The 72,089-nt window shown below is 39.5% G+C and overlaps 1 protein-coding gene across 1 annotated transcript; it reads right to left on the reverse strand.

The window, feature by feature from the left end:
- Nucleotides 1-9,066: 9,066 nt before the first annotated feature.
- LOC127644704 (xenotropic and polytropic retrovirus receptor 1 homolog) lies at nucleotides 9,067-42,782 on the reverse strand. The gene is made up of 15 exons (XM_052128028.1): nucleotides 42,438-42,782; nucleotides 37,300-37,351; nucleotides 24,388-24,489; nucleotides 23,856-24,076; nucleotides 23,461-23,610; nucleotides 22,826-22,909; nucleotides 22,638-22,719; nucleotides 21,952-22,148; nucleotides 20,118-20,297; nucleotides 19,785-19,953; nucleotides 19,454-19,648; nucleotides 18,885-19,045; nucleotides 18,592-18,731; nucleotides 11,747-11,968; nucleotides 9,067-11,348 (listed from the first exon to the last, which is right to left on the reverse strand). Exons 1-15 carry the CDS (start codon nucleotides 42,504-42,506, stop codon nucleotides 11,294-11,296), a joined length of 2,079 nt encoding a protein of 692 aa, XP_051983988.1. The 5' UTR covers nucleotides 42,507-42,782; the 3' UTR covers nucleotides 9,067-11,293.
- Nucleotides 42,783-72,089: the final 29,307 nt, after the last annotated feature.

A 72,089-nucleotide genomic window follows, 5' to 3' on the forward strand; every position in this document is an offset into this window, starting at 1 on the left:
CTGAATCTCCATGATTCACAAGTCTTCACTTCGTCTTGAGGCTTATGTCCTCACAGTGAGGACATTCTGTCTCTATGAGAGCTGACTCTGCTTGGGCGCGGCACAGACAGTCAATGCAGCTCTCGCGCTGGTACATTTACTCACCCACACAAGGAACAAGGAACATTTAAGGAATGACATCTATCACACAATATTTAATACACAAAATACAATTGCTTTGTAAGTATATACAAACCCTGACGAAGCGCCGTGGGGAATCAGGATGCTGAGGCCCATTCACCAGCGAAGTGTCAAGCGGCAAGGCAGAGTGTTGTTCACAATAGCACTGCAGGGGAGCGGAATGTCTTCCAGTAAATATTCTGCCTGCTGACTTATGTGACTCGACGGCGAAGGTAGAGGGCTTCTAGACAAGCGTTGATCGCTGTCTTGAAGAAATTCTGAGGAAATGTGTTTGTCCACCTGTTTTTATAGCAGGCAGTTTTGCAGCAAACACAATAGCCAATATTAGAATAGGTTCAATATTGAGAGGTTTAAACTAGGTCATGTAAGAATGCACTCCCCATATGCGTTAATAAACACAATGTCAAGTGTACTGAGTCATAAGAGAACAGTGTATTTTTGCCATGATGACGTCAAGGAAAGCTTTTCAACATAAGTTATTTAGTATAATCAGATATGAAATATAAGTGAAGCATATAGTTACTTTAGTATAAATGAATATATTCAACATTATGTAATGTGTTTGGGATTACTTAGCAGCAGCATCATAATTACAAAATATAATTTGTGTGTATATTTATATACCTCTTTGTTATCCTTCCCACCCAGTAATCACCTTATTTTGTTTGTTCTTGCCTAATACTGCTGGTGATTTAGGTAATTTATCATCTTTATGTTCTTTCTCATCTTTATGTACATAAAATATATGCTGTAATGGTTTATATTTGTTGTATGAAACCACACACTGATAAATTGTGCAAAGTAGTCTTTTCTTTTCTTATATAAATGACAAGCCAAAGCATATAAATTTACATAATAAAGTTTATATTTATTTTTTAATTACGTTTTATGCAGTGTATTTAGAAACAAAGTAGAAAGAAACTGCTTATATTTCATATTTTACAGCAATTATGGACAGCACAATTTTACAGTTATACAGTTTTTAATGTGCAAAGTATAGAAAAGTCATCCACTTGCACACTAGTGACTAAACACTGGAAATACATAAGACAAGTGGGAAGTAGGCAAGACCAAAACCGCAAGTGGGGGAATTGGGACAGGGCCAAAATTATTTTTTGTGCTAATCAACATTATGCTACAAATGCCATCAATTAAGCGTAACTTGTATTGAACCCAAAATATTCCTTTAAATTCATTTATATCTCATTACTATTCATTAAATTAAAAAGTAATATGCCACAGATATGAAAGCATTCTATTCCATGCATGCTTATTGTTTTTAAGACAAACAATCTTGCTTTTTACCATTACCAACTTCTGCAGACATTGAAATTTGGTGACAGTAGTTCATGCGTTTCAGGGTTCAGTATGTACTGTATCGCTTGTAATTAATGGGGTTTGCTAAGGCAAGCATCACAAATGTTCAGACTTATGGATTTGAAAAAAAAAAACTCAAAGTGATAGTTCACCAATGCCATCCTAGATATGCTTGACTTTCTTTCTTCAGCAGAATAACAACAAAGATTTTTAGAAGATTAACTCAGCTCAGGAGGTCCATACAATGCAAGTGAAGCTCCAAAAAGCACATAAGAAACTTAGAATGAATCCATAAAACTCCAGTGGTATAATCCATGTCTTCAGAAACAATATGATAGGTGTGGGTGAGAAATAGATCAATATTTAAGTCCCATTTTCAATTTTACATTCTTTCAAATTGTAAAAAATTACAAATATTGACCTGTTTCTCACCCACACCTATCATATCGCTTCAGATACATATTGATTAAACCATTGGAGTCGTTTGGATTACTTTTATGCTGCTATTATGTGCTTTTTGTAGCTTCAAAGTTCTGGTCACCATTCACTTGCATTGTATGGACCTCCAGAGCTGAAATATTCCTCTAAAAATCCTTATTTTTGTTTTGCTGAAGAAATAAAGTCATACACATCTGGGATGCCATGGACACTTCTCAGGGACCCCTGGTGCCAAACGTAAAGAGCGTTCAAAGCCTCAGTGTGTTTGACATCGCTCTGGAGCTCAACCGCCTGCAGGCTCTGGTTTGATGAGGCATCATCCTCCTTCTGAGGGACAAACCTGCTGAGGTCAACTACTTAGAACAGTATACCAAAGGTGCTGTGTGTAATTCCCACGCTAATGAATTCCGAAGAGAATTACTGTTTTCACATACGTTTCCCAAAAACTCTTCTATCTACCTTCTGTTTGGTACTTGTAATTGTGTAGAACTGACCAAAATATCACCCCATGTTGGGCCTCCACTGCTGCCTGCCCCTGAATGTTGGACCTCATGGCCATTTACCTGTCCTGTTTGGAGTAAGAGGCTGAAAAGTCAAAGCACCTTTTAATAGACTACGTGCACAAACAAAAGCAGGCTTTCAATGAGCTTCTATCTGCCATCTATGATGACCTGATCTCATCATAAAATAATAAGCCTAGTAAATGACGGTGGTGTTTTGTATACTTAGATTGGAGGGACGCATGCAAAGCCAGTGATTCTGTCCCTGGAGGAGGCCATCAGAGCTTTGGGAAAGATCCAAGTAAGCTGCTCGTTTTCTTCACCCTTTAATAAGAAATCCAATAGCACATCCAAAGAGATCCTATGCCATCAGCTGATCTACGGCAAATGATTTGTGTTATGAAATATCATTTGCATGTCAAATGTATAGCTTGAATGTGCAGCAAGTCATTTTGGATAAGAGCATAAATGTGTCATTGTAAAATGTCTAAATCAGTCAGTGTGCAAATATACTACAAAATTCCTGCATTTCAGTGACTTTTTAAAAACAGCTTATATTCTCTGCCACAGGTGCTGCCCAGGTTTAACTCCCGTGTCGATGTGGTCAAGGCGTAAGTAATGAACATCAGCTGGTCCGCTGATCATTGCGTCATAGACGGCGCCACGTGTGCCGCTTCTTCAACCTGAGGCACTCTTACATGGAGAACCCAGCTGCCATGGTCCTGGACCTCAAATGAACACTGCTCTTGAAATCACATCCCTGTGATGTCTCTTTTTCGACACATTTTACACATTGCTGCAAATCAATGGCTTGTGCCTATCGTGTGAAACTCAAGTTTCTGCTTTCACATTCTTTTCTCGTTTCCTTATTAGACTGTAACTGTAATTTAGAATCGCAAAACAATAGACTTGTGTTAAATGGACTTGAATGAGCCTACTCTTTTTGCACATGTCAGTATTCTGAAACGACCTGTAGTTTTTGTACTGGAAAGGACACGTGTGTGTGTGTGTGTGTGTGTGTGTGTGTGTGTGTGTGTGTGTGTGTGTGTGTGTGTGTGTGTGATGGAGGCTGACACTGACTTCCTCTTCGTTGGGAAAGGACAAGTATACGGACTGTAACTGAGACCTCATTCACACAATAAGCCTCTGTAGAGGTCACAGACAGCCACTTTATTAAAAACCACTCGAAGCCTCCGTGGACATTGTTCAGTTAAGTGAAGCACCACCACCTAAATGTTGTATTGTTACTGAATTATTATAGAAATAAAGATTTCAATGCAAGCCATGTTGTTTTTATTAATTTCATTAGTTAATACAATTTCCCTAGTTAAAGAGTTAAAATGTCTAGTTGTATTAACAGAATGTGCTGTAGATTGCCTGAGGTAAAATTTCGACTTGGCCTTCAGTTTTTAAAAACAAAACATGCATTGATGTAAATCCACATTCTTTGGTAGTTATGTGACTATATGGGGCATGTTGACCATTTAAATTCCGTTGTAAGCAGCCGACCATTTAAAACATCACAAGATAACATGCCATAGATGCTGTTGACTAAACTGTTTTTAAAACTTTTCAAACGACGGTTTGGCCACATTTACTAATCCTATCATCTGCACTAGAACTGCATTTCCTCCACGGAAAACTGTGTACATAAAGCTTGTCAGCAGATGGAAGCATGAAGTGCTCTAAAATCTCCTGGTAGAGGCTGCATCGACTCTGGACTTGAGAAAACACAGTGGACAAACACATCACTGACTGTGGAAACTTTACACTGACTTGGATTCTGTGCCTCTCCACTTTTCCTCCAGATTCTGGGACCTTGATTTCCAAATTAAATGCAAAATGTACTTTCATCTGAAAAGAGGACTTTGGATCACTGCACAATCATTATTTGCAGTAATTTGTACAAAAGGAGCCCTGACCAAGTATTGAGTGCATAAATTAACATACTTTTCAGAAGGTTGAAATTTCTGTATTATAAATTCTTTATTCTAATATTTTGAGATACTGGACTTTTGATTTCCATTAGCTGTAATCATCAAGATTACAACAAAAAACTTATATATATATAATTTGGTGATGACCTCACAAATTTAAAGGGGTCATGACATGCATTTTAAAATTATTTTAATATATTCTTTGAGGTTCACTTATAACATTTCACATACAACAAGTCTTTTCACACAAAAACACAGTAGTATATTTGTAAAACATGATAATTGTCACCCTCATTCTGACCCTCTGTCAGAAATGCTCTGTTTTGGTGCTGCTCCTCCTTTAAGACTTGACAGTAAACGGCGACTGTTATGATTGGCTCTCTGCTCTTGACTGATGAGGGGCATGTTCAGCCCGGAAAAAACGTAGCAAAAAATATATTTAAATGGAAAAGGTGGTACGTTGAACACCCTGTTGTGTTATTGCAACTATGACAGCTGAGACGGCCATTCTTTGCATTCTTTTCGGACCCTGATGAAATCGGTTTAAATACGTGCTTAAATACTACAAAATATGCTCAATGTTACAGTCACTGCCCTTGCCGTCCAGAATAACAGAGAATATCCCAATCGAGTGAAGGGATATGTGGAAACTGTGGTTCCTAATTATAGTGATCAAACATTTGCCTCACATTTCAGGATAATGCAAACATTTCTTCTTATGTCTTCAAATGTTGCATACACAAAGTGCCACTGCTCTCTCTCCCCTTGCCATCTCACTGCTCACTGCTACTGGGTGGGCTACGTAAGTGATAAGGTAAACTTATCATTGATGTGTTGAGGAGGCGGTCAGATGCAACTGTCTACCACAGTGTGACATCACCAGGCCCGGATTAAGAATTCAGAGGCCCCTGGGCACAATGTCTTGTAGGGCCCCCCACCCCACCCACACAATCAAGCTTTTGAATTTTTGGATACTATTTGCTGGTAACACCTATAGCGAGCAACTAGCTGGCATATGCAAGCACATAGTGCCTCACCTTTACCAATCCAGTTATATGAATCAAATTCTTCCATAATTAACACACAAACACGTACACACACCCATTAATGTAGCTTTCCTGTCTGTCTCTCTCTTCCTCTCCTGTCCTCTACTCCTCGGCTCTACAGGGGCTGCCGCTCTTTGTCTCTCTCCCCTCTCCTCTTCCTGTGATGAAAAGGATGCAAACAGTATAGGTCATCTTAACTCAACTTTTTTACTCTTCTTTATACTCTCTCTTCTTTATACTAAAAAATTCTGCACTTATGTATTTAGCACTTTATTATTCATGGCCCCTAATGGCACTTTGTTTGATGATTGAATGATAGTGAAATGGTAGTAGACACATTACAAGATGCTGTAAGTATTATGGTATAATATTGGTTGCTTACAATACAAATTACAATTGCTGGTGTATGACCTGTCCAACTGTTGACAAATGTACTACATGTAAGTCAGCTTTGGATAAAAGCATCTGCCAAATGCCCTAAATGTAAATGTAAATCAAATGTAAAATAAAGCAGCTTGTTTTTTGTTTTTTTTGATAATACTATATTTCATGTAAGTTGTTCTCTCTCTCTCTCGCTCTCTCTCTCTCTCTCTCTCTCTCTCTCTCTCTCTCTCACACACACACACACACACACACACACACACACACACACACACACACACACACACAATACCTCCTCCTCTCCTCAGGGTCTGTCTGTCTGTCTCATGCTCTCCTCCTCTCCTCAGGGGCTGTCTGTCTATCTGTCTGTCTATCTCCTCCTCTCCTCAGTCTCAGGGTCTGTCTTTCTCCTCCTCTCCTCAGGGGCTGTCTGTCTCATCCTCTCCTCCTCTCCTCAGGGTCTGTCTGTCTCATCCTCTCCTCCTCTCCTTAGGGTCTGTCTGTCTGTCTCATCCTCTCCTCCTCTCCTCAGGGTCTGTCTGTCTGTCTCATGCTCTCCTCCTCTCCTCAGGGGCTGTCTGTCTGTCTGTCTGTCTTTCTCCTCCTCTCCTCAGGGGCTGTCTGTCTCATCCTCTCCTCCTCTCCTCAGGGTCTGTCTGTCTGTCTGTCTTTCTCCTCCTCTCCTCAGGGTCTGTCTGTCTCATCCTCTCCTCCTCTCCTCAGGGTCTGTCTGTCTCATCCTCTCCTCCTCTCCTCAGGGGCTGTCTGTCTCATCCTCTCCTCCTCTCCTCGGGGTCTGTCTGTCTGTCTCATCCTCTCCTCCTCTCCTCAGGGTCTGTCTGTCTGTCTCATGCTCTCCTCCTCTCCTCAGGGGCTGTCTGTCTGTCTGTCTGTCTTTCTCCTCCTCTCCTCAGGGTCTGTCTGTCTGTCTCATCCTCTCCTCCTCTCCTCAGGGTCTGTCTGTCTGTCTCATGCTCTCCTCCTCTCCTCAGGGGCTGTCTGTCTGTCTGTCTGTCTTTCTCCTCCTCTCCTCAGGGGCTGTCTGTCTCATCCTCTCCTCCTCTCCTCAGGGTCTGTCTGTCTGTCTGTCTTTCTCCTCCTCTCCTCAGGGTCTGTCTGTCTCATCCTCTCCTCCTCTCCTCAGGGGCTGTCTGTCTCATCCTCTCCTCCTCTCCTCAGGGTCTGTCTGTCTGTCTCATCCTCTCCTCCTCTCCTCAGGGTCTGTCTGTCTGTCTCATCCTCTCCTCCTCTCCTCAGGGTCTGTCTGTCTGTCTCATCCTCTCCTCCTCTCCTCAGGGTCTGTCTGTCTGTCTCATCCTCTCCTCCTCTCCTCAGGGGCTGTCTGTCTGTCTGTCTTTCTCCTCCTCTCCTCAGGGGCTGTCTGTCTGTCTGTCTTTCTCCTCCTCTCCTCAGGGTCTGTCTGTCTGTCTCATCCTCTCCTCCTCTCCTCAGGGGCTGTCTGTCTCATCCTCTCCTCCTCTCCTCAGGGGCTGTCTGTCTCATCCTCTCCTCCTCTCCTCAGGGGCTGTCTGTCTCATCCTCTCCTCCTCTCCTCAGGGTCTGTCTGTCTGTCTGTCTGTCTTTCTCCTCCTCTCCTCAGAGTCTGTCTGTCTGTCTCATCCTCTCCTCCTCTCCTCAGGGTCTGTCTGTCTGTCTTTCTTTCTCCTCCTCTCCTCAATTTTTTGTCTGTCTGTCTGTCTCTCCTCCTCTCCTCTCTCCGGCTGCCCTTAAAAAGACTTCTTCCTGGCTTTCCTGTTAGCAAACTCAGTTACAATGTCATCAAAATCCAAGTCCATGACCAGCTGAGATTCAATGGCCATCAGTGACAGTCACTGAGGCGCTTTTGTGTTTGTGTTGTTCTAAGTTCATTTTTTAAGGTGAAAAAAAGAGGAAGAAAAATAACTTATCTCGTTATTTCAATATAATAATAAGTCGTTATTTCGACATAATAAGGGGACAATCTAATATGCATAAAGCCACATTTAGCTTTCTTATAATGTTTTATATGGGAGGAAAATACTTAACGTGAAATTAAACGCGTTACGTTCATATTCTGGACTCATCTGATTTTTTGTAGTATACATACTTTATTATGATTTTAGTATCATAATGATTAATAATACTAATTTAATAGATCAGACACACGCACAATTATCCGTGAACTTGATAAATGTTGCAGATATGTTCTTCTAGGATAGTCTGTGCCTACTATCCACAAACAAATTGCTTTCAACTTATGTGTGCAAAATTCAGAATTCAACGAATGTGCAGCAATTTCTACAATTGTATTTTGTATTAGTGATCATAATTTGCGCATGCAACAAAGAGGATGTAGCAGGTGACGCGTGCATTTATTGACGTCTTTTCTGAGTCGATCTCATTTGAGTGCATTCGGCAATGCTTATAATGTGTAATTAAACACGTTGAGTTTATATTCTGGGCTCATCAGATTTTTTTTACATAGTATTATTAGTATGATTTTTACTGTCTGTTAATAACACTGTCCGTCTCTTTATGTTAAGGTTTGTATTAATTTCGATATGCCAGAGGGCAGAATAAGACAGGGAATTAAAGAATGCATTGTAGTTATGTTGACCTACTGTTTTCATAACACTGGATATTCTGCTAATTCATACTTTTCTAAAACGTTGCATAATGGCAATTAACTTATTTAGCAATTACACTAGTGCTAGTTTTGTTGCCAGTGTTGCTCAAATGCACGCGTACGTGTCACCCAGCAGTAGGGCCTAAGTACCTGCATGTGTTGGGAAAAGGGAGAAGAGCGAGTTCGGCAAAAGGCGGATTCGAACTCTGGCCGAACGCGTCAAAAGCTACCATCATGCACCTCACGCCTTACGCTACAGTAGTTATTTTGTGTCGAGCGTCTTTTTGCTAAAAAAGACAGGCACCGGGCCGGCACGTAGTGCAAATATACGCTCCGTTTTCGGAAATGAATTAATAAAATAAAAATAAATAAATCTTCCCCTCGCTTGGGCCCCAAGTGCGCATGGGCCCCTGGGCCCGTGCCCATAATGCCCATTGGGTAATCCGGGCCTGGACATCACAATGTGGAGGAAGTTGAGAACGAGTTGTTTTGGCAGCTTGGTATCATCAAATGCGGTTTTTGAAGTGAGGAAGTTTTGAGTTCTGAAACTTACAATATGTTTTTTATTAGTACTATGACCTCTTGTATGTTAAAAGACCAAAGAAAATGTGATACCTTACGTCATAACCTCTTTAAATGAAAGGGGTTTAGTAATGTGCTGATATACTTTTATTCAGTAATCCTGACTAATTTTCAAATTACAGGACTTCTGTAAGACATTCAATCAACTTTGCATTTGGAAATTTCAGTGAAGAATTTCAATGTCTCTAACGAGGCAATCTGATCTCTTTCAAATGTAAAACAGTTGGAAGGAGTCAAGCATGTCCATTTTCTGATTACAAAATGTCAAACTGTGAAGACCTCTAGATAAGGTTAGAAGTGCCCTGTCTGACAGGACATTAAGCACATGAGATTAAACACAACACACCAGACTTCAGGCAGGGGAGCTGAAATGCCATAGGAGGAGAGATGCACACATCCACAGATAAATCTTTTTATTTTTTGTCCAAGTGTTAAATTCGGATTGTAGTACATGACATGGCATGGCATGTGAGGTGGAGTCGGTGAGTTATATTTTGAGTTGAATCCATGTTTCATGATGACAGTTACACTTGTTAACCACCAGCAGTTAATGAACGTGTGACTTCAGTACCTCCTGTTTTACCTGGATTTTCTGGGTGTGATCATGTAGGGAATGTAATAGTTTGCAGTCATAGTCCATATTCCTCATGACCTAATACACTGTACGTCCGTCAAGTCTTCTTGAATTGTTCACAGACAGCTGTTATAACAGAGGTGCAAATAGACATATTGATTGAGAACTCAATTCTAAACGGCCGTAATCAGCTGTAAATCCAATCCTACGTAAAATTGTCACATTGACTTGAATGACAATATTCATAAAAAGGTTCTACAAACAATTTGCTCATGTTTCATGAATAAGGCCCAGTGATGCGGCCAAGGATTCAAGAGGAAGGAAAATGGAAGGTATTGTTCCTCCCTGAAACCCTCTGGTGGCTTAAATGAAATAGATCAGACCCCGGAAGACACTTGCTAAAAAAACATGAAAAACAGAAAACACTTACATGGAATGCTACTTCAGGAATGTAACAGGTGAATAATATTCACTGTAATGTTAGGTGTGCACTTTAACAAGTATTTAAAATTAAATAAAGGGGGTTTCAGGACTATTATGTTGTAAGTGAGAATTGACAAGACATCCCCCTCTTAAAACCACTACTAGAAAATGTTTATGGAATGTTTCAGACATTTGGCTTGCTCTAACATGAGCCTGACACTTTTAAAGCAAGATCATTTTTCTTTTCCCAAGCCTATAAAGCAGCACTTCTTCAAATTGCATTGACTTCATGCTTTAAAACACAGAAAGGAATTTCTTTTTTAAAACAAACATAGGCATAAATTCCCATTTGGCATTTCAGACATTTAACCAGGTAACTAGGTTGGTGGTTAAATGTTTTTCTTGTTGGTGGTTGATGTTTCACTAAGACCTGCAAAGTATTGAAAGCTGCAATGTGCAAATTCTGTACTACAAAGCAGAAATAGTGACTGTTTCAAACAAGTTTCAAACACATCCCTGCCCAAACCCATACCACTGGTTGAGACAATGTTTCTGAATTCGGCGTTTACACAGATTGCAATTCTGCTTGAGGCTAGCTTCAGTTCTCATGATACACTGCAGCTTTATTAGCATTTTGAAATCTGTTTGTATTCTCCAAAGCCACCTGAGGGTTGTTCAAAAGCATATGAAGGTCATATCTGAACAGGTCAGGAGTCCATGGTAAATCCTTGCCATTGTTAAAAAAAAAAAAATCCTTAAAAGCAATGTTCAAGGCATCTCTTCCTCACATAAATAATGAAATACAAAAAGCAGAAATTGCCATTTTCATTAATGAGGGCAAACAAGTCCAGGTGTCTACTACATGAATGTCACACTACGGTCTTCATACCCTCTTCATAAGTCTTTAAAGACAAATTGTTCAAACCAGTTGAGCACAATTGCTGCAAAGAGTTTTAACGACTGGATCCTCCACAATCAAGGGTATGATTTCAATGGTCGCACTTCAAATCAAGTGGTTTGTGAAGTGGCATTTATATACACTGTCCTTTGATTTCTTTCTTTTTTGTCTTCCACTTATTGGATCTTCAAAAAATGATCAAGGCAGTAACAAAGGAATCAAAAATATTAAAGTAACTAGGTGGCAGCCGCATCCATTGTGAGCTTGTATGGGTGTACGAATCAGTGAAATGTGTGTGGCATAGTCAGGCAGCTTTGTGATGGATTGATTGGATATCTTTTCAAGAGTTTTCAAGACTTGAGATCTATGGTCCGTTAAAAAATACTTTATCAAGCCATTTAGGACGTCGGGGTCAGGTGTCATCATCTGTGTCCTCTATCAGGACCTTGGTGTCCCGGATCTTTGACCTAAGAAAAAGAGCAGATAAGCTTGAGTAGTGAATCATCCCCTGATTCACCAACACATCACCATGAAATTATCTGTATGATGGTGCTAAGAGTTTTACTAGGCACTTTCCACAATTTGGGTACAAATTAGTCTCCCATTTCTTCTCATAGCAAGGCACAAATCGCATGTACAATTTCTAAATTTTTACACAAACTTAGTGTTTACAGCCTTTTTCAGGCTCAATCAAATAGTTTTCAACAATTTATGGGAAATAAGTTTAGCAATAACTACAAACCAAAATTCAGCCCAATTTGGCCTCTTCTGAATGATGCAACCATGTTGCTATTCTGGTATATATATATATATATATATATATATACTGTATATATAATTTCATAAATAAATTTGCTGAGCATACTGGGAGGAGAGTCGTGGTCTTCTCAAGGACACGCTGTAACTCCTCTTCCAGTTCTTCTTTCCAAATCTATTCCTCACTCCATCCTCCTGGTCCATCATCTGCTCCAGCAGAGTTTGGTCGTCTGCGTTCAGAGGCGCTACTGAGATGTCCCGCACCGCTCTGAACTCACCACAGTTATTCAAGTGCTCGTTCTCCAGACGAAAGAAGTTCCAAACAAAGCGTCTGAAAACAGCCCACAAATTATGAGGATGAGTTACTTTGTTGTGTCCTGCAGAAAATCCATATGGCATTACAACAACTCTCTCCTTTATGAACATGACATTCAATGTTCAACACAATGTTCTACTGTGTTGTCACTTGCAAAAATAGCATTAATTTAAACAAACATTTATGAGTTTGGAGACCTAATAGCGTAATGATAAAGCAATACAGAGCGTTAAAGTGCTTTTACCACAGGAAAGGAGCGTTCTTAAACACAATGCAAAGCAGAAAGCCTAAAACACCTTAAAGGGATAGTTCACCCAAAAAAGAAAAATCTCTCATCATTTATTCATACCATCTCATACGTGTATGACTGACGTTCTTCTGCAGAACACAAATTAAGATTTTAAGAAGAATAACTCAGCTCTGTTTGTCTATACAATGCAAGTGAATGGTGACCAGACATTTGTAGCTCCAGAAATGACATAAAAGAAACTATATATAATCTATATGACTCATTCGTTTCCTCCCCATCCCCCTACTGCTGCCTGCGCTGGTCTCTGTTCACATAAAAGTTTTGGTGTCCGAACCGCAGCCCGATTACATCATCAACATGACTACAAGTGGCAACTGTTTACCACTGTATCTAGGTAACAACTCGAGAAGACATCACTGTGTTAAGTGAAGTATTAAAGTTAGTCTCCTTGGGGGAGTCGCGTGGTGCCACGCGAGGGTCAGACGTGTGAACAGCGAGCTCAGAGCACTTTACTAGTTTTTAAAGGGGTCATGACATGGTTTTTTTTATTGTATTATTATGTTCCCTTAGGTGCAATTATAGTATTAATATATTTTTTTTTAAGAAAAACTTTTAAAATCTAGTGATTTATGACCTTTTCCCACCCTGTTTCTCATCCTCTGATTCAAACAGTCTGTTTTGGGGGCGTTTTCCATTTAAGACTTCAGTGTTAACGCCCACTGTTATGATTGGCTAACGTCAGTGCCTATGTATCAATTATTGACGCTCCCAGCCAGAACAATATGCAAGTAAACTAAGTAAAAACACTGTGATTATTCATAATGAATGAAATTGCGCTTTAAAAAGTAGTTTAAAGTTTAAAATAGATTACTTACAGTTTGCGTCGTCGTTGTTCCCAGAATAGTCGGCACGGACTTATCTTTGAGCAACAGTTTTCTGGCAAAGCCAGCATCATATTGAGATTTGTTCTCAAAACAGTCATCCTTAAAATGTACAGAACAAATGCTTAAGTTAACACTGCCGTGACTGGAACGTCCGCAAAAAATAAACTGCATCCATTTTTCCCTGACGTCTGGATCTTTCGGCAGCTTATTCAGAGGTTTTGTTTGACCACAGCCAGGAACAGGCATCGTAATTTTCCTGTGCACAAGTAGTCTCTGTCAGAGCTCGCTGTCCATCGACTGAACACTTGTGAGGCGCACGGCGATACGAAATGAGCGTAGTTGTCTTGCGCTTAAATCGTAGTTATCTTGTGCTGGAGGCGGTCATATGCAAACGCTGTTACGTCACTTCTAACCGACACGTCACTTCTAACCATGAATCCAGAACGAGCTGTATTTTGAGCTTGATTAAATAAATGATTCGTTTAGAATGGGGAGGACGTCTTAAAATATTAAACTTGCAGGACGTTTTAATGATACAAAGACCTCTTATATACCAAAAGATCAAGGCAAATTTGGTTTCTCATGTCATGACCCCTTTAAACCGGTGATATTCGATACATCCTGATCCATAACTGTTCTATGAAGACAATATGTCAAAGATTTCAAAATCCTCGGGCTCTGGAGACATTAAAAGACATTTACGTGCTCAAGCTGATACCCCAGACCAGGGACTCAATTTGGATGGTGCAGAGTTGGTTAAAAGGATGGGGAACGTCGAGAAACGGATTATCTGGAGTCATCGGAGAGGGAATTAGCAAGATAAACTTGCAACATGTTTGGGAAAAAGTGGAAGACCTTGAGAATAGTAATTGGCGAAACAACGTCCGATTTGTTGGAATTCGTGAGAACAAAGAAGGCAGAGATATGGTGAAATTCTTAGACGAGCTCTTTCAGAGTCTGCTTGACATAACAGGCCATAATCTGGGAATCGAGCGAGCTCACAAGGTCCCGGCTCAGAGATCCGCTGAGGGAGACTGGCCCCGATCAATTCTTCTAGCCAAATTTCTGAGATCATCAAATAAAGATCTTGTATTATGCAAGGAGTAAAGGAAGGCTTTCTTGGAAGAACCACAACATTTTCTTGTTCCCAGACTTTGCGAATTTGACGAGAGAAACGTGATCGATTCAAGGAATGCAAGAAACATTTACATCACTGGAAGTTTTCTTTTCCACTGATGTTTCCGGCCAAATTGAGAATAGATACTTAGGATGGCCACAAAACATTTACATGCCCACAACAAGCATTGCCCTTCATAAACTCAATGGAATGAGTAAGTTATTGTGTGATGCTCTTGATACAGCCGAGTGGACCTGACTCACTGAACATTCACTTGACCATCCGAGGAAGCGGAGCACCTTTGTTTCTTTTTGTGTTGGTTCCACTGGAGTTTGTTTTGTGAAGTAACACTCCTTTGGGAAAGTTTGTGAAGGTGTCTGCACACTCTATGTACTTATGCCTCCTATTGGATGGAGTTTGTTTTGAGGAATATTTCTTGCAAATCAGAGTAATCAGGGCATCTGTTCCACTCATGGATGGGCCGGCTCACTGAACATTCATTTGACTAACCAAGGAAACTGAACGGCCCCCTTTCAGTGTTTCCCCGTGTTTATCCCGCCTAATAGCTGGAGTTTGTCTTATAGATTATCTTCAGTTGTGTAATTCTGTTTTACAAATTTTGGTATAGAAACACTGGACTTGAGCAATCCGATGGCAAAGTTGTTGCTGGTGGTCTAGTAGGCGTACTTGAACTATCTGAGTTTAGAGAGATGGACGCCAGTTGCGGCTGTCGTGCGTGGGGTTAATGTGCATTTTTTTTTTGTTCTGGGGAAAGTTGGGGGGTTGGTTGTAGCACTAATGTGGAATGTGGTCTTTATAATTTTATTTTTGACACACAATCTATTTTTCTTATATGTCAAAATGTCAAATGTTAATATAAGTCCATTGTCTCTCTCCACGTGGAATGTGAATGGGTTGGGGCACCCCATAAAAAGCAGGAAGGTTATTTCTTTTCTTAAACGTCAGAAAGATCTTTCCTTGCAGGAAGCTGAAAAATTTGGGAAGATATGGGTTGGATATGTTTTCTTTAGTGCTGGCTCAAGTAAGAGCAGGGGAGTCATTATATTGAAACGTAAACATCTACAATTCAAAGGTCTCAAACAGATTAAAGATAAATTAGGAAGAGTCATTATGGTTTTAGCAGAAATTCAGGGCAAAGGTTGATTTTGGCAAATATTTACACACCTAACGCTGATGATCAGGGCTTTTTTTATAGATCTTAAGGGGATGTTGCAAGCCGCTGGCACCCCTCATGATATAATATTGGGAGGAGACTTTAATTTATTGATGGATTCATTCCTTGATCATAGTGAAGAAAAAGTGTGTAAGCCCCCTTAAGCAACATTGACGCTTCACAGGATGTGCATAAGCTTTTGCTTTACGCAGATGATATTTTTTTATTTGTCTCTGACCAAATTAGATTTATGCCTTGCCTCCATATAATTATTAATAACTTTTCTAAGTTCTTGCCATACAGAGTCAATTGGTCTAAATCTGAAGCTTTGTCTCTGACAGCGTACAGCCCAGTAACAGCTTTCCAGCCAGGTGCCTTCCAGTGGCCCAAACAGGGCATAAATCTTATGGGCATTTTATTCCCATCAAATTTGTGTGATTTAATTAAGAGTTAATTCTGACCCCTTAATAAAAAGGTTTTGAAGTGATGTGGGCAGGTGGGCTTCATTACATTTATCTATGATTGGGATGGTTAATGCTCCTAAAATGAATTGTATTCCAAAAGTCAACAACCTGCTATAATCTCTCCCTGTAGATGTCCACCTCTCTTATTTTAAGCAATTTGATAGCATAGAGAAGCCCTTCATTTGAAATGGTAAGCATCCTAGATTGTACTTCAATAAGTTACATAGGCCGATTGCCAAAGGTGGGCTAGGCCTACCCAAGATTTTGTTTTATTATTATGCATTCGTCTCAGATATTTGGCTCATTGGTCGCTTCCACCTGAAAGAGCCCCTCCCTGGTATTGTATTGAACAGGAAGTTCTTGCCCCTATTTTGCCATTGCAAAGCCTTTCTATTAAAGGGGACATATTATGCAAAATTCACTTTGTACATAAAAGTGAGTAGGCAGTGTGTGTACACAACCACCCTACAATGTTAAAAGTCCACCCACTACTCTTTCTTATATTTCTTTTAATCAAAAGCCATGTGTCAAAATGAATGTTTTTGTTTCTGCTCTAACATGACATCAATTTAGAGCAGACCTCGACCATGACTAGTGACAGACTCCACCCTATTATCATAGATCTTACCCTGAGTGATCTACACACAGTCCACCATTTTTTTCTGCGCTGGAGCAGATACAGTGAGAAGAATAATGTCTAAGCTTTGTAATAGTCATAAGTGTTCTGTTGTTGGCTGTAAAAGTGAACATAAATCATGTACTCCCGGCTTCAGAGCCACTGAAGATGCAGTGGACAAGTTTTGTTTTTGAAGGAAATGTGCCCCAAAACATACACAAATAATTTTACACCGGACTACTTTGTGAATGAGTGTAAAGAAGGATTTTCAAAAAATGTGATTCTCAAGCATGGGTCAGTACCAACTGTAAGTATGATGCAAGTATCACACTTTATATTTTCTGAATGTTTGCAAATCGCCTTTTCGAATGTGCTTGTTATCTGACTCCACGTCTAATGCAGCTTAAGTTACCATTGTCTCTGATTGTATTCATGGAGACCAGAGCTATGGGCAGGGAGCAGCAGCTCATTTGCATTTAAAGAGACACACACAAAAACAGCACGTTTTTGATTCCACCCAAAAAGAGGCATTTAAAACATGGTATAATAAATGATCCGGGGGTATTATGAGCTGAAACTTCACAGACACATTCTGGGGACACCTGAGACTTATATTACATCTTGTAAAAAGGGGCATAATAGGTCTCCTTTAAACTAATCTGAGAAGTTATGATAAACCCCGTTATCTCGCAATTGTCCATGGTGTTTAATTCAGACATTTATTTAAATGTTGTCTCTAGCATATCTCTAGCAAGTCTCCTTTCTGCTGGTCACAGTGGATTGTGAGGGTGGTTACTACACTAAGTGACTTGTATTAGAGTGTAGTGTTGAGATCTTTTGAGAATTTGGTTCAACATTTTGGGAGTCCCAGATCTCAGTTTTATAGGTATTTAAAGAATCTTTAAATTTTAAACCGCCACCTGCTCTGTATTGTTTTTGGGAGTAGCACACACACCCCTAAAGTGGCAGATACTCTGGTAGAGGTGATTACTGATTTTGGAAAAGGTCATGAAGCATCAGTGTATTACTCCCTGCTAATTCAGAGTCTGGGGGATGCAGCTTCAACTTCTCTCAAGAAATTATGGAAAGAAAGATTTTAATTTGGTATTGGAGGAGGGAGTGTGGGCTAGGATTCAAAGAAATGTCAAGTCTGCATCTAGAGATGCAAGGGTTCGCCTTATGCAAGTCAAGATAAGGTGTCTTTTGGGGTGTGTGTGTTAAGATCCAAGAATTTTGGTTGAAGGTTCAGAGTTGTTTGTGTGATGTTTTGGGCACTAAAATTGTATTATGCCCCAGACTCTGTATTTTGGGCAATAGGGCGGTCATACATTTGGGGGATAAACATACAAAATAAATTGGTTCTGACCAGTATCATGATTGGCAGACAAATAATTTTAAGGGGTTGGAAGTCAGTCAGAGCGCCATCATTTCCGGAGTGGTGTGCGGAGATAGGAAGGGTGGCAGCTTTCGAGGAGGTGGCAAGTAGAAGACTGGGGTTTGGGGATTTGTTTGTCAGGAAATGGGCTAATTATTTCATGTTTTTGGGGGACCCTCGGGAAGGGGATGGGAGAGAGAAGTCTAGTTAAATTATGTATGCTTATATATATATATATATATATATATAAAACATTTGTGTGTGTGTATTATTATATGTGACCACAGGGGTGTTCATTGGGGTGTGCACCAAAAGTGCTAGTGTGAAAGCATACATTAGAGTAAAAAATTACTAGTCTTATGGATTACTTCCATGTTTCCTTTATGTGATTTTTGGAGCTAAAAAGTTCTGATCACCATTCAATTGCCTTTATGGACCTACAAAGCTGAGATATTCTTCTACAAATCTTTGTTTGTGTTCTGCAGAAGAAAGAAAGTAATACACACATGGAGTGGCCAGAGGGTGAGTAAATGATGAGACAAAATTACTAGATCTCATTAATTTTCAATGAGCGTTGGCGAATTCCGGCGACATGAGCGACGGCAACCTCTGGCGACTAGATATGGCCATGTCCAGCAAATTTAGAAATTTATTTTTCATTTTATTTCAGCAATGTTTGAACAAAGACAAAGTTTTTGTATGAGAGTGTGCTGATTAGTCAGGAGAATATGTGTGCACATATTTGCTGGTATACTTGCCTGAAGACCTCCAGCGGTGCGAGTACAGTGGCCAATATATCAGAGATGTTTGGATATGCAGTCACAACCCCAAGAGAAAGAGGAATGGTCCAAGCAAAGCGCAAAATGATATCCTCTACTATGGCAGAGTAGTAGTAAGCCTGTTCAAAGACAGTACACAAGCAAATCAACACTACGATCCACAGTTTAATCACCAAGGATGTGATGTTTACTACACAAATAATTAAATATGAAACATAAAAAAAAAAATCAAAAAATTCCTTGACAGTAACCATCTGTGTGTGCTTTCTTACTTTCTGTGGATATACAATCTCCTCTCTGAGGAGGGTGTTTTCCCCTGCGTTACGGTCAAACAGACCCCAGTCCATCTTCAGGTCCCATAATAAGGTGTAGCAAGAGTTAATGATCATACAGGCAATGAGCAGGTAAAAGAAGACTGGTTCTTCCTGAAGATCTAATGATAACAGGGAGGCAATAAAGGTTTGAATCAGACTTAGCTGACATAAAAGAATTCAGGACTGCATATTTAACACACACAGTGTTCCTCAAGGTTCTATGTGTGGTCCACTTTCTTTTCTAAATACTAGATTGTGATTGGTCTTGACTTCTTTGCATATCATTGATAGTCACCTTTACACCGCACAGTGACTCAGTGTTGATTCTGTGTGTGCTACATTGCAACTACTGGTTTTTATTTAGGAAAGACAAATTCAGTATCAAACTAAAGTTTACCCCAAGGCAGTGTATTTTACACTTGTTTTGAGTGGAAACAAAAAACCTCATGTTGGGTAAATAAAGAATTTAGAACATTAGCCAAAACACCTGACGTTCAGGTTAAGAATGTAACACCTCGTTCGCTTACTTTTATGTGTGTTATAGAGTGCAGAAAAGATGACCACGAAAAAAGTAGTAGAGTATTTGCCAGCATTGACTAGGTGAGGGAAGGCACGCTTTGTGTCCCGGTACCGTCTCAAGCACTGCACAAATCGGAACCAGGCAGGCAAGCACTGGATTACAGCTCGTACACCGTATGAATACGTGTGACAAATCCCTCCACCTGATAAGGAAAAGAACAACAAAACACATGCATTTCTGCTTTTAAACCCTCAGTAATATTTTGGGCCGTGGACTTCCTACAACATTCTTTTAATGTGCTTTTGGACACATAAGTGATAGATGACTTTGAGTCTCACCCTCTTTAATCTCTAGCTTCCCATATGACTGTGGCCAGTTCAGCTCCATACTGTAGAAGCAGATCATGTACTCCAGGTCCATCAGAACTACCACTAGAGAGTTGAGCTGGTCAGCCAGCCAGAAATCTGCAAATCCCACTCTGTGAAATGGAGCTGTGACCACTCGAAACTACGAATGAAAAATGGATGATGAAGCAGGGGAAGAGAGGTAATTAACAACTGAATCCACTACTTAACAGACTGCTAATTTGGAAAGTATATGCTTTAAAATCAACGTATGACACAAATGCTGTTTTTCATATTGTTATCAAGAAGGACTCTGCTGGCCCTTACCAGTAATTTGAGGAGCCAGAAGCGAGATTTGTAATAGCAGGTTTTGAAAGGATTGATGAGGAAAAAGAAGAAGAATCCATAGAGCGCTAGAGGGTTTGCTTGTATAGGGATCTTTATGTCCTTAGCGAAGAGGCAAGACAGAATACTGACGCACCAAAGGACTCCAAGAAAACCAGCAATCTGCACAGAGAGAGAAAGAAATACATACAGCATTGTGCAAAAGTCTTAGGCACTCAAGATATTTCAAAAAAGCATTTGTCTTAAGATGGTTATTTATATCTTCAGCCTTAGTGTTAATAGGAAATATAAATGTTAAGACTCCCAAATATTACTTTTGCAAATAGAAAGGATTAGAATAGAAGAACAGGGAGCCCTGCAACAGATGTTATGGCCCCCACAAAGCCCCCCACTGAACATTGTGTCAGTTACATAAAATTAGATTACATAAAGAGACGGAAGCAATTGAGAATTCTCAAAGAAGCTTGGAACATCCTATCTGCCAACAACCAAGAAGAACTGTGTCCAGGTATACCATATGAGAATTGGTGATGTTTTGAAGGCAAAGGTTGTCACACCAAATATATATATTTTTTTATGTTTACTGGACTTTGTATGACATTAAGTGATAAATGAAAACTATTTATGTCAATATTTTTGAAGATATCCTCACTATGCAAAATGTACTGTTCCTAAAACATTTGCATAGTACTGTAAATCTGGGGCCAGATTCACAAAAATGTATTAAGAAGCTTTAAAACAACATTTATTGTTGAATTTTGTGACAACATTTACATGGTTTGAAAGCTGAAAATAACAAAAGTCAAAAACGTGTTTTGGTAAGAAAAAAAATAATCTAAATAAACAGCCTATTGTGTCTTCCAACTCAACATGAGAGAACGCATTACATTTGAAACAACCCAATAAATTTATTAAACATTTGACATTTTGGGATTTAAGACAACTGTGATGATTTGTAAGAATTTTTTTAATTCTGCTTACGTTTTTTTCTTAAGAACAATCTTAAGAAAAAAGATAAACAATTTCTAATGAAGTTTTTAATGGGAATACAACATTTTCGTAACTTATTTCTTAAGTTACAAATTAAAAAAATGGTGGTTAAGAGTTCCTATTTGATAGAGATTTAGCACTGCTAAAGTTGACTTTCTTACAAAAACTACAATTTATGCATTGATACAAGCAGAAAAATGTGCTTTCAAAAAGTGCAACAATGCTTAAAACTGTATTTATCCACCTCTTAAATCTAAACCAACATTTAGGACTGTCATGATTATTAAATGATTGTCTGATTGTGGTTATTTGAGATAATCCCGATTATTGTGCACTTCAGATTCCAATCTCATTTTAAATGGACAAATACAGGAATTTTTGCAAATATATTAATGCCATGAACAGCATTTGTTTGTCATTCAGTCAACCAGAGCAGCTCCAGTCAGAAAGATTGCGTGAAGCACACATAGACCTCAAGGAATATGACAATTTATGTAACAAATAATCGTGAAAGCCCTAAAATGATAATTAATCATCATAATCGCAATTATTTGTTTGACAATTAATCGTCCATCAAATTTCCCAATCATGACAGCCCTACCAACATTATTTAAGTGCAAAATAAATATAAACCTAATCATAATGAGCATAATAAACAAATGAAATATCATAAACTAATTTTATAACATTGTTACCATCATATCTTAATTTAATAAAACAGCTACAACAAACCAGGTGGTTTAAAATGACCTTTTTTTTAGGATTAAAAAGATAAACAAATAATTTACATTATTTTACAGGACTTCAAACACAGCTATCTAGTTACCTCAAAGAGATGTTGGTGAGACAGGTTATTGCGGGGGTTGAGCTCAAATATTAAGACGTGGTTCACACCAGCCTGCCTCCAGCCATACGTGTTGATGCCCAACAAGAAAAGGAACTCTATGAGAAGGAAACCACCCCGATAAATTCTGACCAGGGGCCACACATTCTTCTCTTCTCCCATAATGAGCTTTACCACACCTGCATATAAACAAAAACATCTTGTATTTGTTAAAATGACAAAACTGTTAATCGTTGCGCAAGTTTACAAATTAATTTATATTCTTTTGAATGCCTCTGATACAACTTTCAGGTACTCATAACTTTAGAGATAGTGGAAATGGTAGCCTATGCGATAGTTCAAGCTGAGGATTCGTTGTAAGCATTACATCATCTTTTTATTCAAATCAGGCATCTCATCCAATCACGATCCAGCCTCTGCCTTATAAGCTCAGCAGAGCTGTTCTTCATCGCTATGCTTCGATCTCGAACAGTCAGATCCAACATTCCAGCAGGATCTGAAGGTTCGAGCGAGAATCCCATTGCTGAACCGTAAGACGGGACTTGCACTAAAGGGAACTATTCTTTCACTAAACTCATGTTATTCTTAAAATCTTGAGTCCTCTGAGAGAAATATCAAACCTGGTAAAGTAACTACAAGCATATGCTGAGAGATCAGAGGCTGTTTACCTGTGATGATTACAGTGACTGTTAAAGCAACGAAGACACCACAGTACAGTCCAACTCTGAAAGTGGTCCATGATGGTGCAGGCTAAGACATAGAACAAAGATGGTTGGGATGTTCACGTCATTTTAATGAGGTTTTCTCAGTTTAACAGAAAAATAAAAGTCCTTGCGAAGGCCACATGACGTCCTACCTGTGCTGCACCCAGTGGGGGCACTCGCAGCCTCTTCATGGCCTTCTGTCTGTCTCCCCCTTCCAGCTCTGTGGTAACGAGGGTCTAGGGGTTCGAAAACATGCTGTTAAATTAAGTAAACTAATCATAAAATGAGTCTGATCAGTTGGACACAAATCCGTTTAAAGGAAAGGTGGCGTTAGCATACAGTCGAACGCTAGCCTTTCAAAGTATACTCTATTTGACTGTGCGCGCATATACATGCGGTTGGCATGCTATGACTGCTATGAGATACTGGACTATTTCTCTTTAGGAGTTTAGCCCCATAAAGATGTCTTTATATTACTTCAGACTCTAGATATACAAATGCATTTATCTCCTGACCTCCTTACATAGGCGCACATCCACTGTTGTTGTGTCTATCTTCATCTCCTTATGTTTAGAGGGGATTACATCTTCTAGCATTTCTTCTAAAAGCAAAGACTCAGCTGTGAGTGTTGCCAACTTGTGGACACAGTAATTAGTGAAAATAATTCCAGGTGCATGCATTTAGTGCTCGAGCACTCTTCTGATGATGAAATTTGCATCAAGCGTAGTGTACGTCCGGGTCTCACCAAAGTATACTTAAGCCTTTATGAAAAATGTGTGAATGGTACCTCGGTTTCAGAGATTAGCTGAGTGATTTTTTTACAGGTGTAAAAAGGAGCCACTTCCACATGGGCAACACGCCAGTCTGCCCCTCGCACCGTCTCAAAGATCTTGTCATGTTTCTTTAAAATCTTACGGAAACCTGTGAAGTTTAGATTCTGAAAAATAATACAGAGCTAAGTCAAAGCACAGCTGAAAGACCAATATGAGTTTTTATAAGGTAGTAAAATCTGATTTATAGTAAAAGTTACAACTGATTGAGTGTGTTATCTTATGAGCAAAATATGAAAAATATTAAACCTGGAATTTTCCTTATTTTGTGGAAAAAAACTGGGCTGAAAATGTCTAGAATGTTTGTTCTAACACTTTCATCATCAAACAGTTGAGCACTGTGATTTCAGACCTGGTAGTTCTGCAGCAGGATGAGGCTGAGGTAGAACTCGCTGAAGGCCAGCTGCAGGTCTTTGATATTGCGATGTTTGCAGCGCTCCTGCTGCGACAGGTGGAACACGGTGCGCCGGCGACGCAGGTCCGCGGCTCGACTGCTCTCCCGCTGAGCGTCCAAAGATGACTGCAGCTCATTCTGTAGCGTGGCAAAACGCCGTTGAGCTTCTGCGAGCTTCTCTGTGTTGTGAAATGAGGGAAACATTGTTAATACATAAAGTCAATTGGATGGAAGGATAGACGGACTGATGAAATAAGTGAAACAGAGAAAGCAGGTTGTTATTTATTGGGGTATGATAAAATAATTGCAGTCTTAGTTTAACCCCAGTCTGGTCTTTGGCAGTGTTGCAAAGTGCTCTAATGTCTGTTTTAGTTCAAATAAATCTCCCTGTGATGGTATACTGTATAATAATGACATAAAAAAGGAAACAAAAAGAGAGCAGACAGAAACGGTGAGGTTTACATCAAGTCTAATATTTACACTTGGTTACCTGAATAGAAAGTGTTGATTTTGGCCAGCTCCTTCTCACATGTTTGGAAGAACTTCTCCTCAAACTTGGCATAGTATCTCTTGACAGTGTCTTCATCTGTGACTAAAAACAAGAAGTGTAAAACGTTAGGGGAGAAAAACAAAAATGTGGACAGTGCATGTGAACTTTACATTTTAAAAGTTTGATTTAGGCCAAACTAAAACAATAATTACACACCGTTTTTTGTGAAGTGCGACTAACAGACCTAGATAATGCAATTGCAGCTTGGCTTCGCCCTGCAACTATACACATTTAATTAGACCACAATTGGCCTCAGGATTGTGTGCATGCTCTGAAAGTCAAAAGTGATGCGCTTGTGTATTTAACGAACCAGGTAAACACAACACAAAGGCAAATGCTTTGAGCTTACATTTTGGATGGATGAGGAGACAGAATTCATATTGTTGCAGATGTTGTACAAATCTGTAACATTTTCCATGTTGCATTGATTATATGAGTCTTGATGTTGAGAAGCTAAATAGCAGACTTTTTTCATTTGGTTTTGCACACTAATACGATGCAAAAACTGGAAAACATCTGTCACTTTCTCAGCTGACGTCCTTTCCTCAAATATTCTATTATGCATCATGTCATGTATACTTAGACAGACAGAAAAATAATGTAGCTGAACTACCCAAAAACCTGGTTTAGCATGATTAAAACTGTGCATGTAAACATACTGAGTGATGCTGAGTGAGATGTAGTCCTATCTAGCAAGAGAGAAATGAGGGGAATACCCCATTCTCCCTCACAGCTCCAACACCTGATGTTGTGCATGTATGTGAGGTATGGAGAAAACAAGCAGTGAAGCTCTTTTTGCAGAGCAGTAAATCAGATAAATCAGGCATGTGTTGGATTGTGCTAGTTTAGGGGTCGGGAAACTTTTTTCACAAAGAAGTACATTTTTTTAATTTTTGGTTGATGCATTTTTTTGAAAGAGCCATACCACAAACAAATAATGTACTATTTTCAAAAACAAAAGTTTTTTAATAAAATAAAATGTTTATATTCCCCAAGGATTAATCATAAACAAACAAATATGCAAATAGTAATAGGTAACATGTTGCAATATAGATTTGAATACACGTGTTTGTGACGGTCTCAATAAAATTACTTAAAATGTAACATTCCTTTTGGGCTTGACGGTATGTAAAAAAACATTTTAATGATAATCCCATTTAAAATATCAATATCCGATTATATGGTCAATCCCCAAGGTCGGTAAATATTTTTGCTTTATTGATTTTGCTCTAACAATTTTAGTAATTTACTGAAACACGAAAAACTTAAACAAAAGACATTTCTAAATTCAAATCGCTCTTTACACGAAACTAAAAAGCAATACAAATAACAAAGTAATAAAAAATCCTCTATATCACCACCTCCCAAAATCCAAACATTTACCGTCTCCAACGGCTCCATTTGCCATCACGCAAGTATCAGTATGCAGCACCAGGTGAAAATTACTAGCATACAACTTAAGAACAAAAGACAATTATAAATGTAAAGATAATTATAAAAATCTATTGGATCAAAATTGGATTTAACAACATGGTAAAAGTTAGTAAGCGATTTTATTAGTGGTCGACCGATATGTTATTTTATTACCGATACATAATACAATTAAATACAGTAAATATCATAAACATAGAATTGCAAAATAAATTGTAAAAAATAATCTGAAAAAAAAAAAATAAAATAAAATAATATTGTATTTTAAATGGTAGATAGTTGAAGTCAGAAGTTTACATATACTTAGGTTGAAGTCATTACAACTCGTTTAGGACATCAACTTTGTGCATGACATGAGTAATTTTTCCAGTTTACAGACAGATTGTTTCACTTGTTTTGATTGTTTAATTGACTATATCACAATTCCAGTAGGTCAGAAGTTTAGCTTGGAAAATTATTGAGGACCTCCACAAATCTATTTCATCCTTGGGAGCAATTTCCAAATGCCTGAACGTACCAGGTTAATCTGTACAAACAATAGTACGCAAGTATATACACCATGGGACCATGCAGCCATCACACCGCTCAGGAAGGAGACGCGTTCTGTCTCCTAGAGATGAATGTAGTTTGGTACAAAAAGTGCAAATCAATCCAAGAACAACAGCAAAGGACCTTGTGAAGACGCTGGAGGAAACAGGAAGACAAGAATCTATTTTGTACACAAATATATGCCTATTTATCATTAGACAAGACAGTTAAAGTTACAGGGAACTGTTGAGTAGAGAGAGGTAGAGTGAACCAGACAAGCACTTTAACATTATGAGCTCAAACATGTCTGCATCAGCTCTGATATGCAGACTTTTTAAAGAGACTGTGTTGGACACCAGTCTTCTGTATTGTATTGTAGTAACACGATGGCACGTAACAACAAAACAAACCACAACTGTTTGCGATTTTCAGCACCCTCAAGAAACAAACCGGCCAAACGGGAAATTTATTGGCTGATGCGGTAATTACAAATTTCAGAAAAATGACCAATTTATCGGCCTCTACGATATATCGGTCGACCACTACATTTTATCACTCTAAAATCATCTTAACACGCTTACAGTATTGTTTATGTCTAGTGGCTGTACTTGTAATGAAACTAAGTATTTTAAAGTTTAAGGATTGGCCCTATTTACTTACATTATATGTTCCTCACTGATTTTTGCTCTTTTTTTTTTTTTTTTTTTTTAAAGAAAAGAAGGGACGATTAAATTTTTTTTTTGTGGTAAGCAACATAATGCCACAAATGCTGTCGATTGAGTTTAACCCTCTGGGGTTTGAGGGTGTTTTGGGCCCGGGAGAAGTTTTGACATGCCTTGACATGGCTAAAGTCTGATAACACTGTATTCAGCACAAACTGGGCTATAATAATATATGAGCAACATGTGTGTACATGTTTGTATTTTTGAGAAAATAACATTTATGCATGGTTTTTGAAAAAACAAAATTTTTAAGTCATTATAAGGCCATATAACACATACTAATCATTTGTCCACAAGACTTTTGAGAACTGGATCTTGTAGCCTAGAGTTTTTGCAACAAAATTATTTGAAAACCATCCTGATCACTCATTCATACAAAACAATATAGTAATTAAACTTTTTAAAGACACTTTTAGTGTTAGAAATGTCATATGCGAGCAGGCGTGAACTATCATGAATATTGAGGTAATTCACACCTGAGGAGACAAAAGACCACTCCCCTGGGCCTATCAATGAATGTGACAGAAAGAGAATGAATGTGAGGAGACTTAATGATCAAAATCAAGTTTTAAGTTAAAAGAAATAATCTGACTATACATTTTCTTTACATAAAGACTTTACTTAATTTTATACCTACACTACCGTTTAAAAGTTTTAGAAGAAGTCTCTTCTGCTCACCAAGACTGCATTTATTTGATCCAAAGTACAGAAACAATGTTGATATTCTGAACTCTTTTTACAATTTAAAAGAACAGTTTTCTATTTGAATATAATGTAAAATGCAATTTGTGATCAAAGCTGAATTTTCAGCATCATTACTGCAGTGTCACATGATCCTTCAGAAATCATTATAATATGCTGATTTTCTAATATGGGCATATTTAAAGTGCATTTTACTAATTTAGCCTGAACACATATTTGCAAGCACAAGCTTTGTTAATGATAATGAGGCAGCATAAACACTAGATAAAATATATTCTAAACATTCATATAATTTTATATCATATTACATATCATATTTATTTCATACAGCATACGATTTAAATACCTGCTTTAGCAAAAACAGCATTTAAATGTAACTAAAACTTGCTTATTAGGACATATTTCAAATGTCAATACTCTGAATCCTGGCTGGCAAGTCTGGAAACAATCCCACTAGTAAAATATGTGCATGTTTATATAAAATAGCATGTCAACTAAAGAAAACTAAAATTACTTAATCGTCCAAAATTGTATCCTCGACTGGATCAAGTCTCTCTTCAAAATACAAACGTTCATCAGAGTCCTGCTCTTCTTCTGAGGAAAATGTTACATTCATTTACATTGCAGGAGAATATTTGTTTTAAATTTGAATTGCTTTATTTAAAAGTAGAAATTTTTTGCTTTCTTTAGACATATGTTTCATGTTTGTGTGATAAGTATTCGCAGAGTTTCAGTTAATTTTTGTGACGTGTTTCAGAAATATGCTCGTGAACACGGAGACTGCTGAAAGCTCACCCTTTTTATTTTCTTTATTTTACAAAAGCACAAGGTTTTGTAGTTATTGTGAGTGTACACAAATAAAAGTAGACCCTTTATAGTCTCTAATGAAGTCTTACACTTATCTGTATGCCCCAAAATGACAGAGTATTTTAAGTTGTTTCCGCTGTAATGACAAAAATATCCAGCAGGATGCGCCGGCGCGTCCGTCGAACCCAGAGGGTAAACTTGAACTGAACCAAGAATTTTCCTTGAAATTGAGGTACAACTTAAATGTTTTAATGTTTTAATTGAATCTTTTTCATTTACAGCATAGTTTGCCAGATCTCCAGTTTATAAAATGCTACTCAAGACTAATTAATAAACATTGTCTTAAATCACAACAATCGTAACAGTTCATGGGTCATGACTGACAGCACGTGAAGTGGTTTCTGTTGACTGTAAATACTCTGACACCATAGAGACATATCTGTTTGACATTTCCCAGTGAGGGGACAAAACACAGGGCGTTCTGACAGGGAGTCTGGTTGATAAAATCCAGACAGACAGATGATGAATCATAGTGTGAGGGACTGACCCTGCTCACAAGCTTAAGTGCCTTCATGCACAAAAACCAACTGACAAAGGCTCTCTGACTTGAGGAAATTACTTAACATATAACGTTTACATACAATGCGAAGAAAATTTAGCTTGACCGCTGGATTATAAATTTGTGTTTAAACTCAACGCGAACCCACGAGTATTCCCCCTTCTCTTCCGGAAAAGGACAGGAGGAGGGGCTTCTACGACGCATATTTTCAGAACTTACCAGGTAGTCCAACGTCCTCGCTCACTTCCCTCCAAGCGATGTCTTTTTTCGTCTGATCTCTGTACATGTATGATGTTGTGTCATACAATTCCGGGTGCCCACACACCGCTACAAACATTTTTTAATCAATTTTTCCAGATTTCTTCTGCTACTACGTCAGTACGTCAGTGACATCTGGACAACCTCAATGCTGATAGGCTTTTGCAACAAGGCATCATGCAAATTTCTCGCTCAAGTTGAAAAATGTCAACTCGCGTGAATACGCAAATGAAGAGATTTCGCGTGTTCGAGTCGCGTCATTCGCACCGCCAGGTGCAAATTCGCATCTATTTGCATCTTTGCATGTAATCGCACCGCGTGAAACGCTCGCTTTGCGTTGTATGTGAACGCACCATTAGGACTCATACCTGCATTTCCCCATAAGAAAGTTTGAACTACAAACAAAGTCTACTTTGAATTTGGATTTTCAAACCAGTCAAGTGGAGACCCAGAGTAAAACAGGGAGATAAACTAAGAGTAAGCAGTTACATAAGTAAGCTCACAAAGAGTGCAGCCAAAAGCACTATGATAAGTAAGGAAGGAGTGGGAGATTTACAATTTTAACATTATTATAACTAACAGTTTCTACACATGACAAAGCTAAAATGCAGTTATATAGTAAGTACTGTGGTCTGTAAGTGCTTATAAAACACCTGTCCTGTAGAGAAACAAAAACAACCTCACTCCCAGATGTGACTTCCACCACAGACTGACCAGATTCTTTTACCAGTATCAGATGTGCTAGAAAACAATTTTTTTGCCACTTTCCATGAATAAAGAACATGTTGTTTGAACCTGCCCAGAATCACTGATGTGCAAGTTGGTAATGTAAGCATTTGGTATATAAGATTTATAAAGAACTGCTTCCTTGGTAAAAGTACTAAATCACAGTCACAAACAGATTCAAAATCCCTTTCAGGTCAACAATCTCGCAAAGCAATCTGATGACTTATCAGTTACTATAAAATCTTTAAGTAAACATGTAAGGTAAAGAAAGGAAGAAAAGATTTTGGGTATCCTCCATTTAAAGTGATGATCCCCATGTGAGGTTCAATGTGTTTAAAATTGGGCCACATGGAGGAGGAGGAATTTAGAACTTGTTTATTTTAATACTGAAGGTTTTAGAATCAGAATGAATATATAATTATTATTATTTTTTGTTACCAATCCAGTCTATTCCAGCTTTACCATAGGGGGTCCCTCTTAGTACTGGTTTAGGTAACCCTCCCCTGTGAGACATTCAGCAGGGTCATTGTTGCTGGCCTGCTATGGAAACACACACAGCTCAGTTTCATATCTGCCCGGCAGGGATGAACATACACAGCTCACTAGACGTAGCTGGAGCTCCAGAGAGAGAAAATAATCTACAGATTGGCTCAGCACTTGGGAACTTCAAAGTATCTTCAGCGAATGCTTGAACATATCACAAGAACTTTCAGGAGGTTTTAGATTATTGCTTTTAGCCGATATTAGTCTTAAATCTGTTATTGGTGATTGGCCGATTGTGCTTAGATTAAGGGCCGCTCATTTTCTTAATTGCAGCACATGCAAAATTAGACATACACAGCTACTATAATGAATGAGCACTTGCTAGGCCCTCGAAGCATGACATTGCTGCCACTGTAGGGCTGGCTGGGCGATAAAACGATATCGATATAGATAACAATAAAGAAAATCCACAATAAGCTTTTGAGGAATATTCTATATTTACTGCGTGTCGCTAAAACACAAGCAGTTCGACTTTCTCAGGCTGCGTTTCCACTGGGGCGGACGAAATCCACTCAAAAGGTACTCACAGCACTAGGAGAGAGCTTGCTTCGCACCGCTGCCAATCCTACGACACACCTTGTGCCAGTGGTAATGTAGGGTCAGACTGGTTGAACTTGCTAATGCTATCAGCCTTGATAACAATTAGGTTACGTCGGACACCGGATTGATTCCATCCGCACCGCAAGACTTCATGACCCTCTCATCGTCTCTAGTGAAGAGCACGACAGAACAACAGTGATGTGGACAACAGCTCTGATCTTTCTGTGCTGAAATCTTGAATATTGTTCTCTAGCAACAAAATGCATCATTTCTGCCCTGTCCCGCTCCGCACGCTTTGCCTCTTTGTCCTGCATGTGTGTAGACATGAAGCACCGCATGAGTTAACGTGGTTTCAAAGCACCTTTTACACCATAACGTTTTTCCCTTCTAAATGTATCTTAATTAATCAGCATGTTACGAGCCTTTAATAATAAACAAATCAATTTCTGTTCTAATTTTGTGAAAATTAATTAGATGTCTGGAATGGATAAGGAAAGGCTAAAATTACTAGTTGGTAGACTAGTCTCTCACTTTTAATGAATATATACAAATGTTTTTTACATTAAAAAAAAACCCACATTCAGCATCATTCCACAGTCACAAGGTCTTCTATGCCCCATACTTGGGTATCTGAATCTAAAGAAATATTAAAAATATTTCATTTTAATGTAAAAATATTCCAACAAATACTGGACTGCTGTCACTATGCTTCAGAACAAACAGATGATCTTTTAACATTCAATTTCAATTGATAAATGGTAAAAGACGGTAAAATTGGTAAAAGATCCTGCAGACTCCACTGCTTTGGCCGTCTCTGGACCCTCTGTGCAGTTTTGTAAAGACTATTTTGACTGTTTAAAATTATTTTTTTCTTCTTTTCTACCATCAACTTTGAAATAAAATAAAGAAAGTGCAATGTGTACATGTATATCGTGATAAATATCGACATCAACCAATATGAAAAAGACTATCGTGATAACAATTTTGGCCATATCGCCCAGCCCTAAGCCACTGGAGGGTGAATTATTGGCAATTGCAGATTTACACTTTCAGACATGCAGTAACTCAAACGAATATGCCAGTTTGTTTTAAAAAATATAATATTGGATGTGTATAAATTTGAAGGTGCCCATTTTCCCATTATGACTTGCTGTCAGTTAGAGGACAAAGAAACTGCAAACAGATGTAAGAATGAATTAAAAAACAAAGAAAGATGCAAATACAAATCTTGATGGAAAGTTAATCATGACAGTCAGACAGCAGTTTGAGCAAATATGCATGCTCTCAGTTTCACTCGCTCCAACATGTGTTGCATCCCAGCGATATTTGGTGAGAACCCAAATTTAAATCAGAGCTATATCTGTATGTTTGCGCAATATTACTAATAAACGCAATTACAGTTTAACCTTCAGTAAAGGCACAATGTCTTCACATATTTGCTTAATAATTAGTATTTGCATTATAACAAAATGCCAAAGACTGTAAACAAATCAGAGATACTAATGATTTCTCACTGGAGCCAGTATGTCACACTGATCTTTGATAGTGACAACAGAACTATTTATAACAGTTTACAATTAAATGTTAGCATTTCACAATTAATGTAAATTGAATGTCATTTTTTAAGTGTGGGCTTATAAGTGTAAAAGTAAAAGTAAAAAAAAAAAGTAAAAGTGTGACAACAGGGCACTTTAAAAAATAAATAATGGTGAACAGATCATATCGGCCGATCACGCCGTTAAAATGTCAGTGATTGCATTGGACTCAATTGTCCTGACTAGTGCATCGCTAATTAAACTCTTGATAAACCTGCTTAAATGCACCTAGATATTGGAGCTTTGGAGGCATACCTGTATGCTGAAAAGCTCACATACTGGGATGAAACCTCTCATCTGCATTAAGTCTGGAGTCTGTAGCCCATGATCTCACTGTCAAGGCTGTCATAATCATGCATATAACTTTGCACACAAAACCTCAAAATTAGAGGTTTATGACTTCACACATCAGCCCTTTCTGGCATACGTCATCAAAATAATCAGCATCTTATTAACCAAAACCCTGCTCCTACAATTTCCCCTCCACAATCATAGCTTCATTTAAACAATCCCATTAAGTACACTTGCCACCACCCAGAGAAACCACACACTTTGACAGAAGATTATAGTCATTTCTAGATAATCATAACTACCTTCATCCCACCGCTTAGAAAAAACACAATGCAGTATGTAGGATTAAGGCTCTTGTGAACTTTAGCACTATTGTAGGAAAAATGAGCATCGGGACATGTGCATGTGATTTAGTGCTGTAACCTTTGGATGCAAATCATTGCTTATCTGAGAGCTGGAACAATCTTCCATAAGTTTCCCATCAGCTGTGGGTCTTGGGCTAAGCCCCGGGAACTTGAACCGTTAGCATGAAGGCTACAGTCGAGACAAAGGTTTCCTTTATTCCATATGTTTAGACATGATATCCTGACAAAGCAATTCGGTTACACTCTGGAGCCAAGGATAACAATACTTCACAGGTGTGCAGAAGAGAGGTAAACTTACACTGATTTTAGGTTAGGCTATGGTAAACTTACACTGATTTTAGGTTAGGATATTATCTGCTATCCGAGCACGTGCAGAGAGGGTGACTCTAGGGGCTCAAGCCCCTGCCGTTTTGCATGAGGTGCCCCTAAAATGCCATGCAAAATGAAACCTTGCACACCCAAATGACCATTTTATTTTAAATGCTAAATAATAGTATAAAGGGGTGTAAAAATGCATCAAAATTATGCTGAAACTTTGAAGACTACAGAATATAATAATCAATTAAATTGACTGTAATAATACCAAATGTGTAACAGAGGTCCTCTCAGATTACATGTGCAGTGTGTTGTTCTTTTCTTTCCCAATTACTATATATTATGCATATGGTGGAATATTTGGAGAATACACTTGGAAGGTAGGCGATACTGTGTCTTGACTCACGATCATTATTTGTTTTGAACGTGTTACACATTAAGTTTTTTAATACTGTGAGCCTGCTTGGTTTAAAAATCTGACATTTAGCATGCGCCTGTATAGATGACAGATTTTATTTAGATTTCAATAAATGGTTTAGTAAATTTTCCCATGATGATATGCAAATCTATTATGCAAAATCATCAGTCTACTTACCGTGTGCTTGTGTTAGTTTGCATAAAGAAAGAAATTATAAACCTTTTTTTAATATTGGATCAATAATTAATCTAACAACAGTAGCCTATTATTTTTATTATGAACTAACCTCCCCGTACACCATAAATACAAAGAATGTTTGGAAAAGATTTTCAGTCCTCTTACAGTCGTCCATTCTTCTATTCAACACAATGCACTACGCATTTATCCTATTTCTTCTACACAATTACGTTTCTGAACCAGTGAATTTAACCTAAATCCATGTTTTGTTTTGTTTTTTGGTCAATTTCCCTGTATAGTGTAAATTATCCCACCATTTATATTTTTGGTTTTATAATTTATTAGAAAATTATTAATACAAAACATAACTCCATTACGTACTCCATTGATAAATGTGTCAGTATTTTGTTTAGTTACTCCAGCCAACCTCCCCACAACCCCTGCTTTTCATGTTGAGTTCAAAGCAGCGCTTGACGCTGGTGCTGATGCCTTCACGTGAATCATGAATGTCGCTTCACGATTGCTGTTACAAAGTGGATAGCCACAGTCAGCCAGGTGATTAATATTGTGGAGGATGAGAGTTAAAGAGATTTAATGCCCATTACAATGAATACACAACCTATGGGGACTAGTTATTTTAATTAAGTCAACTTTCCACTTAGACTTTGGGAAATAACTAATGCTTCTTGAATTGGTGCTATTTTAGTGCATTTCTATTTTTATACTGTGGAAGGCATATCACAGAATTGATTGTGTGCAAGAAAAATGCTTAGGTTTAATTACATTTTAATTCATTACAGAGAAGTGAATGTTGTTCACGCCAGTCTTATTAATATGTAAGCAAAAAACAGTAAAGTACCATGACATCAAAGAAAGAACATTCTGCAACTGCTGAAACAGCAAATGAAACATAGAGGTGCACTAAAACCCAGAAGAATAGGGTGGCAGAGACATTAACAGCCATTTATTTTTGTACAAACACCAGCAACTTACAAGCCAAGCAATTTCAGAATATACTATTAACAGGTTAAATTTCATGCCCGAATGTGGGAAAAAACCAAAAATAATATATATATATATATAAATTGTGTGTGCTTATCAGGCATACTAATGCAAACTCAGCTCTGTGCTACGCTGTTATGTGATGAAACTATGACCCCATAAATTTGCTAAAGCTGAGGTTAACCTTTGCCCTTCCTCGATTAATGATTATCATCGATTCTGACTGATTACTGATTTTGGCTTTTTATTGATGTTGATAAACTATTCCCCTATTGAATGGGTCTGTTTAATAAAAGCAACTAGACTGAACAGAGAGAGGAAAAAAATGGATAGATACATAACTCCTACGATCAAACCATTAAGTTTAACGAAGGAGAGCATCAAAAGCCGACTGAACTACACCATGGTAAAAAGGGGTAGTTCACCCAAAAATGTAAATTCTCTCATGATTTACTACCCTCCTGGCATCCCAGATGTGTATGACTTTCTTTCTTTTGCAGAACACAAATTAGGATTTTTAGAAGAATCTCTCAGTTCTGTAGGTCCTAACAATGCAAGTGAATGGGTGCTAAAATTTTGAAGCGCCAAAATCCACATCAAGTCAGCATAAAAGTAATCCATATGTCTCCAGTGGTTAAATATAGGTGTTCAGACATGGGTGGCAAAATTCTGAAGCTCCAAAATCCACGTAAAGGCAACATAAACACTCCAGACAACTTTGGTGGTTAAATCCATATCTTCTGAAGCAATATGATAGGTGTGGGTGAGAAACAGATCAATATTTAAGCAATTTTTTGACATAAATTATCCTCCCTGCCCAGTATTGGGCGATATGTATGAAGAATGTGAATCACCAAACACAGGAGAAAGTGAAAGAAAAATGACTTAAATATTGAGGTTTCTCACCCACACCTATCATATTGCTTCAGAAGATATGGATTTAACCACCAAAGTTGTCTGGAGTGTTTATGTTGCCTTTACGTGGATTTTGGAGCTTCAGAATTTTGCCACCCATTCACTTGCATTGTACTTCCAAAGCTGAGATCTTCTGCACAACACAAACAAAGATTTTTTTGAAGAAGTCATACAACTCTGAGATGGTATGAGGGTGAGTAAATGATGAGAGAATTTTCATTTTTGGGTGAACTTTTCCTTTAATTCTGACTGTTGACAAACGTTTCAAGGTGTTGATTAATTTTCGGCTAACTGAATGGCTATAGACCTTATTAACAGCTGTGGCAAATTTCATTTTTCACAGGCATGAAAATGAGACTGTGAGAGCTAGACTTACAGTCTCTTGAATGGCATGCATTATATAAAGCTGTAAGGGTCCATGTACATCATATCTAATTTTCACACTTTGTGTTTTCTTGGGGGGTTTTAATTTTATTTTTTCCCCATCAAGACTAAATATGGCACTGCACTGAATAATGTTCACAAAGCAGTTCCAGATTTGATGACTGTTTTAGAGTTCCAGATCACTTTGCCACATTCTTTTTGGACTAATAACAGTTGCTTGGGCTGTTTTAAGCATGATACTTATTCAGTGGCATGAAGAAGTAGCCAGTCAGCAGTTGCTGGTGTGTACTGTGCATTTTGAATAGTAGTTGGAATGAGAGGGGATTACACTATTACTATTAAAGCATATACAGTATGCACTTACTGTATATCAGACTTGTGAATTTGACCCAGTTCTGGATTTAAAGCACACTTCTTAAGTTTATGGGTTGATTTGTAAGCTTTCTTTTTTCTCTTTCATTTTCTTTCGGTCTGTCTGTCTATTATCTATCTATTTTTACCTTTACTTTGGGGCCAAATAAGATGCATGTCTGCATGAAAACAGACACATGCAGGTGTTATTAGTAACACTTACCTTCAACTGATGGGGCCTGGTCCTGGGCAGCATACAACATTTCTTTAAAAGCCTGTGGAGAAGAGAACAATATGTGATACCAGAGATTTCAGAGATCACACAATTGGCTTTCATATTACACAGCAGCATGAGACTGGCCCAGTGCCCATGCTGACAGACAAGGGATCTTTTGCCAGGATGCTGAGAGAATGAGACAGAACGGGAATGAGTCCTTGAGTACAGAAGAGGAAGTACTAAATCTAAACGCATGATAGAGGAAATGGCTGTTTTTAACTTTGTTCCATCAATTCCATTTCAATAATCTAGAAACACATCCTAATAATGCCCTAGTACAAAAGAAAGAAAATAGAAAAAAATGACAAAGCATTGGTTACAAAAGAGGCTACTGAGAATGACTTTACTTTTCTAATTAGCAACAGTGAGTAATTAAGTCTAGACACAGCTTAGCATAAAGTGCATATTCATCTGAAAACCTATGTTTTAACATGCATAGTCACATGGAGCTGCCATCTACCTCCAAAAAAAAAACATTTTGGAAAAACACTTTTCAATTACTATTTGGATTTTAGTTGAAACAGAAAACTCAAAACACTGAATCTCTGTGGGCTTCTAAAATAATATATTTTTTTAGTCTAACCTTTGTGTTTTTTTCATTTAAGCAGTGATTTGGGCCAAGGTGCATTTTAAAGTGCACTAGATCAATGGTTATATATAATTCTGTAGGGCTGGGCGATATGACGATGTCTTACAAAGACCCCATACCGATTGTGAACAAATGATGATCGACAATATTGGGATACGGCAAAACCATGGATCTGGGAAGTGGCCAGGGTGAAACTAGCACCTGCCACCCGCAAAATGCGACAAGGCTGACAAGTTCGCAACCTCCTCGTTAAAATGTATTTCATACAGGAATAATTTTGCTCATCTACCCCGCAACAGGCTGTGGGAGAGGCAGTAACTGTGCCTGTGGAATGCACACATCAATAACAACACATCAATATTTTGTTAGCTCTCTATTGGCTATCATCACTCCTCGCTGTTACATCACAAGATATTGACAAGAGAGAGATAAAAAAAAAAAAAAACTCCCTTTAATCACATGTAAAACAGAGCCAGTTAATAGCCTAGCAAGATTAGACAAGCAAGTTTAAGAAAACCAATATGAATTGCATTTTTAAAATACTAGAAGAATGGAACCATTAAGGAATCAGACTTGTTAAATTCCTCATGATGCCAATGCCTAGGTCAGCCCCAGGTCAAACAATTTCATTTTTTTGAGTTGTGAGCTCACAGTTGGAATTGAATGTTATGAGAGGCAAAGACTGGGTGTCATGCAATAACAAATTACAATTTTCTATTTTGCCTATTGCTTGTTGCACATAACAGCGAGCATAGAGTGCGATGATATTCAAATGGAGATGTCCTATTCAAGTGTAAACGCATCAGGGGGAGGGGGATGGGTTCAGTTGTGCAGAGGTCACCCGGGTGCTGTACAGCAAAAAGTCCTGTAGTCCATGTTATACTGTTTGGTGTTAGAAATTGAGGTTAGAGGAGATCATTGGCCTGCAGGGAGAAATCTGACAGGCATGAGGGATGTTTACTTGTTCTAACAGCAGGCATGTATAGCTTGACACGTAGGCCAGCATATACAGAGTTCCAATAACTGAGAAAAAGCTCTAACACAGGCAGGCTTGCCTTTAAAAAAAACACACACAGTCTTGTTTTTCAAGACTGTTTGAGATAGAGAAACACTTTCTCATGCTTCTCTTTCTAAGCATCATGGATCATGTGATAGAACCCAAAAATCAGCAGAAATGCTCATATCTCTAAATAAGCTGACATCAGCTTTGTCAAAACACTATGACACAAAATAAAGGTCACAGCAACAGTTCAGAATATAACAAATTAACACACAACCATAGCTCCCAGAGACAAAGTCTGAAAGTCTGATGTTACAAAACAGAATTAAGAAAAACAGCAGCAGGTGAGAGCACATGGAATAAACAGGATGATCTTAAAGGGACAGTTTGCCTAAAATTCTCATCGTTTACTCCAATGACATTCCAGATGTGTATGACTTTATTTCTTCTGCAGAACACAAACACAGATTTTTAGAAGAATATTTCAGCTCTGTAGATCCATACAATGCAAGTGAATGGTGACCAAAGCTTTGAAGCTTCAAAAATCACATAAAGGCAGCATAAAAGTAACCCATATGACTCTAGTGTTTTAATCGATGCAAATGATTTTGTGTGAGAACAGACCGAAATAGAACTCCTTTTTCAGTGTACATTTTGCCACTGCAGTCTCAAGGCACAACCATGATTTCAAGCTTGATTACACTTGCTTGACGTATGCACAGAGCGCTAGATGGTTCTAGGACGTGTAATCGAGCTTGCTATCATGATGGTCAAGGAGACTGCTGACGTTAAGATTTATAGTAAAAAATAAGTTACATTTTGGTCTGTTCACATCCAAAACTGATTGGATCACTTCAGAAGGCATTGATTAAAACACTAGAGTCAAATGGGTTACTTTTATGCTGCTTTTATGTGCTTTTTGTGGCTTCAAAGTTTTGTTCACCATTCACTTGCATTGTATGGACCTACAGAGCTGAGATATTCTAAAAATCTTCATGTGTTCTGCAAAAGAAAAAAAGTCATACACCCGTTTACAAATGCAATAAGCTGTGTACTACTCTCAAATAAGGATGATGACGAATTAATTAGCACGTGTCCATGGAAAAAGCAATAATCTCATTATGTGTAGGCCATTAAACCCTGAAGGAGCTGCAGTACACTAAAGCCCTGTGAATTAGCCCACTGTCAGAGACAAAGAAAACAGCCTCCTATGCGCTCATGTGAAATAATAAAATTATATAATCTACAAAGCATTGCTCTGTGAAGGTGTGCATCATCATAAATGTTTGTTGTGAAAGACTGGCATCCTGAAAGTAATTATAGACCTGAAAAACAAGAAAGGCATGCCAACTTGATCAAACTGATTGAAGGTTTAATACAATGTTTAATGGACTGCCTCTCCCACGTGCACTATTTTACTAAATAGAAACCAAAAAGCTCAAGATTTTATTCAAGCAACACAATGCCAGATTTTGACCAGTACTGTAACAGAGCTACAATTGATCAACTAAAATATTAATGGTTAAAAATAAGATTAGGCATTCATTACTGCGTGAAAGTGTGCATTGGCTATCAAACAGTTTTATATGCAGATATGCATGCCAAAAAAAGCATAATTTTAATGCCCAAGCTGACTGATCAGTGGTTTCTGTACAATTAAATCCAGAGATGCAGCACTGGTAAACAGGTCACTGTTTGAGTGACATATGATACAACTGTCCCCTTCTTCAGTATATATAAATACTCAAATCATATATATACTATATCAAAATATAAAACTATACTGAATAAAGAAATATATAACTATAATGTAGGGCTGAAATGATTAGTCGACATTATTGACAACATCGACAATAAATTTGTCTACAAAAATGTTCATTGTCGAATAGTCGTTTGATCTCAATTAATGTGAAATGAGATCACATTAAACTCTAAGGATGACGCACAAGAGCAGAACTACACTTCACGCATGAATGAGGAGAGGAAGAATTACACAGCTCACAGTCCAGATGCACTCTAAACTTTCCAAACCGTTTCAGGTGATGTAGATTGCAAAGTATGAGGGGAATTATAATGCAAAAATACAAAATAATTAAATACAGAAGCACTCTAGTTGTGGAATAAGCAAAGCGGGAGCTCTTTTAAGGAAACACCCCATGTTAAATGCAGTTATATTTAATGTGTTACAGCTTTATTAAAGTTCAAATATTCAGATCAAAGGGGGGGAGATTGAAACTGCACCCGGCTGATGTACACTCTGTCGCAGGAATGCTCGTCCCTCGAGCTGCACGCTTAATGCAGCTAGATTATAACGTGATAGCTCGCGACTTATTGAATCAATATATGTCACTGTACATTTCTTATCATGAAGAAAATTGGCAATACGCAGCTTTAGCAATAAGTGAGTGTTTGTTTTTAGTTTGGAGTTAAAGATTGACTGAAGTGAACAAAGGTGAGAGAGGGTAGTCTTCGCCCCAATATACACTGCAACAAAATATGTTTTAAATTTTGTTTTGGCTTGTTTTCAAATATAAAGATCTAAAACTCCTTTAAAACAACATTAATTTTCTTTAGCAGCTATACTGCAGAAGAAAAAATTGTTCTCAGAGAATGTTAAATATAATATCAAAAATGCAAATATTTTAAAATATCTAAAAATCCTTTAAAAAAGATGCAGCATATAAAGATATTTAGACTTGTTTTTAGAGAATAGATCTTGAATATAAATATATTTTGTCTTTACTGCACTCGCAGAAGTATAACAAGTGAAAAAATACACTTATATACAAAATACACTTATATTTTACATTTGAGATGAATTCTCTTAAAACATGTCTAAATATCTTCTATGTTGCTTCAAGTAAATGTATCTTGTTTTAAGGATTTTTAGACCATTTTAAATGGAAAACAAGACAAAAACACTTGATAACAAAAGGATTTTTGCAGTAAATTTCTTTACTGAATTAAACTTAATAAAAAATATTTACCCCCTTTAATTCAGAGAATGTCATTTAGAGGCATTTAAAAAAAATGATTTTGTCCTCTTTATTGTTAGTAAGCAAGTTTAATATAACCTTTTAATTCAGGCACAAGCAGAATAATCGGTTAAGACCTAATGATTAATCGTTGCAATAATCGGCAAATAATCTTCGATTAATCGATGATCAAAATAATAAATAGTTGCAGCCCTACAATACTACATAGAGAAGCAGTTTAACAAATATAATAAAGCTAAGGTGAGTCTGTGAATATCAGTGATGAGGGCGATTTTGTCACGATTAGCTCACACATATATCCAAATCGCACTCATCACTGATATTCACAGACTCACCTTAGCTTTAATGCTACCAGCTGTTCGCTTTACAGGTCTGACAGCAGTTAATTACATAAATATGGAGGTAAACCAGTCTTTTGTCCTAAAATTGTATTATAATGACGGGCGATTGGTTTTTGACTGAGATGAAACAGCTCAGCGTTGGTTTTCTTCGATCTTACCTCATATTGAATGTATTGTTTCCTCCACTCCGGGGTGATGTGGGCTGACAGGTGCTCGGTAAATTTCATGTTTATAAATATTTCGGGGTGTTTTTGTCTGAGGAGAGACTAACGCTGCTGGAAAATTACCAGTGAATCATCACCCTCAGATTAACGGCTGTTTTTCGCTGCTCGTCGAGAAACATATTCAATGGAAATATTGCGATATTCATCACCAACCGACCCCAATATTCCTTATTATCCCTTCGGGTGTTTTGAAGTTTAAGCCGTTGTTTAAAGGGGCGAATGAACTCTAGACAGACGTTTTTTCTGTCTGATATCTGAGGCAGGAGCTCTTGAGGTCGCCATCATTGTCGGTGAATGACGTCATCACGCGTCACGCGATAGGATGTTTTGTTTTTCTGCTCGCGCGCTTAAATATTACTGTGAATTAAGGGAACGCGTAAAGATGGCCAGGTTGTTTTTAATATGCCTAAAGCCATACAAAAACATATTACAGAGCTTACAGCACTCATTTATAAAGCCGCTATGAAACGATGTGTCTTGTGAAAAGCGATATATAAATAAAAATGACTTGACTTGACAAAAACTTGACTTCATGCCACTTGCACTTGTTGTTTATCACTGACCGTCCCTAACAGTGTATTGGCTTGTTACGATGTTTCCCATGTAGGAATCCAAGGCTCAATATGCAAAGCTGTATAATATATAAATGGCTGCGTTGTGACGATTAATTGTCTCTAGGGCAAAAATGCCAAAATAAATAAAGAAAACGCGCCTGTAATTAATTGGGAGGCTTTTTTTAAATTAATATTTTTTTTATTTGTAACATCTAATGTAGTTCTTAATTCTATTCTAGTCCTGACATATTATGTCATAAAATATGGGCTGATGTTGATTTAAATGTATAGGTAGCAGGTAATATTCCTCAATCTAATTATTCATATGGAGAACTATAGGCTATAAATGAATTTATTGAATGAAGTATTTGAAATGAAAGGATGACACACAGTATATTTCTAATGTTTTAATGCCATCATAAATATACAAAATCGCCATGAAAATCAGATCATGGGGTCCCTTGATTAAAAATTTTGGACACTGTTTGACAGTATGTTTTCTGTAGCTTGCTGGTATGCTTTTGCAAGTTTTAAATTCTGCTCAAGTGAAAAGAACATTACATTTTGGTAAAATGTACCTAAATGAACTGATCTGGCATCAAATTGCATGCATTAATTTTGTTTTTATTTATTATATTCATGTGGCACATGGGGAATAATCTGATTTCATAGTCTACAAGAGAAATAGGCCTATTGTATGCAAATTCTCCAATTTTAAGATAATAAAGATGATAACAAATATCATCTGATTAATGCCAACACAATAGTTAAAAAAATATATTTTTTAATATTTCCAAAAAAGGAGGCATGTCTCATCAAAACCATGATAAATGTATTTATTAAAAAAATGACAATAAAATCAAAGATGTGGTGACTGTACAATTGAAAGAAAAAAAAACTATAACAAAACAAAGCATAAATGTCTTCTGAGGTGATCCAGAAATCAAACAAAAACCTATATAGATAGACAATGTATGAAATAATTAAAAATATTCTGGATATTTATTTCCCAGAACCTTAGTATTTAGAACATGCGCATGCAATATTTGCAGAAAAGTTAAATTTATGATTTCTCATTAATGTATACTGAAAAATAGGAATGTTTTTTCTTTTTAGTCAGATGCCAGCACATCTGTGAGCAGGGCTGATTCATAAGGTTTGAACCACTAGAAGGGCTGAATGTGTGTGGAAACAATGTGGCTTTTCTGTGACTACCAGTATGGGACTTAAACTTGGAATTCCATCAGTGTGCTGTAGATCTCCAGGAAAATGGGCCGTTTTTTGTTTTGGCGTTTCTCTTCCAGCAGCCGAGCATGAGGCTGTAGAGTAGACTGATTCAGGACAGCAGAAGGCCTAAGCAGATAGACTTGAACGAATCAAAAACAGCTCATCACTGACACCTTCTGTTTTTACAAGTCATTGCATGTATCTCATCAGGCAGTGTGGTGAATGGAACAATAGTGCACAGATTGCACTGAATAATGCATACTATTTCTTTTTAAAAGTATAGTATTTAAAACAGTATGCAGTACGATAAATACTTCAAACTGCTTATACGAATGCTACATTGCTGTCACATGACCTCTCAGAAATAAAAACTGGTACTCATGTGTAAAAATGTCTTGAAATTGATTTATACAGAGATCAGAAGTTTTAGGTAGCCAGTATTAAGAGCTGTTGATTGCTTGCTTGAGTCTCACCAGCTTGCTTTGATCTCTAAAGAACCTGCCCGTGTTTTCGACCACCTGTTCATCTGTGAACTGAGCAAATGGCTGCTCTTTGCAAAGATTAGAATCTCCCATAAAGTCACACATGAATACCCAGACATCACTGGCCATGGTGAATTTACCCTGTACAAACAACTTTTGCAACGTTTTTTAAACAGAGTTGGCTTTGCACTGCAGATTTACTTCAGGTTTACCTATAGGATACTCCCCTAGGACATCCAGCGGATGGGCAGCACAGCTCATCCCTTGATGTGGTAGTAATCTCCACGGTACAGATTTCTGCTCATGCCAAAGTCAGCAATCTTGATGATATAATTTGCACCCACTAAGCGAGTGGCAAGATCATGGTGATACTTCATTCCAGAGGCAATCTGAGAGGCCATGTTGATTAGGATAGTCTTAATAGTAAGTAAGATAGTCAATATTCAATTTGGTATTATATGCCAACTGAACTTGTGTTGGAAAAAGATTAAGTATATTTTTAGAGAAAGTGCCAATGCATGCTAAACCTTCACAGTGCTGAAGTTCTAAGTGTTTAGTTTTTTTTTTTAACACATTGGTATGCGGTTGCTAGAATGTTCTGGGTGGTTGCTAGGTGGTTACTCAGTGGCCTAAATCAAAAGAGCCCACCCCCAAATCTTTTTGATATTCTGGTCTAGATATGGCATGGTTCCTCCTTCAATGTAAGTATATGGGATTTTCTTCTCCTGTTTTATTGTCCACCAAGTGAAAACTGTAAGTTATTAAAATCAGCTTATCAACACTTGACCTCACCCTCTCACACAGAAAATTCTCTCTCTCTCTCTCTGGTATTTGAGAAAATATATGTTCTATGTATATACAATATGCGATTTTGTATATCAGTTAAATCCATATATGAACATACAAATACAGTGGCATGCAAAAGTTTGGGTCCCCTGATCAAAATGTATTTTGCTGTGAATTGCTAAGTGAGCAAAATATGGCCTCATTTCCAGAAGGCATTAAGTTAAAGATGGCACATTTCTTTAATATTTTAAGCAATTTAACTTTTTTATATCCATCTTTTACAGTTTCAAAATAACAAAAAAAGGAAAAGGGCCCGAAGCTAAATTTTGGGCACCCTACATGGTCAGTACTTAGTAACACCCCCTGGCAAATATCACAGCTTGTAAAAGCTTTTTGTAGCCAGCCAAGTGTCTTTCAATTCATGTTTGGGGGATTTTTGCCCATTCTTCCTTGCAAAAGGCTTCTAGATCTGTGAGATTCTTGGGTCATCTTGCATGCACTGCTCTTTTGAGGTCTATCCACTGATAGACAGTAGAACGGTGCACAAACAGTGGTTTTGATTTGACTTTCTAGCAATCCTACGAGGAGTGCTCTCTGAAAGTTTTCTTGGTATTTCAGACCTCAACTTGAACTCCACCGTTCCTGTTAACTGCCATTTCTTAATTACATGAAGAAATGAGGAAACGGCTACCTGAAAACTCTTTGATATCACCTTATAGAATTTTCCTGTTTTGTGGGCATCAATTATTTAAATTTTCAGAGTGCTAGGCAGCAGCTTAGAGGAGCCCATGGCTGCTGATTGATGGGACAAGATTTGAGGAGTCAGAGTATGTATAAACCTTTGAAATTTGCATCACTTTCCAAACAATGATTGTGACCAAGCCATAGCACTAACAAGCTAATTTAGTTCTGAGACCTTGGTAAAAGTTATCTGATAGCTCAAATCTCAAACTTTTGCATGGTGCTCCTTTCCTTTTTTGACTCTAAAATTGTAAAACATTAAAATAATTCACTAATATTGCTTAAAATGTTGAAAATAATGTTTCATCTTTAACTTTATGCCTTTTGGAAATCAGTTCACCTTCTATTCACTTAACTATTCACAGTAACATACATTTTGCATGCCACTGTATGTGTTTTAAATATAAATAGCCATATATCAGATTTCTGGTCACCAGCATTTGTTGTGTTTTGGATACAGTTCCCCAGGGATGCTGGTGCCTACCAGGCCTCTGAATTAGCTTAACCAGTAAGACTTCCCTGGTTCCACCAGCTTCACCAGAAATACCATGAATGTTGACCAGCACCAAACCGGCATTAACCAACTTGGACCATCATGAAAATTCAAGTTGATCTAAGGTGGTCTGGTCAGCATGGTTGTCATCAGTAGATATATCAGCCTGAACTTCCTCATAATGCAACTCCGTTCTCCAAGTACTCTGTTATCATGCACACCAAGCCACTCTCAACACACATCACCTGCAGACAGATGATGTTCGGGTCTCTCAATTGTGACATTATCCTGATCTCTTTCAAGAATTTGTCCCTAAAAATGAAGATTTCCTTGAGGAAATGTTAGAATGTCCTAAAATTGTCAATATGAATGGACAGCATCTGTAAAGCAAAATGCAGTGCAATTATTCATACAGCTTTTTATTATATTAATTGAAAAACAGGTGATTTCATCGCCTTAATCTCTGTGCCTGATTCAGGGTAGAGTTTCACCAGCTGTGCGTAAGATCTCACTGAAGTTGATACGTGAAGTTCACACTAAGGGTTTAGTACCTACTGATTAGTATGTACTGTAACTAAGTCATTGCTTAATTTGGTTGCACCACCTGTTCTTAAGGCAAGACTTAACTAAGTCATAAGCTCTCTGTAAAGTAATGCGTAGTCGCATAATATGATGATTACTTGCTTTTATCCAAAAAACAGCCTTCAAATTTGTAGCCTTCAAAGCTGTTCAAAAGTGTTAAAAAGCTGTGAATTTCTGTTTGATCGTGTTACGGTTGATGTTCAAACCTTGTTTGCTCACATAACTGTCAGCTGTAATAAATTATAACCCAATTGAAATATATGTAATAAAACAAGATTTATTTAATGGTATATTTGGCCTGTGTAAACAACAATATTCAGGAACTGTATCTAAAATGAATAAGGGACAATAAATAAATAAATGCAAATACAACAGGCTGAGAAAATAGACATTTATTCATTTTAAATATTGTCCCTTATTCATTAAAATGAATAAGGGACAATAAATAAATAAATACAAATACAACAGGCTGAGAAAATAGACATTTATTCATTTTTATATCTTATATATTTCGTATGTTTAAACTTGACACCGGGCAGCGTACACAGGAAAGTGCACCAGTTTCATGCTGAAGAAGTACGTTTTACATAATGTTTTCTCCTGTAAATGTGAACGAGTATAAATGCCAACATCATCATACATGTCTAAAGGACTGTCAACCAAAACAGAAGTAGAGTTACTTCCTACCCAAATTTCATGATGCAATGCTAAAATATTTAGTAGTGCATAAATTGTAACTTAGTGCCCATTTACGCCACAACTAGGCTAAGTTGCAACTTATGTATAGCAACAGGCCCCAGTACACAAATAAATTTTTTTAGAAGGATATTTCAGCTCTGTAGGTCCTCCAAGTGAAGGGTGACCAAAACTTTGAAGCTCGAAAATGTCATAAAGGCACCATAAAAGTAATCCAAATGTCTCATGTGTTTAATGTCTTTAATTAATGTCTAAATTATATGATAGGTGTGGATGAGAAACAGATCAATCATCAATTTAAGTCATTGGCTGAATGTGTAAATGACAGTGAAAGTGGAGATGGATTGTAAAAAAGGACTTGAATATTTAACTGTTTCTCACGCACACCTATCATATCACCTCTGAAGACATGGATTTTACCATTGGAGTCATATGGATTACTTTTATGCCGCCTTTATTTGCTTATTGGGTCTTCTGAGATCTGGTCCCCATTCACTTACATTTTGAGGACCTACAGAACTTCTAAAAATCTTAATTTGTGTTCTGCAGAAGAAAGAAAATCATACACATCTGGGATGGCATGAGGGTGTGTAAATGATCAGAGAATTTTCATTTTTGGGTGAACTAATCCCATTAGCATACACATAATGAGCACCCTCCTAGAATGACAAGAAATAACAATCTTCAAAGAATATTTCTGGTGACATTAAGTAACTCAAGATTTTCTGTAGCCTGGAATTCTGGTAGTTCGGCTGGGGGGGCTTCTGATATTCAGACTTCAGTGGGAAAATCCACTCGTATGTGGAGTTTAATTCAATATTACTGGACAGAGAGGAGTGACGGTGGCTGAAAGACTCTCTCTGAACTGAGAAACGGGTGGTGAGTTCATCGTCCAGCATCTGCCGGGAGGCCTACAACAAAGCAGAGGTGTTATCATATGTGCTAACAACCTCAGGATTACAGGAGTGAATGGGCACTATATAATGTCACATTGCACAGCTTTCTATAACATGAGTGTTTATGAAATTCTAAGTCATATTCTCTTTTAAGGATGGAAGGGTTCAAACTCAAACTGGGGGAGATGTTGCACCTGATGTTGAAGTTGATCATCATATTTTCTCAGGTATCTTTTGCCAGACTTGTCACATAGTATGATTACTATTATGACCAACAGAATAACAATAATAGACACCAAACATCCTATCAGGATCCTTGTGTTGCTGTCATCGATTTTGTGAGTGGGATCATCCCCGCATAGTGTTCAGGTTGGAAGATACTATATATAATCTTGATATTTATAGCCAATATAGTTTGTGTTTTCTAAAGTGAAACTTAATAAAAATGTGAATTAGTTAAATATTGTTGTCTGTTGAACATTGGCAAAATTATCCAAAAATGAGTTGGGGTCAAGACTATTTTAATCTATGTGACAGACAATGGGCCTAATCATAATCAACATCAGGTGGCAGTGTTGCCTGCAAACACATACAGTACAGAAGCAACTGATGGCACCATGCAAGAGCAGATAGTTCTTTACAAATAATTATGTATAGTATCTAAAAAGATAAATAAGTATAACTTTTAACTGGATTATACCTGGAGTTTGTATACATTTACGAGGAACAAGAGAGGTGTTGTACACTGCTTTGTCTGAAAGAATAAAGTATAAAAAGTATTTTTTATCATGAGATATCATGTAGAGTGATCAAACCTTTTACCTGACTGAAAAGCAATTTTACTGAATTTTACTGCTGTCATATGACCAAAATTTCAGTAGTTCTCGATACCAATTTCAATACCATTGCTAAAATGTGCTAATATGTTAGTGATGTTGAACACGTTCCCCTTCAGCCTTTGAAAGTTACATTTCAATGTAATTCATTAATTACAAGATATGCATGTTTCCATCAAGTGTTCCTCAATTAGCATGCATTGCTTAAGTGGATAGTTAATCCAAAAATTAAAAAGTCTCATGATTTACCCATCCTTCTGGAAGAGGGGGGCTAGACGCAGGGGAGAACAGACAGACCAAAGGGGGCACAAGGGACACAAAGACAGACTAAGGAGGTACAAGGGCAAGGAGGCAGTCCAAGGGGAGCACACAGGGCAGACAGGAAGTCCGGGGGGGGGCACAGAGGGCAAGAGGGTAGTCCAAGGGGCAGGGACAGGTCCAGGAGGCCTGGAAGGTGGCCACAGGACAGGGACAGGTTCAGGGGGCCTGGGAGGCGGCCACAAGACAGGGACAGGTCTAGGAGGCCGGGGAGGTGGCCATCGGACAGGGACAGGTCCCGGAGGCGGAGCTGAGAGGGGCTCTGGAGATGAAGCTGAGGGAGGCTCAGGAGGCGGAGCTGAGGGAGGCTCTGGAAGCTCAGGAGGCGGAGCTGAGGGGGGCTCTGGAAGCTCAGGAGGTGGAGCTGAGGAAGGCAGAGCCGAGAGAGACCCAGGAGGCGGAGCCAAGGGAGGCGGAACCAAGGAAAGCTCTGGGGGCTCAGGAGGCGGAGTCGAGGGAGGCTCAGGAGGTGGAGCCGAGGGAGGCTCAGGAGCTGGAGCCGAGGAAGGCTCAGGCGGCGGAGCCGAGGAAGGTGGCGCCGTAAGAGGCTTTAGGGGCGGAGACCTGGAAGGCTCTGGATGCGGAGCCAAGGGAGGCCCCGGAGGCCGGGCCGAGGCAGGCCCAGGAGGGGGAGCCGAGGAAGGCTCAGGAGGCGGAGCCGAGGAAGGTGGCGCCGAAAGAGGCTTCAGGGGCGGAGACCTGGAAAGCTCTGGAGGTGGAGCCGAGGAAGGTGGCGCCGAAAGAGGCTTCAGAGGCGAAGACCTGGTAGGCTTTGGAGTCTCTGGGAGCAGAGCCGTAGGAGTCTCTGGGAGCAGAGCCGTAGGAGGCTCGGGGTGCTCTGGAGGCGGAGCCCTGGAAGACTCAAGAGGTTCGAGAGGCGGAGCTCTGAAAGGCTCGAGAAACTTGAGAGGCGGGGCCCTGGGAGGCTCGAGGGATGGAGCCCTGGAAGGCTCGAGGGGCTTGAGAGGCGGAGCCCTGGAAGACTCGAGTGACTTGGGAGGCAGAGCCCTGGAAGGCTCGAGAGGCTTGAGAGGCGGAGCCCTGGACGACTCGAGTGCCTTGGGAGGCAGAGCCCTGGAAGGCTCAAGTGACTTGAGGGTGACGCCCTGGGAGACTCGAGATGCTTGAGAGGCGGAGCCCTGGGAGGCTCAAGAGGCTTGAGAGGCGCAGCCCTGGGAGGCTCGAGAGGCTTGAGGGGTGGAGCCCTGGAAGGCTCAGGAGGAGAAGCCCTGGGAGGCTTGAGATGCTCGAGAGACGGAGCCCTGGGAGGCTCGAGAGGTACTGGATCTTGGACGGTCATGGCTACTGGCGCTGGCTCTTGGACGGTCATGGCTACTGGCGCTGGCTCTTGGACGGTCATGGCTACAGGCGCTGGCTCTTGGACGGCCGAGGCTACTGGCGCTGGCTCAGGGACGGTCGAGGCTACTGGCGCTGGCTCAGGGATGGTCGAGGCTACAGGCGCTGGCTCAGGGACGGTTGAGGCGACAGGCGCTGGCTCACTGCTGGTGGTGGCGACAGGAGCTGGCTCACTGACAGCTGAGGCGACAGGTGCTTGCTCAACGACGGCTGAGGCGACAGGCGCTAGCTCACTGACATCGGGAGCTAATGGCTCTGGCTGGTTGACCGGAGCTAATGAGGGCGCGGGCTCGCTCACCGTGACAGGCGTGGGCTCGCTCACAGTGACAGGCGTGGGTGCGGGCTCGCTGACCGGGGGCAGGCATGGGCCTGGAGGCGGAAGCCCGTCTTCTCCTCCTTCTCCGGGCAGACGAAGTGGACCGCGCTGGCTCCTGGGTGAGCTCGCTGACAGATGGGACTGGCGTGACAGGAAGCGCCATGGGTGACTGGAGAGTCACCACTGAGGGAGGAGAGATAGGGTCCTCCTCAGGGACGCCCACGGTTAACGGCGAGCCGCAGACCCGCAAAGTCACCTCCATGAAGCTGCCGAGAGTCCACTTGCGCGTTGCCGGTGGCAACCGCTCCCTCAGTGAGGCGTTCAGATTGCCCCGAAAGAAAGATACCAGGACTGAGTCCGGGAAGTCAGAGACATTCGCCAGCTCGAGAAAGTCGCTGATATGGTCCTCCACCGGTCGGTCCTCTTGTCGCAGGCAGAGCAGGCGATAGTTGGCTTGTTGAACCGCTGGATCCATTGTTTTGGTTGATCGTTCTGTCACGACTGGTGTGGAAGCAGGACAAGACAGACGAGAAGTGCGGATCCAAACGCGGTTTTATTTACAAGTAAGAGACAGATAAAGAAATAAACAAACTCAGGAACAAATGAAAAGTCCACGATGGGAAAAAAGAACTAAATACGGGAAAATATAAAGGGGCTACACAGGTTGGGGAAAACATCCATGAAGGGCAGGGAAACCTCGAACGAACACAGAGGAACAGAGGAACAGAGGAACAGAGGAACAGAGGAACAGAGGAACAGAGGAACAGAGGAACAGGAGAAGCGAACATGCAATGATAACATTCAACATACATCAAACACCGACAGGGGAATGGAGAAACAAACAGGGTTAAATACACAAACACAATGACGACTAAACGAGACACAGGTGAGAACAATGAAGAGTGCAGGCAGTGAGAGAGGCCAGGAATTGTGGGAATTGTAGTTTTCTACACAGACAGTGAAACACGGGGCGGACAACAAGGAAAACGTGACATGGAACGTGATAAGTGATATGTGAAACAGAAAACACGGGGCAGACAACACAGGGACGTGACAGTAACAGGTCTAAGTACTAGTTCAAATCTGAGGGTGAAAACGCTCTATTTGTTTTATGGATAATTTTCTTAGCCAATGTCAAGGGAATTTTCTTAAAAGCTACTTCAAAAGCCTGCCAGACAACCACATTCATTAAATTCCTTTACAATATACACACATTCACGCTTTGTCTTCAGCCTAATATGCTGAAAACTGCTCCATTAATGTTTTCACATTCACAATTATGAATGAAGTACGAATCACTTAACATGATATATTTTAAATTAAAAACTGTGAATTTCTCCAAATGGTGAATAGTTTTCACCCTTGGAAATTACTGTCAGTCGGTAAAACATTTCAGTCATAAAATGTTAGCAAATATTGTATGTTTATTTAGATACTTACATCTTACATGACACAAACACTCTTTACCTTAACTGCTTGCTGGTGCGTGGTGCTGGAATAATCCACAAGGTTCCCGCTTAGCCTCTTCATAGAGTCCTACCTTCATTGATTTGATTGGCTATCTCAAATGCTATTTAAGAGCAATGTTAGACTACTGAACACACTAAAAATTAAACTTTTTAAAAGTATTATGTTATTCCTGCAGCAACTAAATGACAATTAGATAGCGGTGCATAATGGATTGCAGCAGAACAGCAACAAGGATATAAATTATTGTTTGATTTGACAACTCCTCATTTACACATATAGATATAAATAGGACCTAAACCATGCTAATGCAAGTCCACAAATACCAACATAATTCTCAAGCCTATTCAAGAGAATGAACTGTGGTGTCGAAGGTAGCACTAAGATCTAAAAGCACTAGAAGTGAAATGCAGCTGCGATCAGTTGATAAGTACAAGTAATTTTCAAAATCCTGACTGAAATTGTTCATATGGATAGTGGTGAACAATTGGATAGTGGTGGTGGTGTAGTGGCTAAAGCACAGGGCTGTTAATCAGAAGGTCGTTGGTTCAAACCCCACGGCCACCACCATTGTGCCCTTGAGCAAGGCACTTAACTCCAGGTTGCTCCAGGGGGATTGTCCCTGTAATCATTGCACTGTAAGTCGCTTTGGATAAAAGCATCTGCCAAATGCATAAATGTAAATATACAATTTTTCTGTAGAAATTAACATAGTTGTGAGAACACTACCTTTTCTAGCATTTTCGACATAAACGGGAGATTTGAAATCGACCCATAACAAGCCAATTCTTCAGGAGCAAGCTGTGGCTTCTAAATAAGCGGTTTGATAACTGTCATTTTAAAGCTTCTTGTGACAAGTCTAAAGGATAGCGAGGACCTAATAATATTAAGAAGAGTGTGGCGAGCAGGGCGGGACCAAGTGGCGTCTGGGCAGAGCGAGGCTGGGAAGATAATTAATGAGTTCCACCTGTGTGCCACACTGGTCTTGTGTTCCTGTGAGGGGCATTGGGAGTATTTAAGGAGAGTAGACAGCAGCAGCAGACGAGAGAGAGCGAGAGAGAGAGAGTGAGAGACACAAAGCTACGTGTGTGTTAAATGTTCAGCTGAAAAGTCAATTGTGGTTGAGTATATTTATGCAGATGCTGAAAAGTATAATCCAGTGTGAAATAGTGTGTTATTTTGGATGACTGAAAAGTGTTTTGTCAAGCCGGTCCCAGTTCCTCCTTTCCCGAATTGTTACAAAGCGGTTCTGAGATTACAAGGAAAATATCTCTTTTAAAAGCTTAGTTGGTATTGGATGTCATGAACAATTAAAGCTGAATCCACAGTAACTACTATATCTGATAGAAAATTAGCAAATTCACCAAGGAAATTCAACAAGGAAATCAGTGATCTATATACTGTAGCAAGGGCAAAAGATGACAGAGATTTTTATTATTTTTACTGTATCTGACTGTATCACATTAAGAATTATTAGTTCAAACTTATATCCTGAACTCTACCCTCTATCTCTACCCTTCAGGTGAGGCTCATGTTTATAACAATAACCTGGGGGTGTAGATTAATTTTAAAATAATGTTTAGTAGCCCTACCTTTATATGATGTTTTACCTTAATCAAATTTTTTCCAAATGATTTAGTGAGGGGTTTGCGTTTGGTAGTTCGGGGAACAGACACCATCTCTTTGTGAAATCTCGGTGATACACTCTCTATGTGTAGTAGTTTATTTGACCTGTGTGACAGCTCAAGGCAGGTAGCAGACGTTCGGATTAGCCAGGTTGTCTACTTCCTGACCTGGGCCCCAGTTAGTCAAATAATATCAATATTAAGACTATGAGCCAAATTACTAGGAGAGCGGCATCTTCATTCAGTGACACTAATCTACTTTAAACATCATCACCACGACAAGCAGGGAGGGGGCCCAGAGCATATTACAGTGTCTGACATAATTTTTGCAAGTTCACATACATTATCTCTAGTGATCTCCAACTGGCGAAGTTGGATATCATTAGCGCCGAGATTAATAGTAATTTTAGAAAATATATGTTCAGCTTTAGCCAGTACTTGTAAATTTAATTTGATATCAGACTCTCTGGCAATGGAAATGCACTTAACAACAGTTGGTGGAGTCTTTATTTTTACATTCCTTACAATAGAATCACCTATAACAGGACTCTTTCAACATAATTCTCAGTGGGTGCATCTGAAACCCTACAGAAATGGGAGAGAGGTGTCACTATGCTGAGCAAATATGCTACCGAGATATCACCCAAACAACCTGATGCAGGGGATCTACAGCCGGAACCAAAGTGTGTGTGTTGCTCACTGTTCTCCCGCATCTGAAACAGTATCTACCGGCTTCTCTTTCTCACTGACCTCCACTAGTGTTCGGATGCATGCCTCTAACTCATTAAACTTCTCCATCAGCCTTACTAATTCCTTAAATTTATCACATGTAAACCCCTCACTGCTGATGGAAGAAGCAATAGTAAACATGGAGCATGCAATGCAGGAATAATTTGCCATGACTTACTGTAATTGTTTATTGTTGTTGTTATGGTTGTTCTTGAGTGATGAGGGTTTGAGATTTATGTGAATCCCTCACATGAAAACGAATGCGCACAGTCAAAATGTGAGATGTAGACAAGTGGAAAATGTATGACAAGCGGATGTATGCCTTAAAGTGGCAACTCTTTGCTGTTTCGTGCACCTTCTTGTGTGAGGATCCAATGCATTGCCCTGTGTAAATGATACTCTCTTTCTGCAAGAGTGTTTGGATGCAGGACTCACATGAACACAAGCGTTCTCTCTTCCTCCCTTTGAGTCAGATGGGGCGAAGAGACTACACATGCTCTGCTCTGTCTGCACATCTACAATGACCGAACAAGTCAATTCAGGGTATCATAACAACTCTTTTTTTTTTGTTGTTGTTGCTTTGGAAGCCATTTCCAAGCATGATTCGCAAGGCATACAATGTCCCAAGGCCCTATTACTCATACTACCATGAGTATGTCCTCCTCCTGGGCATGGGAAAAGGGTGTGTCACTAGAAGACTTGTTTCTGGCTGCAGGTTGGGCTTCCCCTAACAGGTTTTTAACCTGCAATCTTCTTCCCTCTATTCCCTCTAAATAAGATTTTTACAGAGGAAGGGGTTGATAACAGACCATTTGGTTAGTATTGGTGTTATCATAAACTGTGGTCTCTTTCACCACTGGTGTGAATGAATGAGCTGATGTTATTTAATTCAATTAATCAATATCATCTGATAGTTAGATATTCATTTAGGGTGACATTCACTTACGGATATTAACCATGGTATTACAGTAACCTTAGTTTAACCAGGTTAAGCTTGTACTAAAATGTACAAATTGTATCTAGTGTTACAGTAAAGGTGGGATTGTGTTGCAGGAATAAGGATACTTAGCTCTTCTCCAGGAAGGTTGTGCATATAGGTGGACACAAACTCTGTAGCATGAATCCACACCCCATAAGCAAATACCCAAAATACCACTCAGCCCCATTTGTGAGGCCTCAGCAGAAAACAGAGAGACCTTTATGTTCATGCCAGGACAAGCTCAGTTTGAAATGAAGGGCTTTCTCAGCATTGTGTAGTTCCTTCTTTTTTAAATTATTTTAAATAAGATTGCAATAGGAAATTGGTGGCTTTTATTTAATGCTAGCTACATCAAAGTAAGCAAAACTTCATCACAGGCAAAATTTCTGTGAAGACAACAGACTTCTCTCTCTCAAATTTTGCCCATTTATTTCTCTAAATTATATGCCATATACAGACTCACTGTAAAAGATGACAGCATCCCTGGCCATATGCCATGCAGTAATTTATTTGAGAAGCATATAGATAAATAGGCTCTACTGTACAGGGAATATAACTGGAAAACTCAGTCCCCTTGTGAATAAAAACTTCACCTCCCTTTAAATTTCGATTTGTTAACCTTGGCAGATGCAACACACAGTACAGTGCAAGTGCAAGGAAGTGTTTTTATTTTATTTTTTTACCAGTGTATGAAATTCAACAGTATCTAATGAATAAATACTCATACCATAATATGTGTATTTCAGTCTAGTCTATTCAATTATGTCTTTCTAATTTCCCTTTTTATTTCAATGTATGTTTTGATTTATTTTATAAATACACATTTTAAAAGTAAACATTAATATGAAGCTGACAATGAGCCTGATGCAAGTATTCAAAAAAAAAAAAAATTCAATATATATATATATTGTGGCAGCGGGGGCGTGGTCAAGCGCCCGTCCGGGAGAGAAAAGCGGTAAGGGCGCTTACACCTGAGCTAAAATTAAGCCTAACACCTGTGTCTAATTGCAGTAGCGTGAGGAGAGCGGATAAAAGCCAGCAGCCACAGAGCATCGAGAGAGAGCCTGACAACAAGGCCAAGAATACCTGTCTGTCATAGACATATTTATATATACGTAAATTAAGTGAAATAAAGCTTACCCCTTAAGCTGACGCCTGTTTCTGTCCCTTCCTTGGTCCGTTTCACACTGGTGCCGAAACGCGGGAATAGAAGGAACACCTTTTTTTCAAGTTATGGAACAGAGTCGCCCCATAGAGTCCTCCCAGCTGGCGGAAGTCCTCCAGTCCATCAAGGCCACCAACAATTCCTGCTTGAGCTCCGGCAGGATCAAGATCGACGTTGTTTCGAGATCATGCGGGCTCAGGCAGAGGACCGACTCGCTATCCGGAGCCTCCTCAGCCAGGAGACTGCGTCGGCCCCAGCCGCGACCCCGGACACCCACGCTACGCTACCCCAGCCCACGTTACAGAAGATGGGGGCAGCAGATGATCCTGAGGCCTTCCTCGACTTGTTCGAGCGGATGGCAGAAATCTGGGGCTGGCCGCCCGAACAGTGGGCAGCCCGCCTAATTCCTCTCCTGTCCGGGGAAGCCCAACTCGCGGCACTCTCGCCAATCTGCAACGGGTCGGTCGGAGCCCGGAAGAGAATCGCCAGCTCTTCCGGAGCATGAAGCTAGAGAAGTCCGATCGCCCATTCGCGTTTGCTCATCGGCTCCGGGACGCCTGTCGGTGGCGGCTGCTCGCGGGGGACCGCGACGTCGAGGGAGTCATCAATCAGGTGGTGCTGGAGCAATTCGTGCAACGGCTGCCCAGGAGAACGGCGGAGTGGGTCCAGTGCCACCGCCCGGCGTCGCTGGAGGCAGCTGTCCAGCTTGCGGAGGACCACTTGGCGGCGATACCGAGGGCGGATGAGCCCTCCTCCTCTCTCTCCCCTTCCCCTGTGTCTTCCCCTGTTTTTTTCCCCTCCCCTCTCGCTCTGCTCTCTCCCCAGGGTCCGTTCCTGCCCCGCGCAGGCATGGGGGATTCGTGAGACCAACTTCCCGGCCGTGGGAGAGCCCGCCTACCCCTTCCCCGTCCTTCAGCCGCTCTCCTCCTCAGGTGGGGGCGCCCGCCAGCACAGGTGCGGCCGTGGCGCCTGGGCCGGTCTGCTGGAGGTGCGGAGACCCGGACCACTTCCGGGATCAGTGTCCGCTGATGGAAGTAGGGACAGTGGTGCGGGTCTCCGATGTCCCGCAGGCTGACCCCGATCGGGCTGGAGCATACCGTATTCCGGTAAGGATTCAGGGGGGTACATACCAAGCTTTGTTGGATACCGGCTGTAACCAGACCACCATCCACCAACGCTTGGTTCAACCCGGGGCTTTGGGCTCAGCTAAACGGGTGAGGGTGAGGTGTGTGCATGGAGATATTCACAAGTATCCCATGGTGACTTTGGCGATCAAATTCCGGGGAGAAAAACATAGTGTGGAGGCAGCGGTTAGTTCCCGCCTCACCCATCCGCTAATTTTGGGTACTGATTGGCCGAATTTTAGAAATTTATTGGAGGGAGTTTGTGCGGATGGGTCCTGCTTGAAAGTGAAGAGATGTGTGATGTGCAATGCTTTGGCGGGGGAGGCGGAGCCGGGGCCGGGGCCGTCCTCGGCTGCTCCGAATGACGAGGGAAGGGCGACGTTGTCGCCCCTCCTCTCAGGGAATTCCTGGAGGGGGATTTCCCCTTGGAGCAGTCGCGGGATGAAACCCTTAAGCACGCTTTTGACCAAGTGAGAGTAGTCGATGGTCAACAACTCCGGCCGGGTGTTGCCGTTTCATATCCATATTTTTCGCTTATTAAAGATCGGTTGTACAGAGTGACGCAAGACGCTCAAACAAAGGAGGAGGTGACACAATTGTTGATTCCACGGAGCCGCCGGGAAATGATTTTCCAGGCGGCTCACTATAATCATATGGCTGGTCACCTAGGGGAACGAAAAACACTTCTCCGTCTAATAGCCCGTTTCTATTGGCCGGGCATTGGCGGTGACGTCCGCAGGTGGTGTGCGGCGTGTCGTGAATGTCAGCTGGTAAACCCACCGGCCACCCCAAAAGCGCCATTGCGCCCTCTACCATTGATCGAGGTCCCTTCGAAAGAATTGGGATGGACCTCGCCGGGCCATTAGAACGGACAGCACGCGGGCATCGCCGTGTTAGTCCTAGTGGATTACGCGACGCGATATCCGGAAGCAGTGCCTCTGAGCAACATCTCCGCACGTAGTGTTGCAGGGGCACTCTTCAAGATAATCTCCCGGTGGGGATTCTGAAAGAAATCCTCACCGCTCAAGGCACCGACTTTTATGTCACGTAACACTCCGCGAACTTTATGAGCTCTTGGGCATTAAATCGATTCAAGCACTAGCGCTTACCATCCGCAGACTGATGGCCTAGTGGAACGGTTTAATAAAACGCTCAAGAACATGATTCAGTAAATTGCATACACGATGACGCTAGAAATTGGGATAAGTGGCTGGACCCCCTGTTGTTTGCAGTACGAGAGGTCCCACAAGCCTCCACAGGGTTTCCCGCTTGAGCTGCTGTACGGGCGACGCCCACGCGGGTCCTCGACGCCATCCGCGAGCTTGGGAGGAGGGACCTTCTAATAGCAAAAATGAAATTCAGTACGTTCTTGATCTTAGAGCAAAACTCCACACACTGGGGCTGACTAACACAGGAGAATTTGCTCCAGGCTCAAGAACGCCAATGCCGGCTGTATGACAGGGGTGCTCGGCTACGGAATTTGCACCGGAGATAAGGTACTTGTATTGCTCCCAACATCGAAGCTCTAAATTACTCGCCAAGTGGCAAGGACCCTTTGAGGTCACACGACGAGTTGGGGATCTTGATTATGAGGTTAAACGCATCGATAGAGGGGCGCTGCCAAATATATCACCTCAACTTCCTGAAATTGTGGAGAGAAGAGGCGGCCTCTGTGACGTTGGCCACGGTAGTTCCGGAGAGGGCGGAGCTCGGACCGGAGGTAAACAAAGCTCGCAATCTCAACACCCCGGTTACTTGTGGAGACCACCTCTCACCGTGTCAACTCACAGAGGTTTCCGATTTACAAATGGAATTTGCAGACGTGTTTTCTCCTCTACCGGGCCATACAAACGAGACCGAACCGGGGCGTGGTGGTACGTAGCCGCCCCTATCGTTTACCCGAACACAAAAAGAAAATAGTTCGGGAGGAATTAGATGCGATGCTTGATATGGGCGTAATAGAGGAATCCCACAGTGATTGGTCCAGCCCGGTTGTTCTTGTTCCGAAGAGCGACGGGTCTGTTCGTTTCTGTGTGGATTACAGAAAAGTCAACGCGGTGTCTAAATTTGACGCGTACCCAATGCCCCGTGTTGATGAACTGCCCGATCGGTTAGGTACGGCTCGGTTTTATTCGACCTTGGATTTAACAAAGGGTTATTGGCAGATCCCCTTGACACCAATGTCCCGTGAGAAAACAGCCTTCACGACGCCGTTTGGATTACACCAATTTGTGACGCTTCCTTTCGGTTTGTTTGGGGCTCCGGCCACGTTTCAGCGACTCATGGATCGGATCCTCAGACCTCACACCGCGTATGCCGCTGCCTATTTAGATGATATTATCATTTATAGCAATGATTGGCAGTGGCACATGCAACATCTGAGGGCCGTCCTGAGATCGCTGCGGCGGGCGGGGCTCACAGCAAACCCTAAGAAGTGCGCGATTGGGCGTGTGGATGTATGGTATCTGGGGTTCCACTTGGGTCATGGCCAGGTGCGTCCCCAAATTGATAAGACTGCGGCGATTGCGACTTGCCCTAGACCCAAGACCAAAAAGGGGGTGAGGCAGTTCCTGGGGTTGGCTGGCTATTACAGACGGTTTGTGCCTAATTATTCGGATGTCCCCAGCCCGCTGACTGACCTCACTAAAAAGGGGGCTCCAGATCCGGTCCAGTGGTCAGAGCAGTGCCAACAGGCGTTTACTCAGATTAAAGCTGCACTTTGTGGGGGGCCGCTGTTGCATACACCTAACTTCTCTCTCCCCTTTGTATTACAGACAGACGCTTCAGACAGAGGGCTGGGGGCCGTACTCTCGCAGGTGGTGGAGGGAGAGGAGCGCCCGGTGCTGTACATTAGCCGGAAGCTCTCCTTGAGGGAGACCAAGTACAGCACCGTAGAGAAGGAGTGTCTGGCCATCAAGTGGGCGGTCCTCACCCTCCGTTACTACCTGCTGGGGCGGGCCTTCACCCTCTGCTCGGATCATGCCCCACTGCAGTGGCTCCACCGCATGAAAGATACTAACGCCCGGATCACCCGTTGGTATCTGGCACTCCAGCCTTTTAAGTTCAAGGTGGTCCACAGACCGGGGGTGCAGATGGCTGCCGCTGACTTCCTCTCCAGAAATGGGGGGGAGTGGTAGGCAGGCCGGATGACGCCCCGGCTTGAGTCGGGCGGTGGGGGTATGTGGCAGCGGGGGCGTGGTCAAGTGCCCGTCCGGGAGAGAAAAGCGGCAAGGGCGCTTACACCTGAGCTAAAATTACACCTGTGTCTAATTGCAGTAGCGTGAGGAGAGCGGATAAAAGCCAGCAGCCACAGAGCATCGAGAGAGAGAGCCCGACAACAAGGCCAAGAATAACTGTCTGTCATAGACATATTTATATATACGTAAATTAAGTAAAATAAAGCTTACCCCTTAAGCTGACGCCTGTTTCCGTCCCTTCCTTGGTCCGTTTCACACACACATTATATATATATATAACATATAAAGTAATGAATTCACAGCCCATATGCCAACAAAAATTAGTTGCAACAATGCAGTTAATTTATTAATGCTGCATTTCAAAACACAATGTTTTTCACTTACCTGGGTTGACTTGTGACTTCACTGCTTGAACAAGCCGGACAATAATATATAGTCTAAGCTGCAAAATATTGCTGTATGGCTTTTATTTCTGAAAAACATCATTCAGCAAAAAAATATGATCAAGAACTCTGGCATTTTTATTTCCTGAATGGGACATTTCTTTTCAAGCCCATATTACAAGAATTTAAGACATAGTAAATTGACATTGAGTGACTAATTTTTACAAGAACCGTAATTTCCGGACTATTGAGCGCACCCGAATAAAAGCCGCACCCACTGATTTTTAAATAAAATATTATTTTGAACATAAATAAGCCGCACCTGTCTATAAGCCGCAGGTGCCTACCGGTACATTGAAACAAATTAACTTTACTCAGGCTTTAACGAAACACGGCTTGTAACAAAAATAAATAGGCTTTAACGAAACACGGCGTGGCAGCGGGGGCATGGTAAAGCGCCCGTCCGGGAGAGAAAAGCGGTAAGGGCGCTTACACCTGAGCTAAATTATGTCTAACACCGGTGTCTGGGCAGACAACAGGAGATCGTGACAGATATGACTGAAGTCTTCATTTTAATGTGAGTGGTCATGATTTCAAACATATATTGCAAAATTACAATTCATGTCTTTAGAAGTCTTTTAGAATTTTTTTTTAACAAGGAGTGCACCTTTAATAATTGCATTTATTGAAAAAGCATGCAGGGTGCATCTGAAGCAGTATTAATCTGAATATCTATATGTTTTTAAAAAGTAAATCTGGTAAATTTTGTTTTATATGTTGACTTAGCCTAAAGTTAAGTTTAGATGAAACACAAACTCCATTTAAAAACGGAATGAAACTCTTGAGCTCATAGGATCTTTTAAAGAAATAAAAACACTGGCCTAAGATTTTTGCACATAAACTTGATGATTACACAACTTCAGCCTTATCAAAGCACTTCATTTTGTAAACCATTACAAATACACGGAAGCTTTTAACACTGTGATAGCACAACCATTTGCCAACTGATCCCAGTGATCTAGTTTGTGTCAGAACTTGCATCTTTTATATCTTATTCATTAGAGTTAGCTGAAACTCTGGAAACATCTAAAATGTGTTTTATGAAATGTTTTATTCATAACAAGCCCCACCACAGCTGGCAGAATGTTACTAAAGCAAACTTTTTTGCAACTAAAATACATTAATATAAACCATAGAAACATAGCTCTGTTTACAGTAAATGAAAAAAATTAATTTGAAAAGGCATTTTATGCTTATTTTTATGCTTACAAGAATATTTAAACTAAGCCTCAGACAACTGGCTAATAATTATCCATCCATCTTTTAAGCCCTATTTATGATCATGGCCCAAATTATGCCCTATAAAATGCTGGTTCAGCAAACTGTAGCATCTAGCCTAAATAACAGACAAGATGTAATTTTTTTTTAATATTCGTGTACAACCTGGGCTATATTTGCAAACACATTATTTCAAAGTATCCTTATTAATATCTTCTATTTTTCTGTAAAAAGCATAAAGGTTTGAATATAGGTAAACAGTAATGAGTGAACTTGAAAGGATCTAAATTAACAGGGAACAAAATAGACTACACAACATATTTTACTTACTGATTCTCTGTTGGCTGAAACAACTCTTGCCAGTCTCTTCAGTTATTCAATTATCAGTTAGGCAATTTGGTGGGATGTTTAAGGTTGTATTTCAGCTAAATGTGAAACTTACGATTTGTTTCCCATATCAACCTGAAGTGATCCCAAAAAGTACAAAGACACATGAGCACACTTAAAAATGCATGAATGTCATTGCATTAAAAAGGAAAATATTTTTGGTGAATGGGACTTTTAGGGGTTGCAACCCCAGTCTCACGGCAGTTCGTGACATAGTCACGAAATTTAATCTATTGATTCGTGTTCATGGACACGAGTTTCCCCATTTTGTCGTGTCACTCAGCACGACTTTCAATCTAATGTATTTCAATGGGACGTATTTTTCGTGCACAAAACATGATTAAAGACTGTTTTTTTATTTATTTCAAACTGCAACAGGCATACAGAGATACCAGCTGTGCTAACGGAGCAGCCCACGGTTCCACTAACTACTAATTTTAACGCATTACGCTGCCATTTTGACACATGGCCCCATGTAACAGAAACACTGAAATAATTAAAATAATACAGTTAACACCGTGATCTGACTACAAAAAAGGACTGTTGCCCTTCCTTACCTGTTTGAAGATGTACGCGCATCAGGTGAACTGGGCGAACTGAGCCTCGCTTGTGACGTCATTGCCGTTGAAGGTATTTCGACGCATCTGCTCTCCACTGATGTTAATGGGAAGGATTGGCGTATCATATGCACGCAATTTGGAAGTATAAAGTCGTGTTATTTATACGCAGATTGATGAGAACGGGTTGATTAAAATACATTAGATTGAAAGTCGTGCTGAGTGACACGAAAAAAAATGAAGAAAATTCGTGCCCATAGACACGAATCAATAGATTCATGTTGAGTAGCCTACCGAATATAAAGCAATAAAAACGAGGATTAAAATCACCTGATTAAATGTTGAGTAATGTAGCCCTTAAAGTTTACAAAATGAATAACAATTGTGAAAAAACAATAGTGTGCTCTCGGAAGAAAGACGTGGTGCAGGCACGAAAAATACGTCCCATTGAAATACATTGAAAGTCGTGCTGAGTGACACGAAAAAAAAGAAGGATATGTGTGCCCTTTGGACACGAAAAAATAGATTAATGTTGAGTAGCCTGCCGAATATAAAGCAAAAAAAAAAAACGAGGATTAAAATCTCTTGATTAACTGTTGAGTAATGTAGCTCTTAAAGTTTACAAAATGAATAACAATTGAGAAAAAACAATACTGTGCTCTCGAAAGAAAAACGTGGTGCAGGCACGAAAAATACGTCCCATTGAAATACATTAGATTGAAAGTCGTGCTGAGTGACACGACAAAATGGGGAAACTCGTGTCCATGAACACGAATCAATAGATTAAATTTCGTGACTATGTCACGAACTGCCGTGAGACTGGGTTGCAACTTTACAGTGGCGCTCTGTCACTCGACTCAAGTTCATTGCTGCAGCAACGACAAAGTGCTCAAAACAAACACTTCCTTTATTTCACACAGTGAAAATGAAGAGTTACGTTTAAGCGATGCCTTCATTCTACAACAAAACAAGCGGGAATATCATCACACAGAATTACGGATTCAACAAAGAAAACACGTTGCGGTAAGTTGTGGTGATAATGATAACGCAGACTTGTTTGTTATGGTAATGGTCAATTTCAGCGTGATTCTGTACCTACGGGCTCTGATGATTAGTTTTTAATCATACATTTTCTTATATTGGTGCTGCAATACATCAGTGCACATAAATCCATGTTACAAACTCTCTACAACGGACGCGCGCGCGATAGCGTAACGCCTTGCGGCATATCAATTGATTATGGGAGCAATTTGTTTTTGTCGGATCGTCGGCGCAGTTCGCGTCTGATGTAGACAGAGTGTTATTTTGCTCTGCTGATCGCGTGCTTCATAATGCATCATGAGCATACAGCAATATGCCTTACAAAGCACGTGTGTGATGCATTTTTCTAAAGGACAACAGAGAACTAAGCGCACTTCTAAACACATATATAAGGTGCAACTTCACGTTTTATTGCACAAAACGAATGATCTAAATTCTTTTGTCAGTGTATATACTGTAAGCTACAGAATATACTGAAATAAGAATCCATGCAGGACTTTAAAATAAAATAGCGACATTAGGCATTAATAATGCATGATCTTGCTTTGATTCATAACTACAAATATACAATATAATGGATAATAATATAACTGAGGCTGTGAGACCTGGCATTTGTTTCCTGAAATAATTGCAAGGAACGTTTCCAAACTTTTCTTCTAATTTCAACCCCTATCTATCAAGCATCCTTTAAGCATTAGTTCACCCATAAATTAATATTCTGTCATCATTTAGACTTGCTCTTGTTTTTCCAAACCTTTGTGTCTTGAAGGTGTTTGAATGTTAGGGACTGACATCCTCATTCACCATTCACTTTCAAAAATGCATGGAGGTGAAAGGTGACTGAGGCTAAAATTCTGTCTAGCATCTCCTTAATTATGTTCATTGTGTCCAAGTCATACTGATATAGAACATGAGGATGAATAAATTATATAATAATTTTAGTTTTTAAACTATCACTGTAACAGTGGGTATAAAGGATGGCATAGGCACATTATTCATGCACAGTTACTCACTAGTTACTCAGCACTTGAGTAATCTTTTAATTCTATACTGTCTTACTCTTACTTATGTAATTATTAACATTTGTACTTTTACTTGAGTTATTCATTTTTAAAATATAGTACTTTTACATGAGCACATTTTTTTGCTAATCTACCCACCTCGGAGCATACCTCCAAAAACCCTATTTATATGAACACTTTAGTTTCATGACTACAAACAAATAAATCAAGATGCCATGCAACTTTGTATATAAATGATAATGATGACAATGATGGGGTAATTATGATGTTGATGACCAACTGTGGCTAATTAAATTTGTTACAAAAATGTATTTGTTTTTGGCACACCTCAAATGCCTGACCCACCATTTGCACAATCCTCATAGCCTGGCTCTGAAAGAAAGACAGTAGGTCTTTCAGTCACTGAGGTTTAATGAAAATGCCAACCCTGCTTTTTAACATGATAAACGTCTGTAGGTGTTCATATGATGTATGACAGAAAAGCTGTGTTGGGGATAGACAGAAGAATTAATTCACATCACAGAGGAAGAGGAATTTATGAAAGTGTGAGACAGATATAAAGAGAGAGAGAGAGAGAGAGAGAGAGAGAGAGTGAGTGAGTGAGAGAGTGTCATGTTTGTTCATATTTTGATTCCATGTCTTTTATTTTGAAAAGTTTTGTTCCTGTTTCCTAGTCATGTGATCATCCTGTTTCCCTTCATGTCCATGTGTCTTGTTTTCATTTGTTTATTGTTTCATTAGGTTGTTATCAGTTCTAGTTTGTCATTGGTTTATTTTAATGTCATTTATTTAAGCCCTCATGTTTACTGTTGTCCTTTGTCTAGTATTGTGTATGTGAATGTAACTTTGTTGTTTTGTTTAGCCAAGTAGATGCTCAATAGTTCGGTTCACTTATAATATGCATTTAGATATGGCTGTGTCAAGTTGTGGGAAATACCTGTAATAATTTAAGCATGTTTGTTTGGTCAAAAATAACTTACTAAGTTATTAAGAATTCATAGAGATTTTAGCTATTTTTAAATTTGTTATTAATGATGTTGTTTTACTGTAAATAACCATTATGGTGATTGGTGTTCCCTTTTGTGATGTGGAATCATGTTCTATCCATGTAATTGTTCCTTGTGCATGTGAAAGTGCATTGCTGATATGTAGTTTTATCAGCATTTCTTTGGGCAATCAAGTTTAATGACTGACCTCTGTCCATTATGGACTGAATCCATAAAATTAAGCAGAAAAATTGGAACATTGTGCTGTTAGTTGCTAAATCTTTTTCGTGTGACATACCTTTTTACATAAATAAAGTTGAATTAACTGATATATTTCTGCATGTCTAACAAAGGTTTTTCAGTTAAGCTGACATAAAATAGCCATAAGCTATATGTTCTTAAAAAGTGTGATGAAAAAATGCTACGTATATATTTTAAGTAAATCCAACACATTTAAAAACACATGATTATATTAATGACATTACTGCTATATTCTCTGCTTATGTGAACTTAAGACAAGTTACTATGTTACTATGGGGATTTCATCTGGATTTGGCATGTGCCTGCAAAATGAGAAAGGTCATCAAACCCTCACAGACAGTGTCTCTCCAGTGATAATAATAATAAACAACAACATGTAGTCCAATTTAGGTCTAATTAAAATGACCTGAAAATGGGGTCCTGGGCCAGTGTCATTTGGCTTTTATCCCAGCTGTATCCATAATTCTAAGTCAAGTATTTAGCAAAGCACTTTAATGAAAAATGTTACTATAAGTAATTACTGCAACATAATTGTAATTGGATGTTCTTGAATTCAATGGAAAGGCTCACCTTTTTCTCTTTCCGCAATGCCACTTTGACACCATCCACGTTTTTGACACGATAAGGTTCACTTTCTTCTTCTTGATGTTCTTATTTTGAACTCATACTGAAAATTATACATGAAAATAATAAAATATGTAAGCCACCAGATAAATGTGAATCATTGTCAGGTAACCTAAAATAACTGGTTTTAGTCAAGTCTAAAATATTCTTCACTACGGCTGCATCACACGGGATATGTTTGGATACATCCAACAAAAGTATATTTTTTTTACTTTCAGGTAGAAGATCAGGTTGAAATCACTACAACAATTATGATTCGATATTCATCACCCACAAATAAACATATTATTGCTGTTGGAGGACTTGCAAACTATATTAGATGCCCCAAAGGAGTAATCAAAGACAAAGATATAAACACAAACCCACAGGGATGGAATTACAGGCAATGCACAAGGCAAACTGAAGAGTAGCTGAAAGAACTCAAATCAAAGCTTCCGATGAAAGTGTAATATCAGGACAGAGAGAGCTTGTTTCTAAGAAGCAAATTTATCCTGCTGCTCTCAGTTCTAACCACAATACGAAGAAATAATTGGATGACATCCGAAAAGAGTGATCCTGTTTTCGTTTGCTTAAGACTATGAAACATGACCACTGGCTTTTTTGATAGATTTTTTCAAAAGAGAAAACTTGGGTAATCCTGTCCAAACACTTCAGAGACATTATCTCTTTCATGAAGCAGGGCTGTTTAATCAAAACTGTGTGGTTGCTGCTGCTGCCAGCACACTGGAGCAATCTTAAAGTTATAAATCCAGCCATACTGAACCCTTGTGCAGAAAAGAGAAAAGAAATTAACTTCATTAATTCCTACTAGGAAAAAAAAACCCTGCTTTCCTGTCAAATACAGTCCAATATCTTCAATGCTGAGTAGATTACTTCTGAATTGTAATCTGGTACTGATTACAATTTACATGACTTAAAATTGTGTTCAGTAATGTAATATCTTGGATTCTTTTTAAAAGTAATCTAATCTGATTGCTTTTGGATGACTTCTGACCTAATTCTTGTTTATTTGATATCACGTGCATTTGAGTAGGACAAGCTTGTACTATTTTGACAATTTTGCTTAAATGTTAAGTAAAAAAGTAAAAAATTTACTTATTTCTAAAAAAAATATTTTTTAAGACTTATCAAACATATTTCAGCTGTAGGCTGCTTTAGAATGAAAAGTGCAAAATATTTAAAAAGAAGAAGAATAAACCACCCCTGGAGTCGCGAGTTCGAATCCAGGGCGTTCTGAGTGACTCCAGCAAGGACTCCTAAGCAACCAAATTGGCCCGGTTGCAAGTGAGGGTAGAGTCACATGGGGTAACCTCCTCGTGGTCACTATAATGTGGTTCTCGCTCTCGGTGGGGCGTGTGGTGAGTTGTGCGCGGATGCCACGGAGAATAGCATGAAGCCTCCACACTCGTATGTCTCCACGGTAACGCGCTCAACAAGCCACGTGATAAGATGTGCTGATTGACTGTCTCAGACAGGGAGGCAACTGAGATTCATCATCCGCCACCCAAATCGAGGCGAGCCACTACGCCACCATGAGGATTTAGCGCTAATTGGGAACAGGGCATTCCAAATTGGGGAGAAAAATCCAAAAAAGAAAAAAAGAATTAGCGAGATCGATAAATTGTCATAATTTCAAAATGTTAGAGCCCCTAAAGTATAAGTTACCCTACCATGTTTAGTTCTTCAGAGGAAACTTACTTAAAAAGACCTTTGACACATCACCTCATTCCCCACAGAATAATGTCTGAATGCAGAGATCCAGTGTTTGAAGTGAAGTTGATACTCAACAAAGTAAACACAATAATTCAAAATACTGATATGAGCAGCTTTATAATACTGACACTGTTGCAAATTTGTAACTGAACCTACATTTACAGGTATTGCCAGTGACTCTTTTCTGAATTGTACTATGTGTAAAAAAGCAAGTAACATCTACCACGTCTTAAAGGCTCATATCATTCACACTTTTGTTTCATAACAAAAAAGCATTGAGCTTTGTGTTCTGCTTTGCACCGCTGCTGCATTACTACCACAGTTGTGCGTTCAGTTTCAATAATTCAATGGCATGTTGTCAGTTATTCCTTACATATTCTCAACTAATTTATCATTCTGCTTTGAAAATTGAGTTTTCAAAAAGTCTCTGCACTAAGTTACGTAGTCTGCACTAAGCGTTTTGATCAGCCTCTAAGAAAAACATATATTTTTTAAACGTACAGTGGGGGTATTAGAGTTTTAATTATTAACATTTTTAAGTCTAGATTTACATTTTCTGAAGGAAAAATAGTGCTTGCAAAGCAGCAAAATAATTGTGTTAAAATTTTAGGTAAATTTATGTTTCAGGTATTGGTTATGTAAATGAAAGTCTGCATCAGAGCAGCTTTGCTATTGTCATGAGAGATCCTCCACTTGAAAGCACTGTAAAATACTTATGAAGTGATGACATCTTGTGGTAAAAATGTGAAAGCGTCTCTTTTTATAAGAGTGCTTAGCCTGAAGAGTGCACCTCTGTTCAATTAAATGTAGGCATTAACCCTTTAAATGTATAGTTCACTCAAAAATGTAAATTCTCTCATCATTTACTCACCTTCATGCCAGATATGTGGGACTTTCTTTCTTCTGCATAACTCAAACAAAGATTTTAGATGAGTTTCTCAGCTCTGTTGTTCCTTACAATGCATTTGAATGGTGACCAGACCTTTGAAGCTCTAAAAAGCACATTATGGTACTCCATGAGACTCCTGGGGTTTAATCCATCCAATATGAAATAAATAAATGAAAAAATATCAATGTTTAAGAACCCCCTTTTTTTTTTACCATACGTCTCTACTTTCATTTTCAAAATTTGAAAGGATGTGAAAATGAAAGTGGAGATTTATAGTACAAAAGGGCTTAAATATCTGTTTCTCACCCACACCTACTGTATAATACAGCCTCTGAGGATATGGATTAAACCATTGGAGTTTATTGGATTACGTTTTGTGACCTTTATGTGCTTTTTAGAACTTCAAAGATCTGGTCACCATTCAAATGCAAGGATCAACAGAGAGTTTGTTCTTAAATCTTTGTTTGTGTTCAGCAGAAGAAAGAAAGTCATACACATCTGGGATGAGGGTGAGTAAATTATGAGAGAACTTTCATTTTGGGGTGAACTATCCATTTAAACTCTGGTAAATTGTTTGGTTGCTGCTAGAAATGTTTCACTCCCAATGAACATAATTTTTTTTATTTTTCCCTAAATTTATAAGCATGTTATTCTGGTTCTGTTTGCTTTATCCTTCTGCAAAAAGAAGGAGTGGCGGGGAAGTGGTATTGGCACAGCCATTGACGGGAAAATAAAAAATGTCATGTGATATCACACTGTGGTGGTAAATCTGACAGCCTCATCAACAACACATCAATGCCTATTTCACCTTATCAGTTCTGTAGCCCTACCCTGAGCAGTGAGCTTGGAAGCAGAGAGCAGATAATAACAGTGTGT

Source organism: Xyrauchen texanus, chromosome 6, assembly GCF_025860055.1.
Source record: "Xyrauchen texanus isolate HMW12.3.18 chromosome 6, RBS_HiC_50CHRs, whole genome shotgun sequence".
NCBI classification, from domain to species: Eukaryota; Metazoa; Chordata; class Actinopteri; order Cypriniformes; family Catostomidae; genus Xyrauchen; species Xyrauchen texanus.

Coding starts and splice junctions, on each gene's coding strand:
- LOC127644704 (XM_052128028.1), bottom strand. CDS start 42,506: ATGAAATTTACCGAGCACCTGTCAGCCCACATCACCCCGGAGTGGAGG. Junction 24,490..37,299: donor CCAGGCCCCATCAGTTGAAG/GTAAGTGTTACT, acceptor TCTTGTTTTTAG/TCACAGATGAAGACACTGTC. Junction 19,954..20,117: donor TCTGGCTCCTCAAATTACTG/GTAAGGGCCAGC, acceptor TTTCATTCGTAG/TTTCGAGTGGTCACAGCTCC.